Genomic DNA, 71,620 nt, shown 5'->3' on the forward strand with positions numbered 1-71,620 from the left:
CTGATTGCCCCCTTTATAAATTTACCTTAACCCTTAAATTAAGGAAAAGGGAAGACGGTTCAGGGCAAACCATAACAAAGTATAAGTTAGGGATTTACATGTATCCTGAGTCCAGAATCAGGACCAATGGCATGCTTCGTCAGAGAGGCTGAATGATTGTAGAATGTTCCGGCTTTCCAGTGAGACTTCCATGATTGGAGAAGGCACATAGAGTGAGTTAGCCTTGGAGGCAAGTTTCAGTTTCAGCAGTTTTGATGAGGGCGGCCAGAGTTCCTTCTGCTCCCACCTGCTTGATGATAGGCAGCACAGGCTATTGCCTGGAGTTATGTTCTCGAGGGAGGTCAAACAGTAACTGGCCATAAGGTCCAAAGACTGTAAAACTAAAAGAAGTCAGGCAGCCCAAGTCAAGTTTAGGTGATACTGGTTTTGGGTTGTTAAATCAGATCCTCTGGTTTAAATCATTGTCAGAATAGTTAATGCTTAGGGTATTAGCACCATTAATGGAGGTTAAGATCTGCGAAGGGTTGTCTTTGTTCCAAATTGGCTGGAACTGATCCTCATCTGCTGGGCCTTTGTGTGGGCTGGGTTAAAATGTATATGCGATGCAAAGAATTTTACATTCCAGACATTTGAAGTTAACACGGTGGCACAGTGGTTAGCACTGCTGCATCATCGTGTTACTGATCCTAGATCAATTCCAGCCTTGGGTGACTGCACGTTCCCTCGGTGTCTGTGTGGATTTCCTTTGGGAGCTGTGGTTTCATCCCAGAGTCCAAAGCTGTTCTCACCGGAACGAAAGAGGTGGAGGGGCAACCTGATAGGTCTACAAAATTATGAGGGGAAGTGTAGAAGATTTTAGTTTAGATGGGCAGCATGGTCGGCGCAGGCTTGGAGGGCCTTTCCTGTGCTGTATGTTTCTTTGCTGTGTCGACTAGGTGGACTGGGACCTGACTCGATGGGCCGAATGGCCACTTTTGCACTGTAGGGATGCTATGAGTTAGCCTGTTAACTTTGAAACCTCTGGAACCAGCATGTGACCAACTCCTCCAGTTATCCATGGAATCCCTATGAGCACGAGTGATCTTGTCAGTTCAGCAACTGTGCATTTGAAAAGCATAGAAGAAACTTTATATTGTCCAGCTGATGAATATATGTACATTCCTTCACATCTCAACCGTGACACCCAAATGGGGAGGTATGCTGCTCCCAACGCAAGGCTGGTCTTTACCAAGTATTTTTGAACTAAGCACAGAAAATAAAAATGCAAGTCATTAACCTTGAGTTTTAACCAGGTTTTCTGTGCCCGTGACAGACTAGGTCCACTTCGCTACTCCATTGCAATCTGCCCCTTTGCCCACCCCCTTGAACAGATTAATTAGCCACTCTACAGCATGTGTGGGATGGATATGTTAATCAGCTACCGACCCCACCCTCTGGTCCAGTGTCTCTGAAGTAGTCAGTTGCCCACAGTAAGGTTCCTGTACAATAGGCAGAACAGAAATAAAAATGCAGCAAAGTTTGGAGTCAACATTCGCCTTCCTGGCTCAGCCACAATATCCCGCCTTTTCCCCATGCTGGACTTGCTCAGTGCTCACCCTCTCTAAATATGTTTTCTACAGTTTATGAGCACTTTGGGCTCATTCTATGGCCTCTTCTATTTGATAGGTCCAATCCATTAGCTTCAGAGCTGCCTTGCTAACACCTCTAGAATGTATAACCTCCACAAGTGCTATCAAGCAGCATTTGCTGAGCACTTACTCCTCATATAGTGAAGCAGCAAATGCAGCATGACCTGGACGATAGCCAGGCTTCAGCTGACAAGTAGCATACGCTCCACACAAGTACTAGGCAATGACCATCTCCACGAGGGAATCCAATCATTGCTGAATTCCCCACTAACATCCCAGGAGTTACCATTGAACTGGACTAACCGTACACATACTGTGCTACAAGATCAGGTCAGAGATTAGGAATCCTGCAGCGGCTTGCTCACTACCACCCCCTAAAGCCTGTTTCCTATCTAAAAGTCAGAGGTCAGCTTGCCTGGATGAGGGCAGCTCATCTCCAACACCACCTAGGACAAAGCAGCCCACTTGATTGGCACTCCTTCCACCAACATTCACAGCCTCCCCCACTGACGAACAGTGGCAACAATGTGTACCTTATACAAGATACACTTCCAAAACTCTACAAAGCTGCATCTTGAAGGTAAAATAAGCAAAGCCACATTAGTCCCAGATAACCATAGGCTTCTTTCCACTTTGAGGGGGAGAGCTGTCTGGCAGGTGATTTAACCAAATGCTCACCACACCTCAGGCGAGGTTGAGGTGGGCCTTCATGAATAACCTCAGCCAGTATGGGAATTGAAGCCACCCTGTTGGCCTTGCACTGCATCACAAACCAGGCCCCTGAAGGACAAGGGCAGCAGATACATGGGAACACCACCACTTGGAAGTTCCCCTCCGAGTCACTCATCATCCGGACTTGGAAATATATCACCCCCCTTTCACTGTCATTGTGTCAAAATCCAGGAACTCCCTCCCTTACAGCACCTGTACAACAGGGACTGCAGCAGTTCACAATGATCTTATCAAGGGCAATTAAGAATGGACAATAAATGCTGGTCTAGCCAATGACATCCAGATCCCATAAATGAATTAAAAATAGATGACCAATATCTATTCAGACTTACAAACCAATGAGGCTTATGAATTGTGTCCTATTACATTGAAATTCACCATCTTAATGTGCAATTAGTTAGGATGTGATGAGCTCAATAGTAAAATGTGCAGTACTCTATTTTGACAATCTCAAGTCCATACATGCACTATTAGAATTTTTAATGTCTGGTTATAATTTAACTGCTCCAATTATATCTTCCTCCCTTAGCTTTGAATCTGAAGTACCAACACAGATATACTCCCTTATTCTAAATTGGCTATTCTAGTTTTATTGCAACTAGTTTTAATTAAACATCAGAAATTGAAAAAAATGTTTTTCTAGTTTCTTTGAGGAGGGGGAGGGGAAAATGTCAAGTGGCAACCGATTGGCTCTTTATTGTTGATGCAGGTTGATAGATACACAATGGACTGAAACCGCTGTTCTAATTTTTCTTCCTTCTTTATCACATAAAAAGGATGTTCATTTTGAGCTAAAAGCATTTCATGAGTAATAGGAAACCAAGGCTAACCTTACGGCAACAATTCAAGATAAACATATGGGCAAGACCAGCTAAAGGATTGCTGACAACAGTATACAATGTACAGTATTTTTACTAAGTGAGACAAGATTACAGAAAAAAGCTTAACAAAATGGTGCTGCATGCAAGTACTGTACTTCAACAAATCTGACACTAATGCAATTATCAAAAAGTAAAACCGAGTAGCAACATTCATCAATACACATACAGTATGTGCAGGGTGATTTCATTACACTGACCTCCAATACAAATTATACAGGGCTTTTGAACAATGCTAAGGAACTTAAGATAATACATGACCTCAAAGCACAAAGAGATGCCAAAATAATCTGTTCTCATCTTCACTTTTGGAGTTTTCTCCTTTAGTTTTCACAATCCAATGCTAAGGCAGTAATGTCTAATCTCATTATATCATGGCACAAATAAACTTTCCCAAGTAATGTTTCCTTTAAAATTTTGTTATTGTGTATGGCCAGCTTTTTGAATGTGTTACTGGTAAAATTTGTTTTGCATGTTATTTAACACAGAACAAGGTCCTTTTGGTACCTTCCAAATTGTTGTGGATGCATGCAGCTTAGTGAGAACATTACCACAAGTTTCTTTTTTAATTCTTTGATGGAATGTGGGCATCGCTAGCAAGGCCAGCTATGAATCAACCACATTGCTGTGGGTCTGGAGTCACACGTAGGCTAGACCAGGTAAAGATGACAGATTTGCTTCCCTGAAGAGCATTAGTGAATCAGATGGATTGTTATGATAGTTTCATGGTCAGCATTACTGAGACTAGCTTCCAAATCTAGATTTTGTTCATCAAATTTGAATTGCACCAGCTGCCATGGTGGGATTTTAACCTACGTCCCCAGAGAATTAGTCTGGGCCTCTAGATTACGAGTGTAATGACATTACCACTACACCACTGTTTCCCCAGGAGGGATCCATCAACAATGGAGGTCAAATATTGCCTAAAAGATTACAGCAACAAATTAATTTTCCAAAATCATGATTTTCATTTAAGTCAATCAGCATTTTTTTTTTGTTCCCCACTTAAAAGGTAAAAACAGAGTGTGTTGCCTAATATTTTATTAAAAGGTCACACTTAAATATAAAGTGTTAAAACCCATTAAACTAATAAAAACCTTCTCGAAACAAGTTGATGTCCAACAGCTTATCTAAAATAGCATTCTACATAATTATCTAAAAATAAGTTTCTACTTTTTCTAGGTTAGCTGCAGAAAAGTATTGTGGCACGTGGCGTGTTTCAAATGACAAAAACATGCACCACCAAAGCATTCCAGCTTTGCCTTTGCTACTTTCTCTGCCTCTGTGAATGCCTTGTGGTCTTGACAGGTCCTTTCACCTTCTTTGGGGTTGCTGGAGACATTTTAGGAGACCCATGCCGAGATTTTTTAACTGCTGCTGGCTTTTTGGCCAACTTTACTGGCGCAGGCCTGGACTTTTTAGCCACTTTTTTTGCTGATACTTTCCGTGACGGTGTGCTCCTCTTAGCAGCGACTATTTTCTTCGGCGTGGCAGTTTTCCGTTTCTGCAGCTTAGCCTTGGCTTGTGGAACTGCCTTGTGCCTGTTTCAGATTGTAAATGAGAAATATTGACTTAGTGGTTGAGAAACAGCAGTCAAGTGGCAAAAATCAGGCAATTTATCAACATCATTATTGCTGGTATATTCCTGAGCAACAACTAATTTTATACAACTGCATTGAAAATTTAATTGGAAGAGCAAATTTTAGGGCAGCACCGTGGCGTAGTGGTTAGCATTGCCGCCTACGGCGCGGAGGACCCGGGTCCGAATCCCGGCCCTGGGTCACTGTCCGTGTGGTTTGCACATTCTCCCTGTGTCTGCGTGGGTTTCACCCCCACAACCCAAAAGATGTGCAGGATAGGTAGATTGGCCACGTTAAATTGCCCCTTAATTGGGAAAAAAAATAATTGGGTACTCTAAATTTTTTTTTTTAAAAAGAGCAAATTTTAAAATGGTCTCTGCCTGCCATATGAATCACTTAAATGTCTGTCTGTTGTCACAGTTTAACCTCAAACCTTCTAGGGCAGCACGGTGCTACCCTGCTAAAGGTAGACAAGTCTCCTGGCCCTGATGGAATGCATCCCAGAGTGCTAAAAGAGATGGCTAGGGAAATTGCAAATGCACTAGTGATAATTTACCAAAATTCACTAGACTCTGGGGTGGTCCTGGCGGATTGGAAATTAGCAAACGTGACACCACTAATTTAAAAAAAAGGAGGTAGGCAGAAAGTGGGCAATTATAGGCCAGTTAGCTTAACTTCAGTAGTCGGGAAGATGCTGGAATCTATCAAGGAAGAAATGGCGAGGCACCTGGATGGAAATTGTCCCATTGGGCAGACGCAGTATGGGTTCATAAAGGGCAGGTTGTGCCTAACTAATTTAGTGGAATTTTCTGAGGACATTACCAGTGCGGTAGATAACGGGGAGCCAATGGATGTGGTATATCTGGATTTCCAGAAAGCATTTGACAAGGTGCCACACAAAATGTTGCATAAGATAAAGATGCATGGCATTAAGGGTAAAGTAGTAGCATGGACAGAGGATTGGTTAATTAATAGAAAGCAAAGAGTGGGGATTAATGGGGGTTTCTCTGGTTGGCAATCAGTAGCTAGTGGTGTCCCTCAGGAATCAGTGTTGGGCCGACAATTGTTCACAATTTACATAGATGATTTGGAGTTGGGGACCAAGAGCAATGTGTCCAAGTTTGCAGACGACACCAAGATGAGTGGTAAAGCAAAAAGTGCAGAGGATACTGGAAGTCTGCAGAGGGATTTGGATAGGTTAAGTGAGTGGGCTGGGGTCTGGCAGATGGAATACAATGTTGACAAATGTGAGGTTATCCATTTTGGTAGGAATAACAGCAAAAGGAATTATTTAAATGATAAAATATTAAAACATGCTGCTGTGCAGGGAGACCTTGGAGTGCTAGTGCATGAGTCGCAAAAAGTTGGTTTACAAGGGCAACAAGGTGATTAAGAAGGCAAATGGCCTTCATTGCTAGAGGGATGGAATTTAAGACTAGGGAGGTTATGCTGCAATTGTATACGGTGTTAGTGAGGCCACACCTGGAGTATTGTGTTCAGTTTTGGTCTCCTTACCGGAGAAAGGACGTGCTGGCGCTGGAGGGTGTGCAGAGGAGATTCACGAGGTTTATCCCAGAGCTGAAGGGGTTGGATTACGAGGAGAGGTTGAGTAGACTGGGACTGTACTCGTTCGAATTTAGAAGGATGAGGGAGATCTTATAAAAACATATAAAATTATGAAGGGAATAGATAGGATAGATGCGGGCAGGTTGTTTCCACTGGCGGGTGAAAGGAGAACTATGGGGCATAGCCTCAAAATAAGGGGAAGTAGATTTAGGACTGAGTTTAGGAGGAACTTCTTCACCCAAAGGGTTGTGAATCTATGGAATTCCTTGCCCAGTGAAGCAGTAAAGGCTCCTTCATTAAATGTTTTTAAGATAAAGATAGATAGTTTTTTGAAGAATAAAGGGATTAAGGGTTATGGTGTTCGGGCCGGAAAGTGGAGCTGAGTCCACAAAAGATCAGTCATGATCTCATTGAATGGCGGAGCAGGCTCGAGGGGCCAGATGGCTTAGTCCTGCCCCTAGTTCTTAGCTTTGGTTCTTCAGCAAGAAAATGTTAAGGAAAGAAACATTTGAAGCTTCAGATACATGTCCTTTGTCAGTGTCTCACAAAGGCTATATACCGTGTTTCCCCCAGGTGTTGATGAAGCTCGCTGTGTATTTCTAATCATTTCCCTTTTTATTTCAGATCTCCAACGTTTCTAATTTTATCAAATTAGCTGAGGAGTTTCCTCTTTTAAATGGTGGTGCATGCCACAGCATTTCTAACCTCAACTGTTGAGTACAACCTCAACTGTTGAGGCTAACACAATGATACTTGTTTATTATTTGCACGTCTTTACTTGGGCTCAAATTTACACTATTAAAATATTTAGTGGTTAGCACAATTCGCACACCTTTTCTTAGGTGGCTCGTCGTCAGATTCTTCCTCTTCAGACTCCGACTGCTCTTCGTCATCATCCTCCTCTTCCTCCTCCGATTCTTCCTCCTCTTCCTCATGTTGCTTCTCTGGGAAAAGGACTCTCGGACTAAAGAAAAATAGTGGGAACATTTTGTCACAATTAATGTCTTGTTTAATACACAGAACCTTAGTGTGAACAGTTTTCTAGAAAAATCTAGGGAAGTAGCATGGGCTATCTGGCTCCTTCTTATGTAGTAAAACATCCACTTGTCACAAATAGGGATGATTAAATATCAGATCCAATTGAAAATTAAAATTATTTTTAAAAAATAAATAAATTTAGAGCACCCGATTCATTTATTCTAATTAAAGGGCAATTTAGCACGGCCAATCCACCTATCCAGCACATCTTTGGGTTGTTGGGGGCGAAACCCACACAAACACAGGGAGAATGTGCAAACTCCACACGGACAGTAACTCAGGGCCGGGATCGAACGCGGGTCCTCAGTGCCGTGAGGCAGCAGTGCTAACCATTGCGCCACTGTGCAGCCACAAAAATTAAAATCACTTTAAATACCATGAAGTAACAGCTTAACACTACCATTACTGTTAAATAGATCACATAAAAAATACACCGTTTATCTAAGAACTACAAATCGAGAGATCATGTAGCTTTTATTTTTTCTTCGAAACCTCCACGTACAAAAGGAGGAAAAATTCAAAAATTATTTTCCTTTAAGAAATTCAGTGTGTTCCGGTCTTTCCCCTACCCGCGTACATAAGGCTATTTTTTGAATCACAGCTTTCATTTCTTTGCCTATGAAGGTTCTAGGTACCCCTCCAGAGTAACAAAGAATATAATATATTTTCAAGCGAACAGCTCTAAGCAGCACATCAGAATATTGGTTTAGAAAGTCAGATAGTCAAAAGCCTAACCTTGTCATCAAACATACAGCAGGACTCATCATGCTTTGAAAGAATTATATACATGCAGGTAGTGTTTGAAGGATTAAGACGATCTTATCTACTGTAGATAACTTCATATTCACATTGGTGTACATTTGCACAAAGTAATAGCAAAACTAGCAGCACTAAACAGATGAGAATGAGACATCATCATGAAGTACTTGTCTGGAGCGGTATGATAAGAGAGCATTGTTGGGTCAAAGCATGCATATTATTTCAGAAACTCCATGCAAATATTGAAGGAGTGTCTCCACATTGGTCCAGGAATTGGCTATTACATAGTGAACAATCTAAAGGCCCCTGATAAATCCTGCTTTAAATTTTTTTTTTTTTTTTTTTTAAAAAGAGAACCCAATTTTTTTCTCTTTCAATTAAGGGGCAATCTAGCATGGCCAATCCACCTAATCTGCACATCCTTGGGTTGTGGGGGTGAAACCCACTCAGACATGGGGAGAATGTCAACACGGACAGTGACCCAGGGCCGGGATTCGAACCCAGGTCCTCAGCGCTGCAGTCCCAGTGCTAACCACTGTGCCACATGCCACCCTATAAATCCTGCTTTATTTTTGATTGCAAGGGTAGACTTTCTACTATCTAACTCATTCACTGGCAGCAACTTCAAGAAAGTCAGTTGTTGACAGGGATAACCTCAGGCCTAGGCTCTATCGGTATAATTGTAAATTATACAGTACTTGTATGACCAGCTGTAAAGATTCTGCCATAGATCTTTAAACATTCACTGCAGTGGGCAAATGATGCAGATGGAATTCCTCAAAGCATTATGATGGGACTGTTCTTAGTGATTTAACTCTCGCTACTCCTAAAATCAGCCTAGGAACATAGAAATTAGGAGAAGTAGGCAATTCAGCCACTCGAGCCTGCTCCGCCATTCAATCAGATCATGGGTGATCTCTTCCTGGTCTCAAATCCACATCTCTTCCTGCTTCCCATATCCCTTTAACCCATTTTAAAAAATCAGAAATATATCTAGATCTTCTTGAAACCATTTAATGACTCAGACTCCACCGCACTATGGGGTATCAAGTTTGACAAATTCACCACCCTCTGCGAGATGTAGTTCCTTTTCCTCTCAGTTCTAAATCTTCCACCTCTCAACCTATATTGGTGTCCTCTTGGTCTAGATTGCCCACAAGGGGGAATATTTGGTCTACATTTACTTTATCAATCCCTTTTAGTTGGGTCACTGTCCGTGTGGAGTTTGCACATTCTCCCCATGTCTGCGTGGGTTTCATAGAATTTACAGTGCAGAAGGAGGCCATTCGGCCCATCGAGTCTGCACCGGCTCTTGGAAAGAGCACCCTACCCAAGGTCAACACCTCCACCCTATCCCCATAACCCAGTAACCCCACCCAACACTAAGGGCAATTTTGGACACTAAGGGCAATTTAGCATGGCCAATCCACCTCACCTGCACATCTTTGGACTGTGGGAGGAAACCGGAGCACCCGGAGGAAACCCACGCACACACGGGGAGGATGTGCAGACTCCGCAGACAGTGACCCAAGCTGGAATCGAACCCGGGACCCTGGAGCTGTGAAGCAATTGTGCTATCCATAATGCTTCACCCCCCACAATCCAAAGATGTGCAGGTTAGGTGGATTGGCCATGCTAAATTGCCACATAATTGGAAAAAATAATTCGGTACTCTAAATTTTTTATTTTTTTAAAAATCAATCCGTTTTAGTATTTTATATACTTTGATCACATCCCCTCTCATCCTTTTAAACTCCAGCAAGTATAAAGCCAAACTGTTTAATTTCTCCTCATATGTCAACCCTTTCATCCCCGGAATGAATCTGGTGAACCTCCTCCGAACTGCCTCCAATGCCACCACATACTTCCTCAAAAAAGGAGAGCAAAACTGGACACAATAGTCCAGATGTGGTCTAACCAACACCCTATACAACTGCAGCAACACCTCTGTACTCCAGCCCTTTCGCAATAAACGCTAACATTCCATTTGCCTTTTTAATTACATGCTGTATCTGCACACCGACTTTCAACTCTGGTCACATAAACCTTTGCCGGGGAAGATCATATGACATTTAAAAGTAAAAGCAACATGGTCAACTTATGGTGGCTGCTGTGAAGCCAATGAAGGAAAGGGAACTTTTTGAAATTACAATGCATTAAAAAAGAGGAAATATTTCCGTGGAGGTTTGATAGGCCAAGGAGTTTTCTTTTTTCTCCCACGTGCACAGCGTGTACTTTCAACTCAGCTTTTCGGGGAGGGATAGGACGTTGTTGGCGGGGGTGGTCGGTACGGAGTACTCAGCAATTGTAGTGTCGGACCACGCGCTGCACTGGGTGCACTTGCGGGCAAACCGGGGTGGGAGACAACGCCTGCAGTGGAGACTGGATGTGGGGCTATTGGCGAATGAGAGGTGAGGGCTGCCATTCGGGGATATGTGGAGCTGAACGACATGGGGGAGATTTCGGCAGCCACAGCGTGGGAGGCATTGAAGACGGTAGTGAGGGGTGCGTTTATTTCGATACGGGCACACAGATATAAGGCGGAGATGGAGAGGCTTGTGGAGGAGATCTTGCAGGTGGACAGGAGGTATTCGGAGGCCCCGGAGGCGGGGCTGTTGCGAGTGGCAGAAACTGCAGATGGAGTTTGGGCTATTATCTACTGGGAAGGTGATAGGGCAGTTGAGAGCGATGGGGGCCCGGACGGTTTCCCAGCGGAGTTTTACAAAAGGTTCTCGAGTGACCTGGGGCCTCTGCTGGCAAGGTTGTTTAACAAGGGGGTGGGGGACCCCCCGACGTTATCGCAGGCCTCCATCTCCTTAAAGATACAAGGATCCAGAGCAGTGTGGGTCCTATTGGCTGATTTCGTGATTTAATGTGGATGCCAAGTTATTGGTCAAGATCTTGGCCTTGAGGATCGAGGACTGTGTGCCAGGGGTGAGAGGGGAGACAAAATATGGAGGTGGTGGTCGCCTTCGTTTGGATGGAATGGGACTATTTGTGGGAGGTGCTGTGGCGGTTTGGGCAGGGTTTTGTGGAATGGGTCCAGCTGTTGTACCAGGCACCAGTGGCGAGTGTGCGGACAAACTGGATGAACTCGGATTATTTCAGACTGCATCGGAGATGAGGCAGGGATGTCTACTCTCCTCATTGCTCTTTACCTTGATTATAGAGCCACTGGCAATGGAGCTGAGAGCGTCAAGGGACTGGCAGGGGATAGTGCAGGGGTGGGTGGAGCACAGGTCTTGCTGTACGCAGATGACTTGCTGTATATTTCAGACCAGTTGGAAGGTATTAAGGGGATCTTGGAGAAGTCCGGCCGGTTTGCAGAGTAAATTGAACATGGGGAAGAGCGAGGTCTTTCCGATCCAGACGAGTGGGCAGAAGGGATTGGGGGAGCTGCTGTTTAGGATGGTGGTGGGGGAACTTTCAGTACTTGGGCATTCAGGTGGCGCGGGGGTGGGAGCAGTTGGACAAGTTGAATTTGGTTTGTTTGGTGGAATAAATGAAGGGGGACTTTAGGAGGTGGGATGTGCTCCCACTGTCACTGGGGATGGAAGGGTGCAAACAGTAAACATTACGGTCCTCCTGAGGTTCTTGTTTATGTTTCAGAACCTCAGAAATATTGACCAAGGTGGTGCTATTGGTAGATCTCAAAGCCAAAACTGTTAAACCAAAAGCCGTATTTATGTAACTAAGATGTGCACATGAGAAAATACATCAGAAAAATCGCAGAACTGGTTATATAACACAAGAGGCAATTCAGCTCATTACGTCTGTGCTGGTTCTCTTGTAAGATTAACTCAGCGGGTCCCACTCCTCCGCCCTTTTCTCATGGCCCACCAAATTTCTCTCTACGGATGTTTATTCCCTTTTGAAAACCACATTCAGCACATTTAAGCAGTACAATCCAGATCCTAACCATTAGCCACGTAAAATAAGTTTCCCCACGTCATATCCGGTTCTTTTGCCAATCACCTTAAATTGACATCTTCTGGTTTTTAACCCTTGAAAGGTTTCTCCAGATCAAATTTGCCCATACACGTCACGAGTTTGAATATCTCTCCTCTCAACCTTGCTTTCGAGAAGAACAGTCCCAACTTCACCAATTATCCAAATAACTGAAGTCTTTCATCCCTAGAATCATTCTCCTACACCTTTCCTGCACTCTCTCCAATGTCTTCATAAGGTGCGGTGCCCAGAAATGAATGTAATATTCCAGTTGAAGCTGAACCAGTATATTCAGTGTAACTTAAAAATGGTGATCATTTCTACGAGTGGTTAACTGTCAAAACTAAACATAGGACTAAATGGTGTTTTTGAATACAAAATTAACCGTGGAACTCAGATTTGCTGCAGAAAATGGCCAAACACCTGTGTGATCAGAGGTCATCACTGATACAAATCCTTTGATCAAAATTGCAATGCCAGTACAATATGGGATGTGTTTTAAAATATTTTGTTAATTAAAAGTTTCCTTGCCTGGGGTAGAATGGGAAACAAAGTTGGAATGAGCCACTGAATCCTTTCCCAGAGATCTGTTCAATCCATCCATTTTTTTCACATTTCTGCAGAGTTCTTTTCAGCATATGCACTGCAGATGACAGCACAGGACATTCATCAAAATAGTAATGTTAAAATTCACCACTTTCACGCACATCCCGTCTATAATAATAGCAAGGGAAAAAAGCTACAGAAGAAAATTTCAGTTTCTGCATCCCAAACATTATATGGCTGCATGACCACAATGCAAAATGCCATCACAAAAGCTTAAACTTTCATAATCATACATTCCTTAAATAAATTCTCTTCTGAAGTGATGTTACTTTGAACATCGGTGGAGAAGGAAACCATTTGAATCTCCATGCTTCCTCCACTTCCTGATTTGCCAAGTTTAAACATTAAGCAGAATCACCTTAGTTTCAAAAATAGAGCTTGATACAGCAATATCTAGTGAAACATCATCTGGATATTGTACACTTTGCTGTTAAGTTTTATCTCAAAAAAAAGGATGTGATAACTCCATTGGGAATAAATGGAGAAGTGCAATGGAGATAATCCTTGGCCTAAGAGCATTGCAGAACAGTGATAGATTCACGGCTTGCGTTTGCTCGAGAAACAGAGTTAAAGACGGCCAGATCCAGATAGTCTACGGTTTTCAGGGCATTGCAAGCACATCAATGCATTTAATATGATGGGGCCTAGAAGGCTGAGACAGGGGAGAAAAAAATGCCTAAGCCCACTCCCCCACCCTATCCCACTAACCTACATACACATCTTGGAACACTACAGGGCAATTTTATCATGACCAATCCACCTAACCTACACATCTTTGGACTGTGGGAGGTAACCCAGGCAGACACGGGGAGAAAGTGCATACTCCCCACAGTCACCCAAGGCTGGAATCGAACCCGGGTCCCTGCCGCTGTGGGGCAGCAGTGCTAACCACTGTGCCACCTCCAAAATACTCAAGAGGGTTCAGGTATCCTGAAGTGCCTATATGGGTCTTTTTAGCCCCGGTGGGAGGGGAAGAGAGAGAGAAAGAAAGCAATTTGATCAAGGGGAAGTCAAAAGTGCAACAGATTTGGGGGGGGGGGGGGGGGGGGGGGGGGGGGTGTACAAATATATCAAGAATCCAATGTCACTTTAATGGCTACTTTGATATTTTAAAAAACTCGACAGGGCAAGTAAAACTGCACATTAACAACTCTCCAGATAGCAGCAACATCCCAAGAAAAGCTTACACGGCTTCCCAATTAAGCAATCAGCTTTCAGATAGCAAGTTGATCTCATAAACGATTCATAGAAAAACATTTTTTTGCTGAGATAATATAAAATATACATGTAAAAGATGGTGTGTGACTTACTCTGGAAATTAGAATTTGTTGCAGGAACTTTCTCAGTGACATATTTTTTAAGAGCTGTTGTGGAGCAGGTTTTAGGTTCATTCATGGCAGTAATGGCACTAAGGATTGCATCCTCAAATGGACCTCCACTTAATAATGGCTTGTCTCCGGCCCTTTTGAGCTTCAAGGGGAGAAGATTTAAAACAGTAAATGCAATCTTAAGTCACTAGGATCTATTTTTTTCTTTTCACAAATAAATGATCAATGCAATCACCAAGCTTTGAAACTACTGCAGGTGCAGCCAAAACGTAGACTTCTCCCAACTGCTCAGAAATCGAGTTCCTGCAACTTGATAGATGCAAATTTTCCTTTCCCTCAGGTGGATGGATCACTATTGTAAAGTGCTCCATCTTGTGCTCAAACTGAGAACTGCCGCGGGAGCTGACAATTAAAATGGCAGATTACATTTATAACTAAACAAGATTGCTGTCGGGATGCTAGTCTTTACTGACTTATTCCAGCCATTTCAAAGAATTCCGACCAAAAGGGAAAAGTACTCCAGGTGGATTCCAAACACCAACCAGAGGGCGGTAGGACAAAAATCCATTTAAATACAGCAGGATTATGTATTCATCCCAAAGTGACACATGCCAGACTCAAAGAGCTCCCGATTACGTTCATCATTCCACTGACAACTTACCTGGAACGTGCCCGATGCTCCCTTGCCAGTGATCTGTTCCACCTGGCCCTTATCTACTGCTCTTTGCAAAGCCTGTTTGAGTAAATAGGGCCTGCAATCAAGCACACAATAAAATCATTCAGTGTGGGAAATGATTTACTGTACTTGCATACATCTCAAGCTCTTTTTTTAAAAAAACAAGACACATGGTAGCCACATCCAGAAGCATTACTGTTTAGTGGTGAAATTGAATTCACTGACCAGTCCACTTAATATTTTGAAAAAACTCTTGCCAAAAATGCAACAGAAGTTAACAAATACCAGCCGCATCACTCTTGATTATTGGTTGCTTGATTTCCATCCTCTTAAAAATTAGGGAATGAGAGCTCGGGACGAGAAGAAACAGTCAGGTGTGAGAAAGAGAGGTGTAGAACAAGAAACAGAAATGAATTGGGGGGGGGGGGGGGGGGAAGAGAGAAAGAAGAGATTTAAAGCTTTCAATTTGATCAATGCTCTTTGTACCCAAGGTCCAAAAAGTTTTTTTTTTTTAAATTTTTTTTAAAGTATTACAACACAAATATCACTGCTGCTCCACCTCGTCTTTCCCATCCCTACACTTGCTGGCCTCTGTTTACCAACATTACATATTTTAAATTAAATCCTCTTCCTTTCACTTGGCAGTGTTCCATTTTGGAGCAAAACCAACAGTTTTCCAACCATTTAAGAGATAAAAGTTTGACCTGGTTACATCACTTCAGCAACTGTATAACTTTTTAATAACTTTAGTGACCGATCTTTGAGAATGAAAGCCGGATCTGGTAAAGAATTGGCCCATTTTCAAAGCAGGAATTTTGTGTGTTTCACATTTGTTGCAATCTTGGGCAAGTACGTCAACAGGAATTTTTACTTTCATACCTGCTCTCAGCATTCAGTTTGGGATAATACTGAAGAAGATACTTCTTGATAAGACTGTATGATGCCTCTTTAGGTTCACACAGCTTTGTGAATGCCAATGGTAAAGCATCCTCCAGTTTTATTGGCTGCTCCACTGGTCCAGCTGAAGTGGTTTTCTATTAAAAAAAGAATACTAGGCTTGATCAAAAACAAAAACTTTAGGTTGCAAAATAAAAATACTTACCTTCTGTACAGTCCATATTCAGTTTTCTGTGCAAAGGTATTATTTGCAAGTTTTGAGGCAATCAAGATACTACTCCAACTGAAAAAGCAAATGGATGAACTGCAAACAGTAGCCAATGTGGCTACTTGCTGAATCATGGAAGACTCTGGCCACTGAGAATTTGAAAAGGACAAAAACATTCTGAACAAAACCTGCTAATGCCAAGAAGAAAGTAAATTGATAGTGTGAAGGTCACCAAGATCTCACCAATTAAAATCTTCCAGTTCTGATGGCAGGAATTCTAAAATGCATATCTAGCCAAAAATAACAGGAAGCTATATCACCAAGTCATAAATGAAGTGCTGTTCTAAAAGCTACTGCCAGTGGCTACCTTTATCTATACACCAAAATTCAAGCTGTAGCTCTTGAAAGCTCCACAGACATGTTGAAATCGTCAGTTAGGGGAGGCACAGTGGTCAGTAATGCTGCCTCACGGCACCGAGGACCTGGGTTCAATCCCAGCCCTGGGTCACTGTCCATATGGAGTTTGCACATTCTCCCAGTGCCTGCGTGGGTCTCATCCCCACAACCCAAATATGTGCAGGGTAGGTAGATAGGCCATGCTAAATTGCCCCAGAATTGGGGAAAAAAAGAATTGGGCACTCTAAATTTATTTTATTTATAAAAATAAATGAAAAAAAAAGAAACTTATACATGTTTAAGCAAAAACAGTCTCATTCCTGCTTGTTTGGTCTATTTTTCAATTCCTTTGCTCTCATCAGCATGAATAAAATATGAACAGCCTAATTATCTTAAATATGAAATACTGTAGGCCTGTCAATGCCCTTCGAACTTCAACAATTCTTGCTTGTCCAGAATATGACAGGTCCCCAATATGCTTGGTTGGATTTTCTACTCAGCAGGAAAGCAACATGGTTATTCCCCCTTCCCAATAGCAGATTCAAACTGGAGCCAAGTCAAGGATACCTCGACGTTAGGAGCATTACTATCAGTAAGCAGGGTAAGCTGTCAACCACATTCAAGTATTCTTAAGGACAGGAAACCCAAGTTTCCAGATAGTAAAATAACCGCTGCATTTAGACAAGCTAAAATATAAATAAATGTTAAATTGGAATATAGAATTTATCGAAATGGATATTCTACGAACATAAGATTAGCTTTTCAAGACTAGTGGTTTCAGTAACTATGTAGTTTGTACGCTTTTAAAAACCCAGTTACACTTCATTTAACAAGGTGCACCTTTTTCAAGGCTTTTTAAAGTGCAAGAGTGGAAGTTTTCATATTCATAGCTTGCTTTCCAGGAATCCATTAACAATGCATCTTCTAACAGAGCAGAATTACTGACAGAAACTTCTGCATTTCCACATTATTCTGTGCTTGTGCACACTCCTGAAGTCACTGTCAGTTTCATTGGAGTAATGACGCTGAATGCCAACAGTTTCATTATCTTTACCACCACAAAGTCCAGGACTTTATAGATGCCGACGTACTTAAGGGAACCTGGAGCCAGCAAGGTTGCAAATTCTTGGATCTGCCTAGTGAGACTACTTTCCCCACAGATATTACCGGCTCAGCATACATGTTTTTCACCAGCTAAACAACACAACTGCACTGCTGACCAAATGAACAAATCTATAGGTCTTAAGTCATTGTGGTAGAAAAATGGGCATGCAAAACACTGTCAATTCCATTGGTATACCAGCTGCAAGCAATTAATTACCTTTTTATCCTGTTTTGATTTATTTGTTTGTTTTCCTGCATTTGCGACCACCACAAAACTTCCCGAAGCACCTTTTCCCTTCACCTGAAGAGGGCACATGCAAGATTACTGCACATTATATACAGGCAGCATGCTGTGAAACAGTTGAAACAAAACTCAACCGTAATACTTGAATATTCTACTATCTAGCAGAAATATTTTTTTGCTCAGCACAGTAAGTGGAAAATTCTCCACAAATATTTATGATATTTCACAAAACTAAACCCCTTGGAATCACTCTCTTAGCATAGTGGAGTAAAGGTTTCACTGACATTCAGACTGAGTGCACTCATCAAAATGACAAATACCACTGTTGGCAGAGGAAAGTTTGTACCACCAAGCATACCCAAGTGAAGCACAGCATTGGCTGGATGCAACAAGGCCTCAATATATCAGCTTCGAAATATGATTCTAGAGTAGCAGAGAGCAAGCAAGAAGAAAAAAAAGGACAGAATTACCATACTAACATTTATCCAGTTCATTTGCTACCAAGCTGGTAATCACAAGGTATAATGATGGAGTTTCTAATTAATCACAGCAATTACTCACAGACCCTGGTTGGAGGCAAGGAAAACCCTAGAGTTGTGGGAATAGATCCAAAATTACTGTACCTCTTTACTCCCAAGCATGCAACACTTGTCACATCTCAAATTAGTTATACATTGCACCCCAGAATATTCGTTTTCTGCAAGAAATCTATCTAACTCGCATTTGAATAAATTAATGCTAACAGCATCCACCATTTCACTTGGAAGCATACTCCAAAGATTGACCTCTCACTCACTGAAGTCTTTACACAATAGTTTTGCGATTACTCCCCTTCATTCACAGGTCAAGTTCTCTGATTCTGCTGTTCTTGACAAGATGAATTAGCTTGTCTCAGGTCTCCATTAACTAGTCCCTCTAAAAACTCCAACACTGGACTTGTATAACCTCTCAACCATCTATTTTCAGTATGTCCCAGTATAACCTCTCAACCATCTCTTTTCACGATGTCCCAATATGCAATTTATGCAATTGTCCATCAGAATCCAGTCTCTTCAGCCCTCAATCATTCTCTCAATAGCTGTAGTATCCTTTATGTACTGTGGCAGCAGAACTGTAAACAATATTCCTGGTGCCAATGATTTATGAAGTGGCAAGATTTCCTCATATTCTGGAAAGAGAGGGTGATAGAGAAAGAAATATAAAGAGAGAAAGACAGGAGAAAAAGTTAGAAAAAGAGAAGCGATTCTATTTTCCCAGGGAACATTTAAACTTCTTCATTCATTATATATCACCAAATTGGAATCCAGTCCTATTCGTCTGGTATTTTCCTTCATAGAGATTGGAGGGGGAGATAGAGGGGTTTCTCATAAAAAGAATCTAATGATTACCTGTTTGATAGCACCACGCTGCATCTCCCGTTTTAAGGCTTGTTTTAGGATATATCCCCTGCGCTCCAATTCCAGTGATGGATACTTGTTAATGATATATTTTCTTATGGCAACAACGGAAGCTCCAGATTTCTGAAAACAAGCCTGAAGAGAGGGACGAGTATTTGTAAAAATGCTCTTTTCAGCTTGCAATTTGCTGTATTGAAATGACTCACTACATTGGTCAACCTACAAAGAGGATGTTCTGTTTTAACCAAATTACAACTTGATTGCTGACAATTACCACCAATGACTGATGACATCCTACAGCAAAACACATTTAAAATCATTTGTTTGAGATTCATAAAATACATGCCAACATTCAGATACAATATTCTTGCTTAGAAATTGGGTAAGACTTGCTGTATAGTTAAGTCCAAGGTGCCAATTAGATTGCTACAGCTGACTTCTGCGCCCAGGGCTGGAGTGAATTCCTAATTTTGAAGCTGCAGCAGTTGCTTGGCGTAGTGTTATTCTTTATTCTTCATGGTAATGGTTAGTGGTAACATTCGCAAGAGTCCGAGGCCATGGATTCAAGCCCCAGCTGACTGGAGCACAAAATTGGGTTGACCTGTACAGGGCAGAGGGAGTGTTGCACTGTTGAAGGCACTCCTAAGGGGAACCAGGGAGATTTTCCAGTACCCTGGCCAACATTTATCCTTCAACTCCACCCCCAAAACAGTTTATCTGGATGGATTTCATTGCTGTTTGAACTGGGTGTTGCATTTTCCCATTGCACTAGTGACTATAAACACCATTGGTTGTAAAGTGCTTTGGAAGGATGTGTTAGTTGCTATAAGTTCAAGTTTTATTTCATCCCAACGGAATCAAAGTTGAAAATAACAAGAGTTGAGTTTCAGTGGTCTCCAGTGATGGTACAACTCAAGCACTTAAATAACTGTACGGATACAAGGGAAGCAGCCGCATTATCAACCTTCAGAAGCAACTTTCGAGTTATATTTTCGCAAGATGTTACTTATTGACAAGACTGAAACCATCATCTTTGACTCATCACAAACTCTATTCTTGCTGTTCACAATCTCAGCAGGCTGCTCAACAATGAAGTGAGCTTCCAACCTCACATTCTCTCCATCTCAAAGACCATTACTTCCACAAACATTACATCAGCCGTCTTTCTCTGCCATCTGTTGCTGAAAACCCTCATGCCTGTCGCTTTGCAGTTCCGAACTTGATTATTCGAATGCTCTTCTGGAGGTGCCTCTATCTTCTACCTGCCAGAAACGTCAAAGCTCAACTGCCTATATCACTAGATCCTTCTCACCCATCGATCAGCTCTTGATGTCCCTCAACACCTCAAAGTTAAAATTCTCACCCTTGTATTTAAATCTCATAGCATCACCAAAGCCGATGGCTACAATCTCTTCTATACCTTTAACAGCAGTCCAATGCTCTGTTACTCAGCCCCCTCACTGCCAATGGTGGCTCCAAGCTCTTGAATTTCCTCCCGGAAATCCTCTGCCTTCCCATGTTGGATCAGGTGTTCAAACCTCCAGGGTTTAAACTCATGACTGACTGCGTTAAGGGATGAAAGTGCCAACATTTGCTGATTAACATTGTTTAATGAGTTGCCAGCAACAGAATATGGGCTTTAAACATAGGTAAAGTTACACCTGTTATGTTTCTATGATTTAAATACCAAGCAAAAATAGTAAAGGGATACTAGTTGCTTAAAATTCAGTCAGAAAACTTAATGAAAGTTGCTTGAGTAGCCTATAACACCTATAAGAGACTTTCCACCTTACCTTAATAGCCTCTATGACAATAGCATCCATTTTTGGTCGTGCAGTACTACCGATCTGAGAATTTTTCTGCACTCGAGCCAGTTGACTGGCAGACAATGTAGCCCAAGATGGAATGGTCTTCTTAATCTTCTTATCCTTGGTTGGCTCCTTTTCTCTGTCATATTCACAAATCACAAAGCTTTAATGCTATTCACTATGTAATATTCTCTGGGAAACATTTTATTATCTCATTATGTAAAACCTTAACGAATATTCTTAAATGTATTCTTTCACGGCATATGAATATGCTGCCTAAGGTCAGCACTTACTGCCCATCCCTGACTGCCCTTTAAGAGGTGGTGGTCTTTCTTAAACCGCTGCAGTCCACGGTGCGGTCAGGAAGGGAATTCCAGGATTTTGTGACAGTGCAGAAACAACGATATAGTCTCAACTCAGAATGGTTTGTGAATTGTAAGAGAACTTGCAGGTGGTGTCCCCATGCATCTGCTGCCCTTGTCTTTCTACGCGACAGAGGTCACATGTTGGAAGGATCTATTGAAGGGGCATTGGTGAGTTGCTGCAGTACATATTGTAGCTTGTACACACTATGCGTCGATGAAAGAGGGGTGAATGTTTAAGGTGGTGGATAGGGTACTGATCAAACAGACTGTTTGTCCTAGATGTAATCAAGCTTCTCTGTTGGAGTGGAGAATATTCCATCATCCTCTTGACTTGTGCCGTGTAGTTGGTTGACAAGCTTTGGGGGGTCAGGAGGTGAATTACTCACAAGAAATGGCATATTATTAGATAATTCCTTACCTGGCACATGTGTGGCACGAATGTTACTGGCTACTTATCAGTTCAAGCCTGAATGTTGTCCAGGTCTTGCTGGATATAGATATACAAACTGCTTCAATATCGGAGTTGCAAATGGTGCTGAACATTGTGCAGCAAAGATTCCCACTTCTGACCTCATGATTAAAGGAATGTGAAGCAGCTGTAGATGGTTGGGTCTAGCATTTTAGCCTGAGGGTTAGGGTGAGGAAGCCCTGCAGTGATATCCTGGAACTGAGATGATTGACCTCCAATAATTACAACTATCCACCTTTGTGCTCGGTATGACTCCAACCAGTTGTGTTTCCCCACCAATTCCCATTGACTCATTTTGCTAGGGCTCCTTGATGCCAAGGGGAGTAATTCTAGCTCCATGCTGAGTTCAGCTCATTTGTCCATGTTTTGGACCAAGGCTGCAAAGAGGTCAGGAGCTAAGTGGCCCCAAGAGTCAGTGAGCAGGTTGTCACTGAATAAAAACATAAGAACATAAGAACTAGGAACAGGAGTAGGCCATCTGGCCCCTCGAGCTGCTCCGCCATTTAATGAGATCATGGCTGATCTTTGTGGACTCAGCTCCACTCTCCGGCCCGTACACCATATCCCCAAATCCCTTTATTCTTTAGAAAGGCATCTATCTTTTTCTTAAAAACGTTTAAAGTAGGAGCCTCAACTGTTTCACTGGGCAAGGAATTCCAGAGATTCACAACCCTTTGGGTGAAGAAGTTCCTCCTACACTCCGTCCTAAATCTACCTCCCCTTATTTTGAGGCTATGCCCCCTAGTTCTGCTTTCCCCGACCAGTGGAAACAACCTGCCCGCATCTATCCTATCTATTCCCTTCATAATTTTATATGTCTCAATAAGATCCCCCTGCATCCTTCTAAACTCCAATGAGTACAGTCCCAGTCTACTCAACCTCTCGTCATAATCTAATCCCCTCAACTCTGGGATCAACCTAGTGAATCTCCTCTGCACTCCCTCCAGTGCCAATATGTCCTTTCTCAGGTAAGGAGACCAAAACTGAACACAATACTCCAGATGCGGCCTCACCAACACCCTATACAATTGCAGCATAACCTCCCTAGTCTTGAACTCCATCCCTCTAGCAATGAAAGACAAAACTCGATTAGCCTTCTTAATCACCTGTTGCACCTGCACACCAACTTTTTGCGACTCGTGCACCAGCACACCCAAGTCCCTCTGCACAGCAGCATGTTTTAACATCTTACCGTTTAAATAATAATCCATTCTGCTGTTATTCCTCCCAAAATGGATAGCCTCACACTTGGAAACATTGAATTCCATCTGCCAGACCCTAGCCCATTCACCTAACCTATCCAAATCCTTCTGCAGACTTCCGGTATCCTCTGCCCTTTTTGCTTTACCACTCATCTTAGTGTCGTCTGCAAACTTTGACACATTGCATTTGGTCCCCAACTCCAAATCGACTATATAAATTGTGAACAACTGCGGGCCCAACACTGATCCTTGAGGGACCTCACTAGTTACAGGTTGCCAACCAGAGAAACACCCATTTATCCCCACTCTCTGCTTTCTGTTAGTTAACCAATCCTCTACCCATGCTACCACTTTACCCTCAATGCCATGCATCTTTAGTTTATGCAGCAACCTTTTGTGTGACACCTTGTCAAAAGCTTTCTGGAAATCCAGATATACCACATCCATTGGCTCCCCATTATCTACTGCACTGGTAACGTCCTTAAAAAATTCTACCAAATTAGTCAGACACGACCTACCCATTGTGAACCCATGCTGCGTCTGCCCAATGGGACAATTTCCCTCCAGGTGCCCCGCTATTTCCTCCTTAATGATAGATTCCAGCATTTTCCCGACAACCGAAGTTAAGCTTACCGGCCTATAATTACCCGCTTTCTGCCGACCTCCTTTTTTAAACAGTGGTGTCACGTTTGCTACTTTCCAATCCTCTGGGACCACCCCAGGTCTAGTGAATTTTGATAAATTATCACTAGTGCGTTTACAATTTCCCTAGCCATCTCTTTTAACACTCTGGGATGCATCCCATCAGGGCCAGGAGACTTGTCTACCTTTAGCCCCATTAGCTTGCCCAATACTGCCTCCTTAGTGATTGAAAACCACCTGATAGCACTGGTGAAGATATCTTCCATCAGTTTGAGAGTAGACTGATGGGGTGGCAATTGGCCAGTTTGGACTTACCCTGCTTTTGTCAACAGGACATTATATGGACAATTTTCCACATTGTCAGATAGATGTCTTTTGAATGTTTCACAGCACTTTATATGTTCATCAAATTATTCACTTCATTGACAAGAATGATCATTTGATAAGAATGTTGGGAGAACTCGGAGTATCCTATGGCACTATGTCCACCACACACAGCTGAGTGTGGGAAAATACCTCAATGAATGACACCAACATTGCAGAACTTCTTCCAACATGCAGTTGGCTGACAGCCCAGATTACAACCTGAAACACTGGATATTGTGCTCAATGGGGAAATCTTCAGTTCAAGAGGTGACACTGCTACAGCTCAGAAGACAGAAAATTCACTGTCAAACAGTACAAATATAATTATCGATTTAACTCATTTCCCCTATGGCCTACTGCCGAAAATGAGGATTTGCAGAATCCCAGCAGCTTTAGCTTTTATAGGTCTGAAGTTCACGCAGCATTTTAAATTGGCCATCACAAGTTGGCCTGAAACGAAGCTTTAATTTACAAATAATCTTGTTCAACTGATGCATATTAATGGTTTCATATGGGATTGCCGGGGTCAGGAAGGAGAGCAAGAGAAGTGACAATGTTTATATATGCTGTTCCTGAAACTCCCATCTCCTCCCTCCTGAAAAGGACATGATGGCTTGGATGTCTTACTCAAAGTCCAACATTTAAACATTATTCTTTGGGTTATCCTCTTGGCTGCTTGATGTAAAATCAGTGGTCTCAGTAGCAGATTTTGCACAATGCCATTTCCCCCCAATCTTTACCCTTCATGCTCAGCTGGTTTTTATTTGCGCCATTATGTCTTTTGCCCTCAGTCTTTTGCTTTCACCCCAAGACACTCATTTAGATAGAGGAATGTGAAGGAATATATTAGCAGAGCTGTTGCAAAAATGTTGGATTAAGTAAAGCTGTAGCTGAAGACACTGAAAAATAAAGACATTTCTGTTAAACCTGAAACATATCCTGGCAGCAGCAGTGAACAGTCTGCACTGTGAAAACAAGTTACTGAGATTGCTTATTATGGGGAAAGCACGGTGGAGCAGTGGTTAGCACTGCAGCCTCACGGTGCTGAGGACCCGGGTTCAATCCCAGCCCCAGGTCGCATTCCTTGTGGACTTGCACATTCTCCCCATGTCTACGTGGGTCTCACCCCCACAACCCAAAGATGTGGAGGGTAGGTAGATTGGTCATGCTAAATTGGATTTTTTTTTTTTTTTAAAGATTGCCTATTATGTTACCATTACAATTTGAATCTGTACATTTTTCAATTGCCACAGAATCACTTACTCCTTTTTAGGCTCCTCTGAAGATTTTGTTTCTTTCTCTTCATCCCCACTTTTTTCCGCTTCTTTCTTTTCCTCCTCCGGGGCTGAAGTGTCGTTTTCTGGTTCCTCCTCTGCTGACACAGATTCTTCAGAAGTCACATCAGCATCTTATTGTAGAAAGAAGGGCAATTATTCCAAAAGAATGTGAAATCTGAGCATGGTATCTGTCGGTCACTAAAACAAACTAAAATTAAGTTTCCCTAATTCAGACTGCCATTGGCATACACCCACTTATTTAAGTCCAGAGCATTTAGTCGCAGTTGGGCAGAACCAATGCAAGGTCCCCTCCTTTCCAATGTTGGGGCACAGTTGAAATTTAACCATTTATTAGTGGAGAATTAAGAAACATCCTATTGCTTGCTTGCATTAACATACCAATTAGGTCACTTTCTTGGTAGAAGTTAATAATTCCAGATAACATTTGTACCAGATACGATCAGGTAACTGTCATCTTAAAACAGAGACAGCCCAGGTATGTGCCTTAACATTAGAAAGCACCCAGCACTGCCAGGTCCCCCACCAAAAACAAATTTGGAGGATCGACAGTGACCAAAAGCTTAATGTCAGAATCTTTACATGCAGGAGGCTGCCATTTGGCCCATCAAGTCTGCACTTGCTCAGAAAAAACATTAGATTGTCCCATTCACCTGCATTATCCCCATAACCGTGCATACTTTTTCAGCTAGCAAGCAATCCAAGCCCCTTTCAAATACCTTGGTCAAACCTGCCTCCATCACTCTCTCAAGAAGTTTGTTCCAGCCTTCAACCACCCTCTGATTGGTAAACGTTTCCTCACATCCCTTGTACTCCTTTAACCAATTATTTTGAATTTGTGTCTTCCAGTTCTTGATGCTCTCGAATGGGATTAGCTTCCCATTATTTCCTGCCCATTCCCCCCAGAATCTTGAATTTGAATACCTTTATCTTGTCTGCACTCAGCCTTTTCTCCAAGAAAAACTGACCCTACCTCTCCAATCTCTCCTCCTACAGCTTATCTGTGGGATCATTCACGTGAAGTTCCTCTGTATTCTCCCCAATGCCTGCACATTCTTCCTCAAGTATGGCACCCAGAACTGGGAGCAGTAGCCCAAATGAGGCCTAATTAGTGTCTTATACAAGTTCAACATGGCCTCCTTACTCTTGTACCCAATGTCTTTATTAATAAAGTCCAAGATATATGTTTTATTAACTGCTCTCTCAATATACCTTCCATCTTCAATTAAATGTAAATCCCCCCCCCGCCCCCCGGAGTCATCTTGGTGATCGAAATCCCCCACACAGAACATTCTGCACCCTTGCCTTCCTCAGTGCTTCCTCCAATTGGCATTCAAGGTGCAGTACTGATTCCTTAGCTCTAGGGGGACGATACATGGTAATTGAATTACGATCTTGGGTGACTGCTTGGAGTTTGCACGTTCTCTGCATGGGTTTCCTCCAGGTACTCCGACTTCCTCCCACAGTCCAAAGATATGCAGGTTAGATGGATTGGCAAAGCTAAATAGCCCCTAATGTGTAATGGTTAGGTGGGGTTATGGGGATAAGGCGGGAGCCTAGGTAGGGTGCTCTTTTGGAGGATCGGTGCACTGTAGGGATTCTATGACTCTATAATTAGCACGGTGATTCCTTGCTTGACCTGATGCATCAAGAACTTATGGGGCCGAGTCAATGTTGAGGAATCCCAGGGCAACTCCCATCCGATTATATACCACTGCGTTGCCACCCCTGCTGTGTCTGTCCTGCCGGTAGGGGACAGGACATACCCAGGGATAGTGAAGGTCTGGGACTGTATCTGCAAGATGTGATTCAGTGAGTATGACTATGTCAGACTATTGCTTGACTTGTCCATGAGACAGCTCGTCCAATTTTGGCAAACCTCCAAATGTTAGTAAGGAGGACTTTGCAAATCGACAGGGGCTGGTTTGCCATGTTGTTTCCGGTGGTCTATCCGGTGTCATTCCTTTTTATTGCCTTTGCAGTGGTTGGATGCAATGGCAAGGACTAGGCCATTTCATTGTTCTGGGTCTGGATTCACACATAGGCCAGACCAAGTAAGGATGGCAGAATTTCTTTCCTAAAGGACATTAATGAACCAGAAACAATTGACAATGATTTCATGGTCATCATTAGACTTTTAATTACAGATTCTAACTGAATTGAAATTCCACCGTGGTGCATTTCGACCCTGGTCTTTGAATTGAGCCCTCACCCGCGTACACAGAGGTCCCTCTCTTTTTGCACTTCCTTTCGAGTTTCTCCCTTTATTTTATAATGTCTCTCCATATTCTGTGCACCCATGCTCATACACAATATATCACCACACCATATACTTTATAATATATATGTAATGCAATCAATCACCAAAGTTACTGGAACAGCACCATCCTCCTTTGCGAGCGCAAAGACCAGTAATCACTATGCTGGAAACAAGATTTAAATGCAACTTGTACCTGCAGTAGGCTTGTTTTTCACAGGAGTTTCCTGTGCAGAAGGGCTTGCATTCCTTCGAATAGGCATGTTTGCAATGCTAATCTCAATGACCTGTTAAAGAGACAGAAGATAGATTAAGACCATAAGACATAGGAGTAGAATTAGGGCACTTGGCCCATCGAGTCTGCTCCGCCATTCAATCGTGGCTGATATTTTCTCATCCCCATTCTCCTGCCTTCTCCCCATAACCCCTGATTAATCAAGAACCTATCTATTTCTGTCTTAAAGACACTCAGTGAATTGGCCTCCACAGCAAAGAATTCCACAGATTCACCACCCTCTGGCTGAAAAGATTCCTCCTCATCTCTGTTTTAAAGGATCGTCCCTTTAATCTGAGATGGTGTCCTCTGGTTCTAGTTTTACCTACAAGTGGAAACATCCTCTCCACGTCCACTCTATCCAGGCCTCACAGTATCATGTACGTTTCAATAAGATCCCGGCTCATCCTTCTAAACTCCAACGAGTATAGACCCAGAGTCCTCAAACGTTCCTCATATGACAAGTTCTTCAGTCCAGGGGTCATTCTTGTGAACCTCCTCTGGACCCTTTCCAAGGCCAGCACATCCTTCCTTAGATATGGGGCCCAAAACTGCTCACAATACTCCAAATGGGGTCTGACCAGAGCCTCATACAGCCTCAGAAGTACATCCCCAGTCTTGTATTCTAGCCCTCTTGACAAATTTACCAATAATAAGGGCAGGGAAGTGATAAAATGACAGAAGGGCTGGCAGACCACAACTGCCCAGTTTAGCGAGTTAGTGTGCACCAAATATTATTGGACAAGAAATCCAACACTTCTAGTTTCAGTAAACAAGCAGAGAAATTCAACTGGAGTTTTATGGCTGAACAGCAATTTTAAAAATGGCCAAACAATGGAAATACTAACTGAAAAATCAGCTAATATGAAATCACTTCCCAGCTTCATCATTGTCCAACAAAAATAGATCAAACATCTAATTTGAAGACTCAATTGTCAGACTGAGCTGTACAATGATGGCAATGTCTTTTGACATGATAATTAGATTAAGTTATCAATTCAATAGGACTTGCATCGACCTTTCCAAAAGCCTACAAAAACCTAGATTTGTAAGATTGAAGTTAAATGGCAGGTTTGCCTAGTTTCTTCAGGACATTTCCACAACTGAAGGTGAGCATCAAGCCTTTTTAGGTGCACGAGTGTAACTACAAAGAACAAATTTAAGAATGATTTCACACTGACTGAATATGGAATTTGGATGAAATCTACAAGTTGAGATATTAATGAAAAATAACACAGGGACATATTTGTTACCACACACAGATGAGGCCCAGCACGCAGAGTCTGATTGGAAATTATGACATTGCAAAAAAATGGGGGTGGGGGTGAAGGGGAAAGAGTTTAGAAGGGGAATGAGTTTTATGGGGGGATGGGAAGGGGAAAGAGTGACGGGGGGGGGGGGGGGGGGGGAAGGGAAGAGTGTCGGGGGTTGAAGGGGAAAGAGTGTCGGGGGGGGGGGGTTAAGGGAAAACAGTGTCGGGGGGGTGAAGGAAGAAGACTGTCGGGGGGGGGGGGGGGTGAAGGGAAAAGAGTGTCGGGGGGGTGAAGGGAAAAGAGTGTTGGGGGGGGGTGAAGGGAAGTGTGTGTCGGGGGGGGGAAGGGAAAAGAGTGGCGGGGGGGGGGTGAAGGGAAGAGAATGTCGGGGGGGGGGGGAAAGAGGGGAAAGAGTGATGGGGGGGGTGGAAGGGAAAAGAGTGTCGGGGGTGGGGAAGGGAAAAGAGTGTCGGGGGTTGAAGGGGAAAAGAGTGTCGGGGGGTGAAGGGGAAAAGCGAGTCGGGGGTGAAGGGCAAAGAGTGTCGGGGGGGGGGGTGAAGGGGAAAGTGTGTCGGGGGGGGTTAAGGGAAAACAGTGTCGGGGGGGGGGGGGTGAAGGGAAAACAGTGTCGAGGGTGAAGGGAAAAGAGTGGCGGGGGGGGGGGAAAGAGTGACGGGGGGGGGGGGGGGTGGAAGGGAAAAGAGTGTCGGGGGGTGGGGAAGGGAAAAGAGTGTCGGGGGTTGAAGGGGAAAGGAGTGTCGGGGGGTGAAGGGGAAAAGCGAGTCGGGGGTGAAGGGGAAAGAGTGTCGGGGGTGAAGGGGAAAGAGTGTCGGGGGTGAAGGGGAAAGAGTGTCGGGGGGTGAAGGGCAAAGAGTGTCGGGGGGTGAAGGGCAAAGAGTGTCGGGGGGATGAAGGGGAAAGTGTGTCGGGGGGGGGTTAAGGGGAAAGTGTGTCGGGGGGGGTTAAGGGAAAACAGTGTCGGGGGGGGGGTGAAGGGAAAACAGTGTCGGGGGGAGGGTGAAGGGAAAAGAGTGTCGGGGGGGGGGGGGGGGGTGTGTGAAGGGAAAAGAGTGTCGGGGGGGTGAAGGGAAAAGAGTGTCGGGGGGGTGAAGGGAAAAGAGTGTCGGGGGGGTGAAGGGAAAAGAGTGTCGGGGGGGGGTGAAGGGAAAAGAGTGGCGGGGGGGGGTGAAGGGAAAAGAGTGGCGGGGGGGGGGGTGAAGGGAAAAGAGTGGCGGGGGGGGGTGAAGGGAAGAGAGTGTCGGGGGGGGGGGAAGAGGGGAAAGAGTGATGGGGGGGGGGGTGGAAGGGAAAAGAGTGTCAGGGGGTGGGGAAGGGAAAAGAGTGTCGGGGGTTGAAGGGGAAAAGAGTGTCGGGGGGTGAAGGGGAAAAGCGAGTCGGGGGTGAAGGGCAAAGAGTGTCGGGGGGGGGGTGAAGGGAAAAGAGTGTCGGGGGGGTGGGGTGGAAGGGAAAAGAGTGTCGGGGGTTGAAGGGGAAAAGAGTGTCGGGGGGTGAAGGGGAAAAGCGAGTCAGGGGGGTGAAGGGGAAAGAGTGTCGGGGGGTGAAGGGCAAAGAGTGTCGGGGGGTGAAGGGCAAAGAGTGTCGGGGGGTGAAGGGAAAAGAGTGTCGGGGGGGGGGGGTGAAGGGCAAAGAGTGTCGGGGGGGTGTGAAGGGGAAAGTGTGTCGGGGGGGGGTGAAGGGGAAAGTGTGTCGGGGGGGGGGTGAAGGGGAAAGAGTGTCCGGGGGGGGGGGGGGGTGAAGGGAAAAGAGTGTCGGGGGGAGGGTGATGGGAAAAGAGTGTCGGGGGGAGGGTGAAGGGAAAAGAGTGTCGGGGGGGGGGGAAGAGGGGAAAGAGTGATGGGGGGGGGAAGAGGGGAAAGAGTGATGGGGGGTGTGGAAGGGAAAGTGTGTCGGGGGGCTAGGGGGGGAAAGGGTCGGGAGGCTCGGGGGGAAAGGGTCGGGGGCTCGGGGGGAAAGGGTCGGGGGGCTCGGGGGGGAATGGGTCGGGGGGCTCGGGGGGAAAGGGTCGGGGGGAAAGGGTCGGGGGGAAAGGGTCGGGGGGAAAGGGTCGGGGGGCTCGGTGGGAAAGGGTCGGGGGGCAAGGGTCGGGGGGCTCGGGGGGCAAGGGTCGGGGGGCTCGGGGGGCAAGGGTCGGGGGGCTCGGGGGGCAAGGGTCGGGGGGCTCGGGGGGCAAGGGTCGGGGGGCTCGGGGGGCAAGGGTCGGGGGGCTCGGGGGGCAAGGGTCGGGGGGCTCGGGGGGCAAGGGTCGGGGGGCTCGGGGGGCAAGGGTCGGGGGGCTCGGGGGGCAAGGGTCGGGGGGCTCGGGGGGCAAGGGTCGGGGGGCTCGGGGGGCAAGGGTCGGGGGGCTCGGGGGGCAAGGGTCGGGGGGCTCGGGGGGCAAGGGTCGGGGGGCTCGGGGGGAAAGGGTCGGGGGGCTCGGGGGGAAAGGGTCGGGGGGCTCGGGGGGAAAGGGTCGGGGGGCTCGGGGGGAAAGGGTCGGGGGGCTCGGGGGGAAAGGGTCGGGGGGCTCGGGGGGAAAGGGTCGGGGGGCTCGGGGGGAAAGGGTCGGGGGGCTCGGGGGGAAAGGGTCGGGGGGCTCGGGGGGAAAGGGTCGGGGGGAAAGGGTCGGGGGGCTCGGGGGGAAAGGGTCGGGGGGCTCGGGGGGAAAGGGTCGGGGGGCTCGGGGGGAAAGGGTCGGGGGGCTCGGGGGGAAAGGGTCGGGGGGCTCGGGGGGAAAGGGTCGGGGGGCTCGGGGGGAAAGGGTCGGGGGGCTCGGGGGGAAAGGGTCGGGGGGCTCGGGGGGAAAGGGTCGGGGGGCTCGGGGGGAAAGGGTCGGGGGGCTCGGGGGGAAAGTGTCGGGGGGCTCGGGGGGAAAGTGTCGGGGGGCTCGGGGGGAAAGTGTCGGGGGGCTCGGGGGGAAAGTGTCGGGGGGCTCGGGGGGAAAGTGTCGGGGGGCTCGGGGGGAAAGTGTCGGGGGGCTCGGGGGGAAAGTGTCGGGGGGCTCGGGGGGAAAGTGTCGGGGGGCTCGGGGGGAAAGTGTCGGGGGGCTCGGGGGGAAAGTGTCGGGGGGCTCGGGGGGGAAAGTGTCGGGGGGCTCGGGGGGAAAGTGTCGGGGGGCTCGGGGAGGAAAGTGTCGGGGGGCTCGGGGGGGAAAGTGTCGGGGGGCTCGGGGGGAAAGTGTCGGGGGGAAAGTGTCGGGGGGCTCGGGGGGAAAGTGTCGGGGGGCTCGGGGGGAAAGTGTCGGGGGGCTCGGGGGGAAAGTGTCGGGGGGCTCGGGGGGAAAGTGTCGGGGGGCTCGGGGGGAAAGTGTCGGGGGGCTCGGGGGGAAAGTGTCGGGGGGCTCGGGGGGAAAGTGTCGGGGGGCTCGGGGGGAAAGTGTCGGGGGGAAAGTGTCGGGGGGCTCGGGGGGAAAGCGTCGGGGGGCTCGGGCGGAAAGCGTCGGGGGGCTCGGGGGGAAAGCGTCGGGGGGCAAGTGTCGGGGGGCAAGTGTCGGGGGGCTCGGGGGGCAAGTGTCGGGGGGCTCGGGGGGCAAGTGTCGGGGGGCTCGTGTCGGGGGGCTCGGGGGGCTCGTGTCGGGGGGCTCGGGGGGCAAGTGTCGGGGGGCTCGGGGGGAAAGTGTCGGGGGGCTCGGGGGGAAAGTGTCGGGGGGCTCGGGGGGAAAGTGTCGGGGGGCTCGGGGGGAAAGTGTCGGGGGGCTCGGGGGGAAAGTGTCGGGGGGCTCGGGGGGAAAGTGTCGGGGGGCTCGGGGGGAAAGTGTCGGGGGGCTCGGGGGGAAAGTGTCGGGGGGCTCGGGGGGAAAGTGTCGGGGGGCTCGGGGGGAAAGTGTCGGGGGGCTCGGGGGGAAAGTGTCGGGGGGCTCGGGGGGAAAGTGTCGGGGGGCTCGGGGGGAAAGTGTCGGGGGGCTCGGGGGGAAAGTGTCGGGGGGCTCGGGGGGAAAGTGTCGGGGGGCTCGGGGGGAAAGTGTCGGGGGGCTCGGGGGGAAAGTGTCGGGGGGCTCGGGGGGAAAGTGTCGGGGGGCTCGGGGGGAAAGTGTCGGGGGGCTCGGGGGGAAAGTGTCGGGGGGCTCGGGGGGAAAGTGTCGGGGGGCTCGGGGGGAAAGTGTCGGGGGGCTCGGGGGGAAAGTGTCGGGGGGCTCGGGGGGAAAGTGTCGGGGGGCTCGGGGGGAAAGTGTCGGGGGGCTCGGGGGGAAAGTGTCGGGGGGCTCGGGGGGAAAGTGTCGGGGGGCTCGGGGGGAAAGTGTCGGGGGGCTCGGGGGGAAAGTGTCGGGGGGCTCGGGGGGAAAGTGTCGGGGGGCTCGGGGGGAAAGTGTCGGGGGGCTCGGGGGGAAAGTGTCGGGGGGCTCGGGGGGAAAGTGTCGGGGGGCTCGGGGGGAAAGTGTCGGGGGGCTCGGGGGGAAAGTGTCGGGGGGCTCGGGGGGAAAGTGTCGGGGGGCTCGGGGGGAAAGTGTCGGGGGGCTCGGGGGGAAAGTGTCGGGGGGCTCGGGGGGAAAGTGTCGGGGGGCTCGGGGGGAAAGTGTCGGGGGGCTCGGGGGGAAAGTGTCGGGGGGCTCGGGGGGAAAGTGTCGGGGGGCTCGGGGGGAAAGTGTCGGGGGGCTCGGGGGGAAAGTGTCGGGGGGCTCGGGGGGAAAGTGTCGGGGGGCTCGGGGGGAAAGTGTCGGGGGGCACGGGGGGAAAGTGTCGGGGGGCTCGGGGGGAAAGTGTCGGGGGGCTCGGGGGGAAAGTGTCGGGGGGCTCGGGGGGAAAGTGTCGGGGGGCTCGGGGGGAAAGTGTCGGGGGGCTCGGGGGGAAAGTGTCGGGGGGCTCGGGGGGAAAGTGTCGGGGGGCTCGGGGGGAAAGTGTCGGGGGGCTCGGGGGGGAAGTGTCGGGGGGGCTCGGGGGGGGAAGTGTCGGGGGGCTCGGGGGGAAAGTGTCGGGGGGCTCGGGGGGAAAGTGTCGGGGGGCTCGGGGGGAAAGTGTCGGGGGGCTCGGGGGGAAAGTGTCGGGGGGCTCGGGGGGAAAGTGTCGGGGGGCTCGGGGGGAAAGTGTCGGGGGGCTCGGGGGGAAAGTGTCGGGGGGCTCGGGGGGAAAGTGTCGGGGGGCTCGGGGGGAAAGTGTCGGGGGGCTCGGGGGGAAAGTGTCGGGGGGCTCGGGGGGAAAGTGTCGGGGGGCTCGGGGGGAAAGTGTCGGGGGGCTCGGGGGGAAAGTGTCGGGGGGAAAGTGTCGGGGGGGCTCGGGGGGCTAGGGGGGAAAGTGTCGGGGGGCTAGGGGGGAAAGTGTCGGGGGGCTAGGGGGGAAAGTGTCGGGGGGCTAGGGGGGAAAGTGTCGGGGGGCTAGGGGGGAAAGTGTCGGGGGGCTAGGGGGGAAAGTGTCGGGGGGCTAGGGGGGGAAGTGTCGGGGGGCTAGGGGGGAAAGTGTCGGGGGGCTTGGGGGGAAAGTGTCGGGGGGCTTGGGGGGAAAGTGTCGGGGGGCTTGGGGGGAAAGTGTCGGGGGGCTTGGGGGGAAAGTGTCGGGGGGCTAGGGGGGAAAGTGTCGGGGGGCTAGGGGGGAAAGTGTCGGGGGGCTAGGGGGGAAAGTGTCGGGGGGCTAGGGGGGAAAGTGTCGGGGGGCTAGGGGGGAAGTGTCGGGGGGCTAGGGGGGAAAGTGTCGGGGGGCTAGGGGGGAAAGTGTCGGGGGGCTAGGGGGGAAAGTGTCGGGGGGCTAGGGGGGAAAGTGTCGGGGGGCTAGGGGGGAAAGTGTCGGGGGGCTAGGGGGGAAAGTGTCGGGGGGCTAGGGGGGAAAGTGTCGGGGGGCTAGGGGGGAAAGTGTCGGGGGGCTAGGGGGGAAAGTGTCGGGGGCTAGGGGGGAAAGTGTCGGGGGCTAGGGGGGAAAGTGTCGGGGGGCTAGGGGGGAAAGTGTCGGGGGGCTAGGGGGGAAAGTGTCGGGGGGCTAGGGGGGAAAGTGTCGGGGGGCTAGGGGGGAAAGTGTCGGGGGGCTAGGGGGGAAAGTGTCGGGGGGCTAGGGGGGAAAGTGTCGGGGGGCTAGGGGGGAAAGTGTCGGGGGGCTAGGGGGGAAAGTGTCGGGGGGCTAGGGGGGAAAGTGTCGGGGGGCTAGGGGGGAAAGTGTCGGGGGGCTAGGGGGGAAAGTGTCGGGGGGCTAGGGGGGAAAGTGTCGGGGGGCTAGGGGGGAAAGTGTCGGGGGGCTAGGGGGGAAAGTGTCGGGGGGCTAGGGGGGAAAGTGTCGGGGGGCTAGGGGGGAAAGTGTCGGGGGGCTAGGGGGGAAAGTGTCGGGGGGCTAGGGGGGAAAGTGTCGGGGGGCTAGGGGGGAAAGTGTCGGGGGGCTAGGGGGGAAAGTGTCGGGGGGCTAGGGGGGAAAGTGTCGGGGGGCTCGGGGGGAAAGTGTCGGGGGGCTAGGGGGGAAAGTGTCGGGGGGCTAGGGGGGAAAGTGTCGGGGGGCTAGGGGGGAAAGTGTCGGGGGGCTAGGGGGGAAAGTGTCGGGGGGCTAGGGGGGAAAGTGTCGGGGGGCTAGGGGGGAAAGTGTCGGGGGGCTAGGGGGGAAAGTGTCGGGGGGCTAGGGGGGAAAGTGTCGGGGGGCTAGGGGGGAAAGTGTCGGGGGGCTAGGGGGGAAAGTGTCGGGGGGCTAGGGGGGAAAGTGTCGGGGGGCTAGGGGGGAAAGTGTCGGGGGGCTAGGGGGGAAAGTGTCGGGGGGCTAGGGGGGAAAGTGTCGGGGGGCTAGGGGGGAAAGTGTCGGGGGGCTAGGGGGGAAAGTGTCGGGGGGCTAGGGGGGAAAGTGTCGGGGGGCTAGGGGGGAAAGTGTCGGGGGGCTAGGGGGGAAAGTGTCGGGGGGCTAGGGGGGAAAGTGTCGGGGGGCTAGGGGGGAAAGTGTCGGGGGGCTAGGGGGGAAAGTGTCGGGGGGCTAGGGGGGAAAGTGTCGGGGTGCTAGGGGGGAAAGTGTCAGGGGGCTAGGGGGGAAAGCGTCGGGGGGCTAGGGGGGAAAGCGTCGGGGGGCTAGGGGGGAAAGCGTCGGGGGCTAGGGGGGAAAGCGTCGGGGGCTAGGGGGGAAAGCGTCGGGGGCTAGGGGGGAAAGCGTCGGGGGCTGGGGGGAAAGCGTCGGGGGCTTGGGGGGAAAGCGCCGGGGGCTTGGGGGGGGGAAAGTGTCAGGGGCTAGGGGGGGAAGAAGTGTTGGGGGGGGCTCGGGGGGGAAGTGTGGGGGGTAGGGGCAAGAGTTTAGGGGGCGTCTGTAGTGATGTGGAAGGGGTTGGGGAGTGTTTGTGTGTGTGGGGGGTAACCAAGTGGGGTTTCCCTCCCAGATCCCTGCGAGTGGCGCATGCTCAGTCCCATTCCTCCTCGACAAAAGCAAACAAACAAACGCGTTCATTCAAGCACAAACTGGTCACAAACTCCCCCACACCGTAAACCTTTCAGCAACACACCTGGGCACATCTGTGCACAGGGTCTTCAGCACAACGCACCCTATTCTTCCCCACTTACTTTAAACAATTGGCGAGGAGGGCGATGGAGCCCCGAGATTTCAAAAAATCCCAACCACAAAATGGCGCTGCCAGAATAACATTGGGGTCTGAGCGACCCGGGGACCCTGCGGATCGCCCGAGGTTACAACTGAGGCAGTGGCCTTGTGGCGGCAGTGTCGGAGTATCTGTGCCTCACCTTTCTCCTACCTTTCTGTCTTTTTCTCTCTCACAGACTCTCCGGCTGCTGCTCCCGCTCCACCGCCTCTTTCCCTCGACCGGAAGCACCGTCACCCAACGGACAGTGCGCGCGCGACACATTCAAACAAAAACAAAACCTGTTCCAAAATTCAAAACCATACACGTGGCGCGGTATCCACCCGGCGGGCAATCTGAAGGCTTCCAAACAGCTTCCTACTTAAAAAAAAAGTCCGCGTGTTTTTGCAACGACCGTTTATTTAATTTTTGACCTCAGCAGGATGGCATCCGGGGGAGGGGGTTCCCCTCACCAAGATGGCAGCCGACAGCCATTGCTACTCTCACGTACAACGGGATTGTGCCCCGCACAAAGATGGCGGTGAGGCAGTGTTTATCACTTCCACAGGTAGGGAAGAGGCTTATTTTGCCCCCAACCAAAATGGCGCACTATTTTCAAATTGCGTGGCGTTTGGGTTTTTGTTTGAAAGCTTATTCGCTTTAGGTCACATGAAGCATGTCATTTTCTTCGCGGTAAATGTTAAGATCGGCGGCAAACAAGAAACGGAGTTTCGGATCTGCCGTAGGGAATGGGAGCAGGCTGCTTTCACTCAAGATCAGGAACCTCACACTCCGGAGCCTGTTTTCAATTTTTGTAAAACACTAACTTCATGAAACAGTTTGTTCCATCCTGGCTCGAATTTATCTCATTTAAAAGAGGAGAGTTTGAGCAGCCAATCTGAGGCAGGGGGTGGCGTTTGTTCATTGTAAACAAAGCAGCAGCTCCAACTGCTTCATCGCCAGCCTATCAGCTCGCACAGTTTACATTCAAAACATCCAATTAAACGGTCAGCACATCCACACTTCCTCCGACACAGCGGCCAGTGCATCTTTTCAGGACATGGTTTAACAAAACAAGAGTAGGCACATGCGCCAATTAAGTATAACCTATATCACAATTGTATTGAAGCGCCTCAAACTGCAATACTACCCTCGGTCGACAACGTAAATACCACTAAAAAAATAAATTTAGAATATCCAATTGTTTTTTTTTCCAATTAAGGTGCAGTTTAGCGTGGACAATCCACCTAACCTGGCACACCTTTGGGTTGTGGGGTGAAACCCACCAAGACACGGCCAGAACGTGCAAACTCCACACGGACTAACCCGGGGCTGGGATTGAACCTGGGTCCTCGGCGCCGTGACGCAGCAGTGCTACCACTGCACGTTTTGTAATGACCGTTTTGAAATATCTGTCATGTTCATTCGATTGTATTGAAGCACCTATTATAACATATTCGATGTAGGAAACCTGAATATTATGGCACCATAATGGCCATTTTGAAAGGTTTGTAATGTTCTTTTAGACATTTTATAAATAAAGTATATTTCTGCAAAAAAATTAAATAGCAAATCACCCAGGTGTTCTCAAATCTGCATTTTTTTGAAAAGAGGTTTAAAATAAATTTGTTGAGGGAGATTTTAATGACACAAATAAAACTGAATTAATAGTTCATCGGGCTTGATTTTAAACCCCGCTATTTAAGAATTGTCATTTAATCGTTATGAAATATGAAGAATATTTGGTGGGGATCACTTCTGCATCCTTGTGAGATGTTACACTATTTTAAAAAATATATATATTTTATTCAAAATTTTTGGCCAAACATAACAATACGTAGTGTTTCTTTTACACAACAATAAAGCAATATAAATAACAGTGGCCAGTTTTAAACAAATAAATAAATAATATATAAACAAAAACAAAACTGAATGGCAACTGCCTTGTCCAAAATAAATACTCTCCAAAAATACAATCCAATATACAATTACCTATAACAAATACCTATACATATACAATAACATCCCTGAGAGTCCGTCCAATTCCTCTCCCCTCCCCCCTGGGTTGCTGCTGTTGTCTACTTCTTTTCCATTCCCTCTATCTTTCTGTGAGGTAATCGACGAACGGTTGCCACCGCCTGGTGAACCCCTGAGCCGAACCCCTTAACACAAACTTAATCCGTTCTAACTTTATAAACCCTGCCATGTCGTTTATCCAGGTCTCCACACCCGGGGGTTTGGCTTCCTTCCACATTAACAATATCCTGCGCCGGGCTACTAGGGACGCAAAGGCCAACACGTCAGCCTCTCTCGCCTCCTGCACTCCCGGCTCTTCAGATGTTACACTATTAATAGACAACATGAATACAATTACCAAATAGAAATGTTTTACAACAACAATCTATATAGCACCTTCAATATAATTAAACATCCCAAGGTGCTCCACAGGAGCATTTAAGAAACAAAGTATGACACCTTGCCACATAAAAGATTGGTCAAGTCTTCCACTCCGCACAGTACCCCAGCCTGGTTGGATGATCCTATGAGTTCCTATATTTGGAGAAGGTCAAGTACACCATGAAGGGGATCGGTTGAAGGGTTCTAGCTAAGATGACAGCCACTCATTTCCTTTTTTAAAGAGTTAGTCACCATCAGTTGTTTAAGGGATTTTAGTTTAATGTTGGGTTAAGGTTGGATGTGTTTTTGAATACTGATTGTGCTCTTTTTATAGTGTAACTTGAAGCTTCTGTTTTCTATTATATAATTGTGTTATTTTGTTATCATGAAAAAGTTTTCAATAAAAATATATTTTTTAAAAGCTTGGCCAAAAAGGGAAATTCGAAGGAATGTCTTAAAGGACGAAAGTAAAAGCCAGCGCTTGGGCTGAGGAAACTTAGGGCAGTTAAATTGTGATATTCAAAAACTGTTTGATAAGGCACCGCAGAAAAAGCTACATAATAAAATAAGAGCATGGATAAAGGATTGGTTAACTGATAGAAAACAGAGCTGGGATAAGAGGGGCATTTTCAGGATTGGAACTTGTAACTAGTGGAGTGCCACAGGGATCAGTGCTGGGGCCACAATCATTAAATGACTTGGAAGAGGGAAGTGACTGCAATCACTAGGTTTGTGGATTACACAAAAATAGATGGGAAGGCAAGTGATGAGGGTAACACAAAGTCTACAGAAGGATATAGACAGAATAGAATCCCTACACCAGCCCTTGGAAAGAGCACCCAACTTAAGCCCACGCCTCCAACCTTTCCTCTTAACCCAGTAACCCCACCTAATCTTTTGGAATCTAAGGGGCAATTTAGCACGGCCCCACGCAGTGCTCATGACCAATCTTCCTAACCTGCACACCTTTGGACTGAGAGAGGAAACCGGAGCACCCGGAGAACACAGACACTGGGAGAAAGTGCAAACTCCAGGTTAAGTGAGTGAGCAAAAACCTGACACGTGAAATATAATGTAGGAAAATGTGAAGTTATGTACTTTAATAGGAAGAATAAAGGAGCTGAATATTATTTAAATGGAGAAGGTCTGCAGAAAGCTGCAGCACAGAGGGATTTGGGGGTTCTCATGCACAAATCATTGTCAGCATGCAAGTTCAGCAGATAATAAGAAAATGGAATGTTGGCCTTGGTTTCAACAGGAATGGAATATAAAAATAGGAAAGTCTTGCTAAAACTACACAAGGCATTAGTTAGACCACATCTGGAATGTTAGGTTGATTCCATTATGGAGGGATTTTCCTGTGAGGAAATGTTGAGTAGATTGGGCCTGTACTTATTGGAGTTTAGTTGAATGAGAGGTGACCTTATTAAGACAAATAGGATTCTCAGTGGGCTTGACAGGTGAGAAGTTGAGAGGTTGTTTCCCTTTATGGGAAAGTTGAGGACAAGAGGGCATAATCTTAGAGTAAGGGGTCACCCATTTAAGTCAGAGATGAGGAGGAATTTCTTCTCTGTGGGGTAGTGAATCTGTGAAATTGGTTTACTGCAGAGAGCTGTATCATTAAGTATGTTGAAGGCTGAGATAGACAGAGTTTTAATCAGTAAGGGTTATGGGGATAAGGTAGGAAAATGGAGATTAGAATTATCACATCAGATCAGCCATGATCTCATTGAATTGTGGAGCAAACTCAATGGGCCGAATGGCCTACTTTGCCTTATGGAAATGCACAAGATGTCAAATATTTGATTAAAGATGGCTCTTGGAAATTTGTCTTCCTGAGAGATCCTCACCCTGTTGGCTCATTCATGGTCATTACTCTCCCTCAACCCCTTCTCCCTCAACCCCAAATCCACTTTTCTGTTGTTTAAGATCTCCTGATTTAACAGTGGGTGCATTTTAGCCCAAACATCAAGTTACCTTAAACGGCTTCTCGACAGTTCAATACTCAGTCTTTACCTTGTGAACTCTGGAAGACCTGGAGAATGATTCACCTGGGGAAGGAGCTGCGCTCCAAAAGCTAGTGACACAAAACAAACCAGTTGGACTTTATCCTGGTGTTGTAAGACTTCTTACTGTGCCCACCCCAGTCCAACGCCGGCATCTCCACATCATCTCTGCCTATTTAAGGATGGGAGCATCCACAACCCTCTGGAGTTGAGAATTCCAAAGATTTACAACCCTCTTAGTGAAGAAACGTCTCATAAATAATCATTATGATTATTTGCCTTAGACTGTGCCCCTGTCCAGGGCAAACAACCTGTCAGTGTCCACCCTCTCAAGTCTCATCTTTCAATTAGGTCACCTCTCATTCTTCTAAACTCCACAAGAGTATACGGCAAATTTACTCAGCCTCTCATCAAGGATAACCTCTTCCAGGAATCAATCCAATCAACCTTCGCTGCACAGCCTCCAAGGCAAGAATATTCTTTTTTCGCTGTGGAGACCAAAACTACACACACTACTCCAGGCCTGGGCTCACCAAAGCCCTAGCTCGGTGGCTGGATGGCTAGTTTGTGATGCAGAGTGACGACAACAGCGCGGGTACAATTCCCGGCTGAGGTTATTCATGAAGGCCCTGCCTTCTTAACCTTCTCCCTCGCCTTGAGGTGTAGTGATCCTCAGATTGAATCACCACCAGTCAGCTCTCTCTCAAAGGGCCGATGATCCTCTGGAACAATGCTGATTTTATACATATTGTAACAAAACTTCCTTTTTTGTTTACTCTAATCCCTTTGCAATAAAAGTGAACATGTCACTTGCCTTCACTTGGTATACAGGCATGCTAACTTTGTGTTCCTTGTACATCCAAGACTCAGAGTATTCTGCTTTCCTACCCTCCATTTGCTATCTTTTAAAAAATAAATTTAGAGTACCCAATTAATTTATTCCAATTAAGGGGCAATTTAGTGAGGCCAATCCACCTACCCTGCACATCTTTGGGTTGTGGGGGCAAAACCCACGCAAACACGGGGAGAATGTGCAAACTCCACATGGACAGTGACCCTGGGCCGGATCGAACCTGGGACCTCGCCGCAGTGAGGCAGCAGTGCTAACCACCGCGCATCCCAATCTAATTGCTATCATGTTGCCAACTCACTTAACCTGGATGTATCTCTTTGCAACCTCCTGTGTCCTTCTCACTGATTGGATTCCCCACCTAGCTTTATATCAGTAGCAAAATTGTATACATTACACTCACATTAATATTAATCTCCCAGCACGTCGAATAAATAGTCTTTTCCCTCGAAAGTAACTCTGCGCCGAGCTGGGTGGACCACAGTAAACTGGACTCCACTCTTATATAGGGTGAACGCAGCCTTTTTCCTTCCTAGCTCTGCACCCAAGTCCTGATAGTATCTGATGGAGGGGCCATCCCACTTAAAGTCACGGTGCTCCTTTTCCCCTCGCAAAACCTTTCCTCACTATCACTGCACGCAGTGGACCTTCAGGATGAGGCCTTGCCAAAGTGTACGATGGGCTCAGTCCAATCCGGGGGGAGGGGATGTGAATCCACCCTCACCCACCATCTTGCCGAACATGTCCAAAAAGACCCTCCATCCCCTCTGGCAATCCAACAATCTGAATATTTGACTTCCTGGACCTATTTTCTAGTCATTCATCTTGGCTCTAAACGATCTATTTGTTTTGATCACCAAAGACCATTCCTATTACAGCGCAGCAATCCGATCGCTGTGGCCCGACAAGACCACCTCTATATCTTTGGTTGTGGCGTCCTGGGCTTCAACTGTCTGATTAGATTTCCCCAGAGCCGCTCGAATGGGCACCAAGGCCTCTTCGATTTATTTCTTGAGGTCTTTCGACATAATCCATCGGTGATTTTCAAATTCCTTCGCCAAGGTACGAGAAAGCACTTCGGCCGCCCAAGAAACTGACTCCGCCATTTTACCCACTGATGAGCTCTGTGAGGCTTCAGATTCCGCTGATGGGTTTCTGCTCCGAGCTGCCTTTTCCCTGATTTTTTGGGGGCATACACAATCTTTGTTAGAATAACAAAGTGGGTTTTCGAGAGTAAACAAAAGATATTTGATAGGGTGGAGTGGGAGTATTTATTTGAAATTCTTGGGAGGTTTCGTTTTGGCCACAAATTTATTTCTTGGGGTCTTCTACTGTATAAGGCAACCATTGCCAGTGTTTGTATGAGGCAGGGGTGTCCACTGTCCTCGCTCTTGTTTGTTCTGGCGATACAGCCTCTTGCTATGGAGAGGAGGTTCTCTGTTAAGCGGAAGGGGATTAATCAGGGAGGGGTGGAGCAGCAGGTGACCCTTTAAGCAGCTGACCTACTTCTCTATATTATGGGTGCAGTATCCTCCGTGGACCACATAATGAAGTTCTTGGCACTTTTGGCTCCTTCTCTGGATACAAGTTGAACTAGGGCAAGAGTGAATGTTTCCCGGTTCACCCCTCTGGGAGGAGAGCCCAACTGGGAAAGTTACGGTTTTGCCTTGCCAAAACATGCTTTCGTTATCTGGAGGTCATAGCTAGGCCTCACTTCATAAATTAAATTACTCCAGGCTGGTTAGTGGTATTAAGGTGGACTTGCAGAGGTGGAACAACCTCCCCCTATCCTTGGTGGGTAGCATTCAATCCCGAGATTTTTATTTCTCTTTCAGTGTCTCCCCATTTTTCTCCCCCAAATCCTTTTTTATTAAGGGCAACAAATTAATATCTTTGTTTATTTGGGCGGGTAAGACTCCCAGAATCAATGGTGTTCTGCTCCACTGGAACAATCGGCAGGGGGCGGGGATTCAAAATCTGCAATTTTTCTTCAGAAAATATTGTTGTGGTTTAGTGATCACAGGTCCATAGGGGGACAAATGGAAGCACGCTCCTGCACTACCTCTAGTCTTCGTGCAATAGTTACTGCAACTTTGTCTTTTTTCCCTATAAAGTTTTCCTCGTATCCCGCGGTGGCCTCCTTCTTGAGAATTTGGAAGCACATTGTGGGCCGAAGGGCCTGTACTGCGCTGTATCGTTCTATGTTCTATGAGGCAGCATTTCAAGCTCCTTTCTCGATGTTTGCTGGCCCCCCATATGTATTAATCACCTTTTCCTACCAGCTTGTTTAGACTCAACATTTAAATTTTGGGAAGGGAAGAGTCCGTTGCGGTTTGGGGACCGGTTTGTGAAGGGGATGTTTCCTAGTTTTAAAGAGTTAGTTGAGAAATTCCAGCTACCCAGTTCCAATCTTTTTAGATATTTTAAAATTTGCGATTTTTCACGCAAAACTTTTTCCTCCTTTCCTTTGGCGTAACCCTCTTCCCTGATGAAGAGGATTCTGTCCCAGGCTAGGCCTGACTGTGTGTATGTGTTGTCATAATATACACCAGTATATCATGGTGCAGACACACACTGATGGACACACAGTGGGACCAATCAACATACACAACACCGCAGCCAATCACCAGTGAGAGCACACGCACTATAAAGACAGGGGACAACAGAGTTCCCGCTCATTCGAGTAGCAGCTACCTAGAAGCACAGAGCTCACAGCCTGCAACACAGACATTCACCATTTGCTGAGTGCATCAACTGGTTAGGACAAGGCAAAGGTCTTTAGTTAAAGCTGGTATTGTATTTACCCACAGTTCAAGTATGTTTAAATAGTTAACCTTTTAATAAAATAGTGTTGCACTACTTCAAGTGTTGGTGACCTGTATGTGATCCAGAACACCCAACACATCATGACACCAGGAGCGGTCGCATACTAGCACTTCTTAGACCTACCTGCAAGTGACCTGCCTTCCACCAGCATTCCGTCATTCTGCAACATGGACATCAGCCTGCCGCCGCCGCTCCGCGTCGCTGGCAACCTCGGGGCCAACTGGAAGATTTTCAAACAGCGCTTCCAGTTCTTCCTCAAAGCCACAGACAGGGAGGGTGCCTCGGACACCAGAAAGATTGCTCTTATCCTCTCCACGGCCGGGGACCATGCCATCCATATTTTCAACTCTCTCACCTTTGCAGACGACGAAGACAAGACAAAGTTCAAGATGGTTCTCTTCAAATTTGACACTCACTGCAGCGTAGAGGTAAATGAAAGTTTCGAACGCTACGTGTTCCAGCACGTTTGCAGGGTAAGGGCGAACCTTTCCAATCCTTTTTAAAATAAAATATATATTTATTAAAGTTTTTTAACACAATTTTTCTCCCTTACAAACAATAACCGCCCCCCCCCCCCCCGTAACAAAAAAAAAAGAGAAATCGCGCAGAGCAAGATATATACCCCCGTAACAAAAAAAAACGAGAAATCGCGCAGAGCAAGATATATACATGGCAAAACGATATATTTACTCAGCTTTGTACACTGGCCCTCACCCGTATGTGCCAGTTTCCCCAACCCTTCATGTTATCTCTTGCTCATCCACCCTCCCAGGCAGTCCCCCTCTCCCCCCGCCCCCCAAGGTTGCTGCTGCTGACCGACCTTCCTCTAACGCTCCGCGAGATAGTCTAGGAACGGTTGCCACTGCCTGTAAAATCCCTGCGCAGACCCTCTCAAGGCAAACTTAATCCTCTCCAACTTTATGAACCCAGCCATATCATTTATCCAGGCCTCCAGGCTGGGGGGCTTCGCCTCCTTCCACATTAGCAAGATCCTTCGCCGGGCTACTAGGGACGCAAAGGCCAGAATGCCGGCCTCTTTCGCCTCCTGCACTCCCGGTTCGTCCACTACTCCAAATATTGCTAGCCCCCAGCTTGGCTTGACCCGGACTTTCACCACCTGAGATATTGCTCCCGCCACTCCTCTCCAGAACCCCTCCAGTGCCGGGCATGACCAAAACATATGGACATGGTTCGCCGGGCTCCCTGAGCACCTTCCACATCTGTCCTCTACCCCAAAAGAACCTACTCAACCTCGCCCCCGTCAAGTGCGCTCTGTGGACCATCTTAAATTGTATAGGAATGAATAGGAATTAACCCTACCTAGGGCATCAGCCCACAGACCTTCCTCGATCTCCTCCCCCAGCTCCTCCTCCCATTTATCCTTCAACTCTTCGACCAGCACTTCCCCCTCTTCTTTCAACTCCTGGTGTATTTCCGACACCTTGCCCTCCCCGACCCATACACCCGAGATCACCCTATCTTGAACTTCTTGTGCCGGGAGCAACGGGAATTCCCTCACCTGTCGCCTCACAAAAGCCCTCACCTGCATATATCTAAAGGCATTTCCCGGGGGTAACTCGAACTTCAGGAGTCAGGAGGGCTAGAAGGGGTCATGAAAAGGCATTGGCAAATAGGGTTAAGGAAAATCCCAAGGCTTTTTACACTTACATAAAAAGTAAGAGGGTAGCCAGGGAAAGGGTTGGCCCACTGAAGGATAGGCAAGGGAATCTATGTGTGGAGCCAGAGGAAATGGGCGAGGTACTAAATGAATACTTTGCATCAGTATTCACCAAAGAGAAGGAATTGGTAGATGTTGAGTCTGGAGAAGGGGGTGTAGATAGCCTGGGTCACATTGTGATCCAAAAAGACGAGGTGTTGGGTGTCTTAAAAAATATTAAGGTAGATAAGTCCCCAGGGCCGGATGGGATCTACCCCAGAATACTGAAGGAGGCTGGAGAGGAAATTGCTGAGGCCTTGACAGAAATCTTTGGATCCTCGCTGTCTTCAGGGGATGTCCCGGAGGACTGGAGAATAGCCAATGTTGTTCCTCTGTTTAAGAAGGGTGGCAGGGATAATCCCGGGAACTACAGGCCGGTGAGCCTTACTTCAGTGGTAGGGAAATTACTGGAGAGAATTCTTCGAGACAGGATCTACTCCCATTTGGAAGCAAATGGACGTATTAGTGAGAGGCAGCACGGTTTTGTGAAGGGGAGGTCGTGTCTCACTAACTTGATAGAGTTTTTCGAGGAGGTCACTAAGATGATTGATGCAGGTAGGGCAGTAGATGTTGTCTATATGGACTTCAGTAAGGCCTTTGACAAGGTCCCTCATGGTAGACTGGTACAAAAGGTGAAGTCACACGGGATCAGGGGTGAACTGGCAAGGTGGATACAGAACTGGCTAGGCCATAGAAGGCAGAGGGTAGCAATGGAGGGATGCTTTTCTAATTGGAGGGCTGTGACCAGTGGTGTTCCACAGGGATCAGTGCTGGGACCTTTGCTCTTTGTAGTATATATAAATGATTTGGAGGAAAATGTAACTGGTCTGATTAGTAAGTTTGCAGACGACACAAAGGTTGGTGGAATTGCGGATAACGATGAGGACTGTCTGAGGATACAGCAGGATTTAGATTGTCTGGAGACTTGGGCGGAGAGATGGCAGATGGAGTTTAACCTGGACAAATGTGAGGTAATGCATTTTGGAAGGGCTAATGCAGGTAGGGAATATACAGTGAATGGTAGAACCCTCAAGAGTATTGAAAGTCAAAGAGATCTAGGAGTACAGGTCCACAGATCACTGAAAGGGGCTACACAGGTGGAGAAGGTAGTCAAGAAGGCATACGGCATGCTTGCCTTCATTGGCCGGGGCATTGAGTATAAGAATTGGCAAGTCATGTTGCAGCTGTATAGAACCTTAGTTAGGCCACACTTGGAGTATAGTGTTCAATTCTGGTCGCCACACTACCAGAAGGATGTGGAGGCTTTAGAGAGGGTGCAGAAGAGATTTACCAGAATGTTGCCTGGTATGGAGGGCATAAGCTATGAGGAGCGATTGAATAAACTCGGTTTGTTCTCACTGGAACGAAGGAGGTTGAGGGGCGACCTGGTAGAGGTATACAAAATTATGAGGGGCATAGACAGAGTGGATAGTCAGAGGCTTTTCCCCAGGGTAGAGGGGTCAATTACTAGGGGGCATAGGTTTAAGGTGAGAGGGGCAAAGTTTAGAGTAGATGTACGAGGCAAGTTTTTTACGCAGAGGGTAGTGGGTGCCTGGAACTCACTACCGGAGGAGGTAGTGGAGGCAGGGACGATAGGGACATTTAAGGGGCATCTTGACAAATATATGAATAGGATGGGAATAGAAGGATACGGACCCAGGAAGTGTAGAAGATTGTAGTTTAGTCGGGCAGTATGGTCGGCACGGGCTTGGAGGGCCGAAGGGCCTGTTCCTGTGCTGTACATTTCTTTGTTCTTTGTTCTTTGTTCTCCTGCAGTGCCCCTAGGCTCGCAAACGTCCCGTCGATGAACAGGTCCCCCATTCTTCCAATCCCCGCCCGATGCCAGCTCTGGAACCCCCCGTCCATCTTCCCCGGGACAAACCGGTGGTTACCCCTGATCGGGGACCACACCGATGCTCCCATTGCACCCCGGTGCCGTCTCCGCTGGCCCCAGATCCTTAGCGTTGCCGCAACCACCGGGCTCGTGGTATACTTTGTCGGCGAGAGCGGCAGCGGTGCCGTCACCAACACCCCCAGGCTCGTTCCTTTACAGGATGCCATCTCCGTCCTCTTCCATGCCGCCCCCTCTCCCTCCATAACCCACTTGCGGATCATCGCCACATTTGCTGCCCAGCAGTAGCTCCCCAGGTTTGGCAGCGCCAACCCTCCTCGGTCCCTACTGCGTTCCAGGAACCCTCTCCTTACTCTCGGGGTCTTATTTGCCCACACAAACCCCATAATACTCCTGCCTACTCTCTTAAAAAAGGCCTGAGTGATCACGATGGGAAGGCATTGAAACACAAACAGAAACCTCGGAAGGACCACCATTTTGACCGACTGCACTCTACCCGCCAGCGAGAGCGGTAACATGTCCCATCTTTTGAAATCCTCCTCGATTTTCTCCAACCTCGTCAGATTCAGTTTATGTAGGGTCCCCCAACTCCTGGGGCTATCTGGATCCCCAGATACCGAAAGCTCCCCTCCGCCCTCCTCAGCGGTAGGTCCCCTATCCCTCTTTCTTGGTCCCCCGCCTGTAATACAAAGAGCTCACTCTTCCCTACATTGAGCTTATAGCCTGAAAACTCCCCAAACTCCCTTAGAGTCTGCATGACCTCCACCATCCCCTCCATTGGATCCGCCACGTACAGCAACAGGTCATTCGCATATAGCGACACCCGATGATCTTCTCCCCCTCGGACCACCCCCTTCCATTTATTAGACTCCCTCAATGACATGGCCAATGCGAACAACAGGGGGGACAGGGGGCACCCCTGCCTCGTCCCTCGGTACAGTCGAAAGTACTCCGACCTCCGGAGGTTCGTCACTACACTTGCCATCGGGGCTCTGTAAAGGAGCTTAACCCAATTGATAAACCCTACCCCGAACCCAAACCTGCGCAGCACCTCCCAGAGGTACTCCCACTCTACTCGGTCAAAGGCCTTCTCCGCTGCCACTATCTCCGCCTCTCCCTCCTCCGATGGCATCATTATCACGTTTAAGAGCCGCCGCACATTGGTGTTTAGTTGCCTGCCCTTTACAAATCCCGTCTGGTCCTCGTGGATTACCCCCGGGACACAGTCCTCGATCCTCGTGGCCAGCACTTTTGCCAGCAACTTTGCATCCACATTGAGGAGCGAGATCGGCCTGTACGATCCACATTGCAGTGGGTCCTTGTCCCGCTTTAGGATCAAAGAAATTGTTGGGGGCAGGGTCCCCTCCTCTCTTGCCTCATTAAAGGTCCTCACCAATAGCGGGGCCAACAGGTCTGCGTACTTCCTGTAGAACTCCACCGGGAATCCGTCCGGTCCCGGGGTCTTCCCCGCCTGCATGCTCCCCAAACCCTTGCTCAGCTCCTCCAACCCAATTGGTGCCCCCAAACCAGCCACCTCTTGCTCCTCCACCCTCGGGAATCTCAGCTGATCTAGGAATCGTCTCATCCCCTCTTCCCCCGCTGGGGGCTGAGATCTGTACAGCTCTTCATAAAAGGCCTTGAATACCTCGTTTATTTTCGTCGCACTCCGAACTGTGGCTCCCCTTCCATCTTTGACTCCCCCTATTTCCCTCGCTGCCATCCTCTTATGGAGCTGGTGTACCAGCATCCGACTAGCCTTTTCCCCATACTTGTAGGTCGCCCCCTGTGCTTTCCTCCTCTGTGCCTTCGCCTTCCCTGTGGTCAACAGGTCAAACTCCGTCTGGAGCCGTCGTCTTTCCCCAAGTAATCTTTCCTCCGGGGCCTCTGCGTATCTCCTGTCCACTCTAAAAATCTCCCCCACTAACCTCTCCCTTTCCATACCCTCTGTCTTCTCCCTATGAGCCCTAATGGAAATGAGCTCTCCCCTGATCACCGCCTTCAACGCCTCCCATACCACCCTCACCCGCACCTCCCCGTTGTTGTTGGCCTCCAAGTACCTTTCGATACACTCTCCTCACCTTCCCACACACCACCTCATCCGCCAGCAGTCCCACATCCAGCCGCCACAACGGCCGTTGGTCCCTCCCCTCGCCAAGCTCCAGTTCCACCCAGTGTGGGGATGAGCGCCCTACCCAGAACAAAGAAATCTATCCGGGAGTAGGCTTTGTGTACATGGGAGAAGAAAGAAAATTCCCTAGTCTGCGGCCTTGCAAACCGCCATGGGTCCACTCCCCCCATCTGATCCATCAACCCCCCTAAGTACCTTGGCTGCCGCCGGCCTCTTTCCAGTCTTTGATTTGGAGCGGTCTAGTGCTGGATCCAACACTGTATTGAAGTCCCCTCCCATTATCAGGCCTCCTATCTCCAGGTCCAGAATGCGCCCCAACATGCGCTTCATGAATCCTGCATCGTCCCAGTTCGGGGCGTATACGTTTACCAACACCACCCACGTCCCTTGCAACCTACCACTCACCATTACATATCGCCCTCCATTGTCCGCTACAATAGTCATGGCCTCAAATGACACCCGCCTTCCCACCAATATTACCACCCCTCTATTCTTCGCGTCCAGTCCCGAGTGGAATACCTGTCCAACCCATCCCTTTCTTAGCCTGACCTGGTCCGCCACCTTCAGGTGTGTCTCTTGGAGCATGGCCACGTCCGCCTTCAGTCCCTTTAAGTGCGCGAACACTCGAGCCCTCTTCACCGGCCCATTCAGGCCCCTCACATTCCACGTTATCAGCCGGATTGGAGGGACTCTCACCCCCCCCAAGCCCCGCCGACTAGCCATCTCCTTTTCTGGGCCAGTCCCGTGTCCACGCCTCCCTCACCCTCCAGTCCCCCAGAGGGGGGATCCCCGTCCCGACCACCTCTTCTGTGTCCCATTCCCTTTCGGCCAGTGCAGTAACAACCCTTCTCCCCCCCCCCCCCCCCCACCCCCCCTCCCCTCCCCCCGCTAGACCCCTGTCTAGCTTTTTTGCTCCCCCCATGTCACTCCCGTAAGTCAGCTGACGCCTGCTGACCCCGGCTTCCCCCGCTGTCCCATTGACCTCCCCGCATGGGAGTCTCCCAATCCATATGCATTCCTTCGTTCCCCTTCCCACCTTTCTTCCCGCGCGCGGGAAAACACCCCGCGCTTTCCAAAGCCCGCTCCGCCCCCTCTGGCGCAGCTCCTGTCGCGGCCTTGTCTCTCTCCCCCAGCCCATGTAACATTTCCTGCACGTGATTGACCCCCTATATACAACAACCATTACACATCAAACCTCAAACATCCCCCCTACCCTCACAAACCCTCAGTTAGAGTCCAACTTTTCGGCTTGTACAAAGGTCCACGCCTCTTCAGGCGTTTCGAAGTAATAGTGTTGACCCTTGTATGTGACCCACAGTCACGCTGGCTGCAGCATTCCGAATTTCACTTCTTTCCGGTACAACGCCGCTTTGGCCCGGTTGAAACCCGCTCTCCGCTTTGCAACCTCCGTGCTCCAGTCCGGGTATATTCGGATCTCTGCATTGTCCCACTTACTGCTCCGCTCCTTCTTGGCCCATCTCAGGACCCACTCTCTGTCCGTGAACCGGTGGAACCTCACCACCATCGCCCTTGGCGGCTCATTTGCCTGGGGTTTCTTCGCCAGCACCCGATGTGCCCCGTCCAACTCCAGCAGCCTCGAAGGGGCCTTCGTGCCCATCATCGCCTTGAGCATCGTGCTCGCGTATGCCCCGGCATCAGCCCCCTCCACTCCCTCAGGGAGACCCAGGATTCGCAGATTCTTTCTCCTCGACCTGTTCTCCAGGTCTTCGAGTCTTCCCACCCACCTCTTGTGTAGTGCCTCGTTCTGCTCCACTCTCACCGCCAGGCCCACGAGCTCGTCCTCGTTCTGACTGACTCTTTTCTGTACCTCCTGGATCTTAGCTTCGTGGACCTTCTGGGTGATCCCGAGTCCTTCAATTGCCGAAAGCATAGGCGCCAACATCTCTTTGCGCATCTCCTCGCGCGGCTCCTTGAAGCAGCGCTTGATGAACTCCTGCAGCTCCCCTTTGTCCCTGGCCGCCGCCATTTTGTTTTCTTTCCCTCGCTTCTCCCGTTGCTCCAGTGCCGCTCCTTTAGCCGTTACACTTCTGGTCCGTTTAAAAAGTCTATGGAAACTCCTGAAAAAGGTCTGAGAGTCAGTTCCAGACGGGAGCTGCTGAATGCACGACCTACTCCTCCATGGCCGCCACCGGAAGCCTCGTCCCTGCTGCTTCAATGGCCTTGGTAGATCTTTTCACAGTTGTTCCCTCTGCTGCTAGAATTCACCTTTGATAGAGTCAAGTCAGATTGCAGCTTTAACCTTGCCCTTCCCCCGCCTGCATGCTGGAAGAGGCTTTTGTCTAAACCTGCAGGCAAAGCCAAATCTTTTACTGTTTCTGCCGGGTCTAGTAGCCAAAAGACATAACATTCCTGGGGGACACTGCCAGGGGAATGCTGCAGTCTTCTTGCCACGCCGGGAAATGTCAAACAAATGCCGTGGGGGCGCTGTAAAAGAGCCCAAAAGTCCGTTCCAAGCGGGAGCTACCGAATATGCGACCTAGCTCTGCATAGCCGCACCCGGAAGTCTTCCAGTCCTTTTTAACGCACCTCCGCATCCTTGCGCAATCTTGCAGCTATGGGCCCACCTCCAACTCCATGATACGCGACCAGATCGTTTTCGGTGTTCCCCCTACGTCAGCAGCTTCTCAAAGTAAAGCAACTCACCCTAGCGACCGCCATCGAGACCCGTGTCCTACATGAAAATGCCACCAGTCGGTACTCCCATATACAAGTGGCTGAAACGGCGCGGCAAGGTCCCCACGAGGCGGAACGGGTCCAAGTGATTGAACACCTCCAGGGCCTCAGCCTGGATGAGGGCGGCCATTTCGCACGCTTTTCGCGGACTCCCGCACTTGTACGCACCAAACGAGGGGACGGCGACGTGGAGGAACGTAATGCGCAGGCACGCACCACGCAGAACGTGCTGACGTCACGACATGCGGCAACTGTGGCTCCACCCATTTAAAGGGGCAATGCCCCACAAAATCTCGACAATGCCTACGATGTGGAAGACTTGGACACTATGCTGCCTGCTGTCGAGCAGCTCCGCCTTCCAATTCATATCGCTTCAGCCAGCCTCGCAGGAATGTTCGGGCAATTCAACCCACGGTCACCGAGTCCGATTCCGACCTCTCACTCAATAGTGTCACCGAGGACCCGAAGGCGCCTTTTCGAGTCGGCGTCGTAATGAAAAACAGGCTATCCCCGAAGCAAAGACACCAGCCGCTGTCGGTATACAGCATCGATCCAGACGATGAGTGGTGTGCCACCCTGACGGTCAACCGGTCCCAAATACGATTCCGCCTGGACACTGGTGCCTCCGCCAATCTCATGGCGTGGTCTACTTTCCAAAGCCTTTGTGTCAAACCAACCATTCTGCCATCGGCCTGCCAGCTATTGGACTACAATGGCAACATCATTCCTGCTACCGGTTCATGCCAACTCGAAGTGACGCACAAGTCACGAAAAGCCATCCTTCCTTTCGAAATCGTGAGCTCCTCGAAGGACTCTCTGCTTGACGCACAGGCGTGCAAATTGCTAAACCTCGTTCAAAGAGTTCATTCTCTCCCTCCTCATGACACGTCTGCCTTCCAGGATGCTGACTTCAGGGCGCAACTCAACGCCATCATCAACCAGCACCGCGACGTCTTCGAAGGCATGGGCACTTTCCCATATACTTAGAAGATCAAACTCAAACAGAACGCCACGCCTGTGGTGCATGCACCTCGCAGAGTCCCAGCACCCCTCAAGGACCGCCTCAAGCAGCAGCTGCAGGACCTTCAAGACCAAGGAGTGATCTCCAGAGTTATGGAACCAACCGACTGGGTCAGTTCCATGGTGTGCGTAAAGAAGCCTTCCGGCGAGCTCAGAATCTGCATTGATCCAAAGGATCTGAATCGCAACATAATGAGGAAGCATTACCCAATCCCCAAGCGCGAAGAGATCACATGCGAGATGGCTCGGGCCAAGCTCTTCACCAAACTTGACGCCTCGAAAAGATTCTGGCAAATTCAACTAGACAGATCTAGCAGGAAACTGTGTACCTTTAACACCCATTTTGGCAGATATTGTTACAACAGGATGCCGTTTGGGATCATATCGGCGTCAGAAGTATTCCACAGGATCATGGAACAAATGATGGAAGGCATTGAAGGTGTTTGCGTCTATGTTGACGACATAATCATTTGGTCCACCACCCCGCAGGAACACATCAGTCGCCTCCAGCGCGTGTTCAAACACATACGGGAGCAGGGCCTACGCCTCAACAGAGCCAAATGCTCCTTCGGCCAGACGGAACTCAAGTTCCCAGGGGACCACATCTCCCAGTTGGGTGTGCGGCCGGATGCGGACAAGGTGGCTACCATCACAGCCATGAAAAAGCCAGAGGACAAGGCGGCGGTCCTCCGATTTCTGGGCATAGTCAACTTCCTAGGGAAGTTCATCCCTAACCTTGCCTCTCATACCACAGCTCTCAGGAACCTGGTCAGGAAGACGACAGACTTCCAATGGCTTCCTGCCCATGAGAGCGAATGGACAGAACTTAAAACCAAACTTACCACGGCCCCGGTATTGGCCTTTTTTGATCCAGCGAAAGAGACAAAGGTTTTGACCGATGCCAGCCAATCGGGCATTGGGGCAGTGCTCCTGCAACGCGATGAGGCCCTCGTTGCATATGCATCACGCGCCATGACCCCTATGGAACAGCGCTACACGCAGATAGAAAAGGAGTGCCTGGGCCTGTTGACCGGTGTCGTCAAGTTTCATGATTATGTGTACGGCCTTCCCCAATTCACCGTCGAGACCGACCATCGCCCGCTGGTCAATATAATACAAAAAGACTTGAATGACATGATGCCTCGCCTCCAGCGCATTCTGCTCAAACTCCGGCGATACGACATTCAGCTCGTATACACCCCGGGCAAAGACCTGATCATAGCCGACGCTCTGTCCAGGGCAGTCAACACCCCGTGTGACCCAGCGGGATTCGTCTGCCAGGTTGATGCCCACGTGGCCTCCAATCTACCGGCCACGGATGAACACCTCGTCAAAATTCGACGCGAGACTGCGGCTGACCCCCTGCTACAGCGTGTCATGCGCCACCTAACAGACGGGTGGCTCAAGGGCCAATGCCCGCCGTTCTACAACATTAGAGACGATCTGGCGGTAGTCGATGGTGTCCTCCTGAAGCTGGGCCACATTGTTATCCTGCACAGCATGCGCCAGCTCGTCTTGGAACAGCTACACGAGGGCCATCTTGGCGTGGAGAAGTGCCGCCAATGGGCCCGAGAGGCAGTGTACTGGCCAGGCATCAATGATGACATCGCTAACACTGTGCTCAACTGCCCCAGCTGTCAGCGGATCCAGCCGGCCCAACCACGTGAGACCCTACAGCCCCATGAGTTGGTCACGTCCCCTTGGTCCAAGGTCGGCATCGAGCTGTTCCACGCGCTGGGCAGGGACTATGTTCTGATTGTAGACTATTTTTCAAACTACCCAGAGGTGGTACGTTTGCACGACATCACATCGTCTGCAGTCATCCGTGCCTGTAAGGACACCTTTGCTCGTCACGGCACCCCACTCACTGTGATGTCGGACAATGGCCCCTGCTTCGCAAGCCAGGAATGGTCCAACTTTGCCAGGAGGTACAACTTTGTGCATGTGACATCCAGTCCCCTGTACCCCCAATCCAATGGCAAAGCGGAGAAGGGCATCCACATAGTCAAAAGGCTCCTCTGCAAGGCTGCCGATGCGGGATCCGACTTCTACCTCGCCCTGCTGGCCTATCGCTCGGCCCCACTGTCCACTGGCCTGTCGCCAGCCCAGCTGCCCATGGGTTGCACCCGGAGGACGATGGTGCCGTCCATTCACGTCCCAGACCTCGACCACGCTCCAGTCCTTCAACGAATGCACAGCACAAGGCGGCTCATGACGCCCGTGCGGCTGATCTCCCTGTTCTGGCTCCAGGTGACAATGTCCGTCTCCATCTTCCGGATGGTGGCTTGTCTGCAACCGCTGTTGTCCTTCGGCAGGTGGCTCCCCGCTCGTTCCTGGTTCGTCTACCGGATGGTTCCATTCTGTGTCGTAATCGGCGTGCCCTTCGTCTCGTTCCGCGCTCGCTACGTGTTCCTCTGCCAGTGCCAAGCCCTCCTGTTGTCCCTGACCTGGACTATGCAGAGATTCCTGTTACTCTGCATCCTCCTCACTCTGACGCAGTCCAGCCCGCTCCTCAGCTGGTGGCTCCTGACCCAGCGGTCAACCAGAATTCGTTGCCCACCTCAGAGACTTAATTTGTGAACTTTGCACTAATGGACTCTCTGGTCTGTTCTGTTCTTCCGTTTAATCGTTCAAGTGGTTTGTATATAGTGTTCATCTCGTTATTTGTGTGACACACTGTTTTTTTCTGCACCAGGCACCTTCCCATGTAAATACCTTAGTTTTATGTACATAGTCCTGTAAATATTTCGCACACACGTAGTCAGGAACATTCACCACACATTATTTAATGTCACACAGGCACATTGTTTTATATAAAAGGGGGGGGGGGGATGTCATAATATACACCAGTATATCATGGTGCAGACACACACTGATGGACACACAGTGGGACCAATCAACATACACAACACCACAGCCAATCACCAGTGAGAGCACACGCACTATAAAGACAGGGGACAACAGAGTTCCCGCTCATTCGAGTAGCAGCTACCTAGGAGCACAGAGCTCACAGCCTGCAACAGAGACATTCACCATGTGCTGAGTGCATCAACTGGTTAGGGCAAGGCAAAGGTCTTTAGTTAAAGCTGGTATCATATTTACCCACAGTTCAAGTATGTTTAAATAGTTAACCTTTTAATAAAAGTGTTGCACTACTTCAAGTGTTGGTGACCTGTATGTGATCCAGAACACCCAACATATCATGTATGTGTGTGTGTGACCTGTATGTGATCCAGAACACCCAACACATCATTTGTGTGTGTGTGCGCGTGCGTTGAGGGGGGGGGGGGGGGGTCTGTTTTGGACTTGTATGGTCACATGCTTTCAACAGATTCTGCTCCGTTGAGTGATTTGAGGGTGAATTGGGTCCCATTCTTAAAAGGGTAGTGTGAGGCCTTTCACAGGGTCAACTCTACGACCGAGTCTGATTCAGTTTAAGGTTTTGCACAGGACACATTTGACCAGGGCTAGGATTAGTGGGTTCTTCTCTGTGGTTGAGTATAAATGGGAGCGCTATTCCTGGGGGCCGGCTAACCATATGTATATGTTCTGGTCCTGTCCCAAGTTGATAGGCTTCTGGGCTTCTTTCTTCAACACCATGTCGGAAATACTCCGTGTAGATTTGGATCCGTGTCCGCTGGTGGCCACATTTGGCATGTCAGATTTGCCGGTGATACAGTCTGGGGTGAAGGCGGATGACCTCACCTTTGCCGCGTTGATAGGCCGGAGGCGAATTTTGCTTGGGTGGAGGTCTCCCACGCCACCTAGTGCCTCTGGGTCACCCAGCCAAGCAATGTCATTTCTGCGTTTGGAGTAGGTCAAGTTCACCATCAAGGTGGTCGGTGGAGATGGGCGACCCAAATTGGCATTTATTTATTTCCTTTTTTAAGCAGTTAGTCACCATAAGCTGTTAAGGGGTTTAGATTAGTTTTATTATATATATTAGTTAATTAGTGGTGGCGTGTGATTTTATCTTTTAAATTTTTTAATTTCCCTTCTATTGTAATTTTCTGTTTGATTGTTTCGGCTTGTTTTGATTATGAACACTTTTTTAATAAACATGAGCTGGTCACTTCAGGGTGACTGTATGGCCATTTACTTAGAACATATTTGGACACTTGTGCTACAGCATTGCTTGTTACCAAGAGTAAATTAAGATCAAAATTTACATCTATAAGCATTTCTTTCTCTTTTCTTTTCCTTTGATTCATTAATGACTTTCCTTGTAACCTGTGGGTCCATACGAACTATAAGCCTGAGTAGAGGACAGTAAAGGATACACAAGTGAACATTCTAGATGGCGATGCAATGATAGCAGATCTGCTGGAAGGGCTACCAAACAGTAATGGTAATGCAGGGTACAGTATAAATCAGAAAAAGAGGGGTGCATGGAACAAAGACAAGACAATGATCATGGGGGATTTCTGTCTACATATAGACTGGGTGAACCTAATTAGCACTCATGCTGTGGAGGACGAAGTCTTGGAATGTGTAGAAAGTTTTCTTTCAGTATATCGAGGAACCAACTAGACAATGGTCTTTTTTAGATCTAGTATTGCGCTTGGAGAAAAGGCTGAATAATAATCTCATTGGAATGGAGCCTTTAGGGAAGAGTGACCATAATATGATAGAAGTTTATATTTGTAAGTGATGTAGTTCAATCCAAAACTAAGATCTTAAATCTAAACAAAGTAAATTATAAAAAGCATGAGGGGTAAATTGGCTACGGTAGATTGGGAAACAACATTAAAAAGGTATGACAGTAGACAGATAATGGCAATGAATTGCAACATATTTACATTCCTTTGAGTCACAGAAACCCAGCAGGAAAGGTGATCCAACCATGGCTAACAAGATAAGTAAAAGATTGTATTCAAAGGATGAGGCCAAAACAAGTAATAAGCCTAAGGATTGGGACCATTTTCTAATTCAGCAAAGGAGGACCAAGAGAATGCAAAAGAAAAAAAATAGAATATGACTAGCAAGAAACATAAAAACGGACTGTGAAAGCTTTCTAAGGTGCGTGAAAAAGAAAATAATTAGCAAAGGCAAATGTGGGCCCACTACATGGAGAGACAGGAGAATTTATAATGGCAAATAAGAAAATGGCAGAGAAACAAGAAATAATTTCATAGAATTTACAGCGCAGAAGGAGGCCATTCGGCCCATCGAATCTGCACCGGCTCTTGGAAAGAGCACCCTACCCAAGGTCAACACCGCCACCCTATCCCCATAACCCAGCAACTCCACCCAACACTAAGGGCAATTTTGGACACTAAGGGCAATTTATCATGGCCAATCCACCTAACCTAAAATACTTTATGTCTGACTTCCCGGAGGAAAATACAAAAAAACCTCCCAGAATTATCAGAGAACCAAGGGACCCGTGGGAGTGAGGAACTGAAAGAAACTGGTATTAGTAAATGTAGTAGTACGAGAGAAATCGGACTGAAAATTATAAATCCCCTGGGCCTGATGATCTTCATCCCAGATGTTGAAATAGCCCGCGGTGGAGATAGTAAATGCTTTGGTGGTCATCCAAAATTCTATAGACTCTGAAATGGTTCCTGCAGATTGGAAGGTATCAAATGTAACCCCGCTATTTAAGAAAGGAAGGTGAGAAAAAAGGGGAATACAAATCTGTTAGCCTGACGTCAATAGTGGGGAAAATGCCGCAATCTTTATAAAGGATGTGAGAACTGTATACTTTGAAAATAATGGTAGATTGGGTGGAGTCAATACGGATTTATGAAAGGGAAATAATGTATGACCAACCTGTTTGTTTTTAGGATGTAACTAGCAGAATAGATCAGGGGGAACCAGTGGATGTGGTGTATTTAGATTTTCAGAAGCTTTTGATAAAGTCCTGCACAAGAGGTTTGAAAACATAATTACAGCACATGGAATATACTTGCATGGAGTGTGAACTGGTTAATGGACAGAAAACAAAAGTGTAGGAATAAAGGGGTCACTCTCAGGTTGACAGGCTTTGACCAATAAGGTATTGAAAGTTGCGGTGCTTGGGCCCCAGCAGTTCACAATCTATATCAAAGATTTGGACGTGGGGATCAAATGTAATGGGTGCGATCTACCGACCACCTTCGCCATGGATGCAAATCCTGTAATTGCCACTAAATCTCACGAGCGGCCAAAAATGGGATTTGCGCCGGCAAGATCTCAGTCTTTCCCGCCTCTTTCTGCTCATGAGATCAGGTTCACGCCCGGCCCAGAAGGAGCAACCTGATATACATACTTTTTAATAAATCATATCATTAAAAGGCCTGACATTGTATTTCCCACCCAGTATATTAAAAAAATGAAAACCAGTCGCGATGATCATGCTGGGGCACGGAGGTGCCTGTATCCCTTGAGGGTTGAGGGACTTGCCTGGGTATTGTCCCCCATCAGTGCCCATTGGCACTGCCAGTGGGAGTACCCTTCTCCATTGAATGGGTACCCATTATCCATGGGCAGGGGAGCAGGTTAAGGGGGGGGGGGGAGAGGTGGTCACCTTCTGCATGTGAAAGAAAGTTAGTTGGGGGGGGGGTTGCCTTTATTCACCAGGGTTCAGGGAGCAAAATGTCCATGGGGAGCCCCTTAAATTTAACTTTAAAGAGGACGCCCAATCTCAGACTCCCAGCTTTGCTGACACGGTTAGGTTCCCCCCCCCCCCCCCCTCAAAAGCTGGCTGTGTGATCCTTGCCGGCATTATGAAATTGCACAGAGTGACGTTAAATCAGACAAGAAAAGGTGGCTGTGAAGCCAGCGGGTTTCACTCTGCTTTTCTCACTTGATCCAGCAGAGTGCAATTTTGGGAAAATTCCATCCACAGCTTTTTCAAGTTTGCGGGTAGCGCACAACTGGGTGGAAATGTGACTTGTGAGGAGGATACAAAGAGGCTTCATGGGGAATTTAGATGGCCAAGTTAAGCAAGAACGTGGCAGATGGAATATAATGCAGACAAAATGTGGAGTTATCCACTTTGGTAGGAAGAACAGAAATGCAGAGTGTTTCTTAAATGCTGAGAGATTGTGAAGTGTTTTTAAAATAAATTTAGAGCACCCAATTATTTTTTCCAATTAAGGGGCAATTTAGCGTGGCCAATCCACCTACCTTGCACATAGAATCATAGAATTTACAGTGCAGGAGGCCATTCGGCCCATTGAGTCTGCACTGGCTCTTGGAAAGAGCACCCTACCCAAGGTCCACACCTCCACCCTATCCCCATAACCCAGTAACCCCACCCAACACTAAGGGCAATTTTGGACACTAAGGGCAATCTAGCATGGCTAATCCACCTAACCCGCACATCTTTGGACTGTGGGAGGAAACCGGAGCACCCGGAGGAAACCCACGCAGACACGGGGAGAACATGCAGACTCCGCACAGACAGTAACCCAAGCCGGGAATTGAACCTGGGACCCTGGAGCTGTGAAGCAATTGTGCTATCTACAGTGCTACCATGCTGCCCATCTTTGGTTTGTGGGGAAGGGGGGACCCACGCAGACACGGGGAGAACGTGCAAACTCCACAGGGACAGTGATCCAGGGCCGGGATTCGAACCCGGGTCCTCAGTGCCATAGGCAGCAATGCTAACCACTCAGTGGGCTAAACAGTTGGTTTGTGATGCAGACCAAGGCCAGCAGCGCGGGTTCAATTCCCGTACCAGCTTAGCCGAACAGGCGGCGGAATCTGGCCACTAGGGGCTTTTCACAGTAACTTCATAATTGTGACAAGAAAAGGTTATTATTATTGTGAAGTGTTGATGCCCAAAGGGTCCTTGTTCATAAGTCACTGAAAGCTAACAGTCAGGTGCCACAAGCAATTAGGAAGGATGATGGTATGTCGGCCTTCGTTGCAAGAGGATTTGCTGCAATCACGTCGAACCTTGGTGAGACATACCAGGAGTATTGTGTGCAGTTTTGGATTGGATTGGATTTGTTTATTGTCACGTGTACCGAGGCACAGTGAAAAGTATTTTTCTGCGAGCAGCTCAACAGATCATTAAGTACATGAGAAGAAAAGGGAATAAAAGAAAATACATAATAGGGCAACACAGCATATACAATGTAACTACATGAGCACTGGCATCGGATGAAGCATACAGGGTGTAGTGTTAATGAAGTCAGTCCATAAGAGGGTCATTTAGGAGTCTGGTGACAGTGGGGAAGAAGCTGTTTTTGAGTCTGTTCGTGCGTGTTCTCAGACTCCTGTATCTCCAGCCCGATGGAAGAAGTTGGAAGAGTGAGTAAGCCGGGTGGGAGGGATCTTTGATTATACTGCCCGCTTTCCCCAGGCAGCGGGAGGTGTAGATGGAGTCAACTTGCCACAGATGGAGGGCAACAAAGGTTCACCAGGCTTATTCCTGGGATGGCAGGATTGTGCGATGAGGAGAGATTGGGGAGACTGGGCCTATATTCTGAGAGTTCAAAGAATGAGAGATGAACTCATTGATGCATATAAAATTCAGACAGGGCTCGATGCAGGTGCAGGAAAGATGTTTCCTCAGGCTGAGTGAGGGAGGGAGTCTAGAACCAGTCTCAGAATAAGAGGTAGTAGTCCATTTAGGACTGAGATGAGGGGGAATTTCTTCACTAAGAGGGTGGTAAATCTTTTGGATTCTCTACCCCAGTGGGTTGTGGAAGCTCAGTCATTAAATATATTCAAGATAGAGATCAATAGGTTTCTAGATATTAAAGATATCAAGGGATTATGTGCAGGAAAATGTTATTGAGGTAAATTATCAGCTATGATCTAGTTGAATGACAGAGCAGGCTTGAGGGGCCGGCTGGGGAGGAAGATTTTCAGTATTATCTCTTCGGAAAAATAATGACACCACAAAATTTAAACTTTATTCATTTACAGGGTGTGGGCATGGCTGGCTAGACCAGCATTTATTGCCCATCCCTAGTTGCCCTTCAGAAAGTGATGGTGAGCCGTGTTCTTGAACCGCTGGAAGCACAGTGCTGTTAGGGAGGGAGTTCTAGGATTTTGACCCAGCGACAGTGAAGGAACGGTGATAGATTTCCAAGTCAGGATGGTGGGTGACTTGGAGGTGAACCTCTAGGTGGTGGTGTTCCCATGTGTTTGCTGGTCATGTCCTTCTAGATAGCAGTGGTTCTCTGTTTGGAAGGTGCCACCGAAGGAACCTTGGGGAGTTCCTGCACTGCATCCTGCACTGCACTGCGGGGCAGCACGGTAGCATTGTGGATAGCACAATTGCGGAGATGATTGACTTCCAACCATCACAGCCATTTTCCTTTGCGCCACGTATGACTCCAACCTGTGAGAATGTTCCCGTATTCCCATTTACTCCTGTTTTGCTCCGTCTCCTTAATGCCATATTCGGTCAAATGCTGCCTTGATGTCAAGGGCAGTCACTCTCACCTCACCTTCTGGCATTCAGCTTCTTTGTCCATGTTTGAACCAAGGCTGTAATGAGGTCAGGAGCTGAGTGACCCTGGTGGAAACCAAACTGAGTGTCCGTGAGCAGTTTATTGCTGAGTAAGTGCCACTTGATAGCACTGTTGATGAATCCCTTCCATCACTTCACTGATGATCGAGAAAAGACTGATGGAGCGGTAATTGGCCAGGTTAGATTTGTCCTGTTTCTTTTCCACATTGCAAAGTTCTGCAGCACAAGTTTCAGGACTATTGCTGGAACATTGTCAGGGTTCATAGCCTTTGCAGTATCCAGTACCTTTAGCCGTTTTTTGATACCATGTGGAGTGAATCGAATTGGCTGAAGACTCACATCTGTAATGCTGGTGTAGCCACCTGGGGTGGCCACTTCCCGACTTAAAATGGAGGTCCGCACAGACTACAGGGAAATTCAACCAACACTGGCAAAAACTAGCAAGTGCAAAAATCTTGTGTATTAGAACTTGCAAAAGCCCAGACAGCACTGAAACTCACAGCCATCTGCATACTAATGAGCGATCCCTGGGTACAATTAAAACATGTAAGGTGAATAAGGCCAAGCCAGACTCCTCGGCGCCAGCAGGAGCCAAGACAAAGGAAGGCTAACGGACACTCAGGGACCGCCCAGCGATCAGGGAATGGCTCCAGTATTGGAGAAATTGATCCAAGTGATCGGAACATAGTCCAATCACTTGGACCCAGATACGGGGTCCGCCCCGAACGGCGCGAAGCCCCTGGGGACTATAAAGTAGAGCCCCCAAGTTCAAATCGGTCTTCTTGGCAGGGTCACTCAGTAACTCGAATCAACCCTCGAGAGTGACCTGCCCAAGCTGCCTCAACAACCAAGTAAGTCTCCAGTCAACACACGCTACGAGATAGGCACTCCTAGCTACAAGTCCATACCAGCTTTTGAATCCTGCAGACTCAGAATCGAATGAAAGGCCATTTGTTCCCCTGACCTGGTGGGCCAGTTCCGAGGCTAAGTATAGGTCTTTTAGTGATAGAGAATAGTCTAGAAAGTAGAGTTTATGCATGAGTAGTGATTTACTGTGTATAATAAATGTGTTTTGATTTGAATCTTACTAATTGGTGTGTTGAGTTATTGATCAGTACTTGAACTTGAACCGCGTGGCGGTATCATAAAGATACCTGGCGACTCTAGAACAAAGGTTATAGAAACAGAACAAATTCAGTAAAGACCCAATGGGCAACGAATTAAGTGCCAACCAAAGTTAGCAACACTGGGGACCTCCTCCGGAGGCAGAGATGGATCTTCAGGAGATGGTGGCATAGTGGTAATGTCACTGGACTAGAAATCAGAGCCCCTTCTGCACATGGGTTCAAATCCCACCTTGGCAGCTGGTGGAATTTAAATTCAATTGACCCCAACGAAACAAATGATTAACTCCCTTTGATACTATTACAACAAATACTATCAGGGAGTCTTATTGCTAATGCCATAATTGCCATCACTTTCCATCCAAAACTCCAGTGTCTGCAATTTGCCCATCACCCTCCTTGCTACTTACTTATATGATGGAAATAGGGGTGGAAATAGTATTGGCACCACTTCATATCCAGAGAGGATTGAAAAATGCAGCCTGAGCTGGAGAGTCACCAATGTTACAATCCTGTCCAAAGGAAAAGAGAGAAAGCAGGTAGCTACAGATTGGTCGGCTTCATATCAGTGATGTGGAAATGTCTAGGGGCAATAATCCAGAATAAAATTAATTGTAACTTTGAAACAATGGGTTAAATGACTGCCACCGTGGATCTGTTAAAGGCAAATTGTGTCTGACAAACATGATTATATTCTTCGGTGATTCAACCGTGAGGGTTGGTGAATATAATGCAGATGATGTTGCAAGTACGGACTTCCAAATGTTGTTTGATAACATGCCATAAAACAGACTAAATTGAAGCATTAAAACAAAGAAAAGTACAACACAGGACCAGGCCCTTCGGCCCTCCAAGCCTGCGCCGACTGTGCTCCCGCCTAAACTAAAATCTACACTTTTGGGGTCCGTATCCCTCTATTCCCATCCCATTCATGTATTTGTCAAGGTGCCCCTTAAACGTCACTATCGTCCCTGCTTCCACCACCTCCTCTGGCAGCAAGTTCCAGGCACCCACTACCCTCTGTGTAAAAGACTTGCCTCGTACATCTCCTCTAAACCTTGCCCCTCGCACCTTAAACCTATGCCCACTAGTAATTGACCGCTCTACCCTGGGAAAAAGTCTCTGACTATCCACTCTGTCTATGCCCCTCATAATTTTGTAGACCTCTATCAGGTCGCCCCTCAACCTCCTTTGTTCCAGTGAGAACAAACCAAGTTTATTCAACCTCAAATCAGAGCTAATGCCCTCCATACCAGGCAACATCCTGGTAAATCTCTTCCGCACCCTCTCCAAAGCCTCCACATCCTTCTGGTAGTGTGGCGACCAGAATTGAACACTAAACTCCAATTGTGGCCTAACTAAGTTTCTATACAGCTGCACCATGACTTGCCAATTTTATACTCAATGCTCCGGCCAATGAAGGCAAGCATACTGTATGCCTTCTCGACTACCTTCTCCACCTGTGTTGCCCCTTTCAATGACCTGTGGACCAGTACACATGGATCTCTCTGACTGTCAATACTTTTGAGGGTTCTACCATTCACTGTATATTCCCTGCCTGTATTAGACCTTCCAAAATGCATCACCTCACATTTGTCCAGATTTAACTCCATCTGCCATTTCTCCACCCAATCTCCAATCTAAATCCTGCTGTATCCTCTGACAGTCCTCATTGCTATCGCAATTCCACCAACCTTTGTGTCGTCCGCAAACTTACTAATCAGACCAGTTACATTTTCCTCCAAATCATTTATATATACTATGAACAGCAAAGGTCCCAGCACTGACACTGCAGAACACCACTAGTCACAGCCCTCCAGTCAGAAAAGCACCCTTCCATTGCTACTCTCTGCCTTCTATGACCTAGCCAGTTCTGTATCCACCTTGCCAGCTCACCTCTGATCCCATGTGACTTCATCTTTTGTACCAGTCTGCCATGAGGGACCTTGTCAAAGACCTTACTGAAGTCCACATAGACAACATCCACTGCCCTACCTGCATCAATCATCTTTGTGACCTCCTCGAAAAACTCTATCAAGTTAGTGAGACACGACCTCCCCTTCACAAAACCATGCTGCCTCTTGCTAATATATCCACTTGCTTCCAAATGGGAGTAGATCCTGTTTCGAAAAATTCTGTCATGTAATTTCCCTACCACTGACGTAAGGCTCACCGGCCTGTAATTCCCTAGATTATCCTTGCTACCCATCTTAAACAAAGGAACAACATTGGCTATTCTCCAGTCCTCCGGGACATCACCTGAAGACAGTGAGTATCCAAAGATTTCTGTCGAGGCCTCAGCAATTTCCTCTCTAGCCTCCTTCAGTATTCTGTGGTAGATCCCATCAGGCCCTGGGGACTTATCCACCTTAATATTTTTCAAGACGCCCAACATCTCGTCTTTTTGGATCTCAATGTGACTAAATGATGCACTTTTAATAGGGTATAGGAGCAGAGAAAACAGGGGTGTACTGTGTGAATGTGGCAGGACAAATTGAAAGGTCGTGAATGCAAATGCAAAGAAGTCATGTTAAAGTCATTGAAATAATCACTGGTTAGACTTCAGCTGAAGTATTCGGACCAGTTTTGGGAACTAGGACGACAAGACCTTGGAGAGGATATGGAGAAGATTTCCTACAATGGTATCAGGGATGAAGAACTTCCCTTTCATGTTCTGCAGCACAAGGTCCAGGTCTATTGCTGGAATATTGTCAGGGCCCATAGCCTTTGCAGTATCCAGTGCCTTCAGCCGTTTCTTGATATTACATAGAGTGAATTGAATTGGCTGAAGACTGGCATCTGTGATGCTGGGGTCCTCGAGAGGAGGCGGAGTTGGATCCTCGGCGGGTGGTGGCATAGTGGGCAGACTGGAGGCACTAGGATTATTCTTCCTAGGATAGAGAACCTACAAATCCTTCCAAAATGCACCAATGGCAGACTGTAAGAGTGGGAGAGATTCCTGGTCAGCCATGTCATGGAAAGAAAATTGGAACCTCTCCCATCACTATCCATAGGTCCAGACCTACTACATGCAGGGAAAGTGCAACGTGGCACAGCAACTGGGACTCCACCAAGTAGACGGTAACTCACACATCAAGTTACTCATTCAATCGAGGTGAACTTCTACATACAAGGAAGCGGGTTTGTAATTATGACATTTAATGTTATTCTGATATGTTTGGACGTTCTCACCTTCTAAACGAACACAATGAAGGATCAATGAAGGGTCATTCATCTTCTCGTGCTGGCTCCACCATACAATTAGACTCTGGTTGATCAATACTTCACTTTCATTCACCTTCACCAGTTCCATATCCCTGGACACTCTTACTTGAATATGTATCTGTCAATCCCATTCTTGAAAAACTCCGTCATTGACTTTTGGGGACAGAATTCTAGATTTCCACTATCGTTTTGTGTGGGAAAAATACTTCCTGATGTCCTTCATAAATGGCCGTGGCTCTAACTTTACTGGCCCAATTCTCCCAGTCTCCAGAGACCGGAAGTATGACTGAAGATGTGTCCTGCGCAAGTCCTGATGGGCAGACCTACGTGGGAATTGCCCAGTAAGTTTCAGTTTCCAATGGACAAATCACATGCTCCTCGGAACCTCCGCAACTGTCCTCCGCTCAAGAGCTGGAGACTTTGGACAATTCATCGGTATTTTCTGGATAGTTACCCAGGACGGCATGGTAGCACAGTGGTTAGCACTATTGCTTCACAGCACCAGGGACCGGGTTTGATTCCCGGCTTGGGTCACTGTGTGGAGTCTTCACGTTCTCCCCGTGCCTGCATGGGTTTCCTCCGGGCGCTTCAGTTTCCTCCCACAGTTCAAAGATGTGCGAGTTAGGTGGATTTGTCACGCTAAATTACCCTGTAGTGTCCAAAGGTTAGGTGGGGTTGCTGGGTTACAGGGATATGATGGAGGCATGGACTCTTTCAGGGGCCAGTGCAGACTCGATGGGCTGAATGGCCTCCTTCTGCATTATAAATTATCTAAATATTGGACAGGTTAAAACCTGGTCTGAAACTGGATAACTGCACATCCGGCTGCTCCATCGCCTCTCCCTCACCCGTCTACCCACCCACCTACCAATTCACTCATCCCCCATCAACCTGGACATTTAAGTTGATCATAAGGCAGCTAAGTGTCATAAAAGGGGCAATGCTCTGTCTTCCCCCCGACTCTACTCTGCTTCGATGGAGTTCTCCCATGGACACTGTGCTGAGACTGGGCTTGGAAGATGCCAGTAGAAATGGACATCAGTATCAAGTTGTGGGAAGTTTTGAATGCGGCGGCAATCTGACCATCATTGTTGCTGCTCAGACGATGAGGGCCGAATGTTCTCATTCTTGATTCCTCCACCAGAGGAACCCATTTGGCTGTAGCCATTCAACCAAATCATGTTACCGTTTGAAAGAAACATGATAGGGCTCTTCTACCTCCGCTGGAACTAAAGTCAAGTTTATGTATTCGGTTATCTCAATTTAATTCTTTAAATCTGGGATTATTCGGTTAAATCTCCACTGCACCCACTCCAAAGTCAACACATTCATCCAAAAGTGAACACAGTACTCCAGATAGAGTTTGATGCAAACCCTGTACAAGCACAGCTTCACCCCTTTATATTCCTGCCCTCTTAAGATGAAGATCAAAGTTGCAATTGTGCTTTTGATTGATTTTTGTAACTGCCCATTAGCCTTGTGATTTGCATATCTGGGCTCCCAAATCACTTCACTCCTCTATACGGTGGTAAGTTTCTCAGCATTTAGAAAATGTGTTTTTAAAAAATCTTCCTTGGATTCCGAGTGATAACCTCACTTGAACACAGGGTTAATCAATGTCATACTTATTGATAGTAAGAAGTTTTACAACACCAGGTTAAAGTCCAACAGGTTTGTTTCGAATCACTAGCTTTCGGAGCACTGCTCCTTCTTCAGGTAGTTATTGATGACACTGCGGTGTAATGAATCCCATTCCTAATGAGGGAGCACTTGGCCTTTTCATTAATCTTCTCAACTCTTGCCTCCACATTGCTGGAGGAGGTGCTGACGACAAGGAGACTGGAGAAGGGGGTAGTGTCAGCGGTGTACGGAGCTATTTTGGAAAAGGATAAGGCACCACTGGGAAGAATCAAAGCAAAGTGGGAGGGAGAGTTGGGAGAGGTTATAGAGGAGGGGGTCTGGTGTGAGGTGCTCCGGAGAGTAAATGCCTCCACCTCATGTGCGAGGTTGGGGCTGATACAGCTGAAGGTGGTATGCAGAGCAGGGCGAGGACGAGGATGAGCCGATTCTTTGAAGGAGGAGAAGATGTGTGTGAACGTTGCGGGGGGGCCCTGCTAATCACGTTCATATGTTTTGGTCCTGTCCAAAGCTGGAGGATTACTGGAAGGAGGTTTTTAGGGTAATTTCCAAGGTGGTGCGTGTGAAACTGGACCCGGGTCCCCGGGAGGCCATATTTGGGGTGTCGGACCAGCCAGGGTTGGAAACGGGTGCGGAGGCAGATATCATAGCCTTCGCCTTGTTGATCGCCCAAAGGCGGATCCTGATAGGTTGGAGAGCAGCCTCTCCACCCAGTGCCCTGGCGTGGCGGGGGGACCTGTTGGAATTCTTGACTCTTGAGAAGCTTAAGTTTGAACTGAGGGGAAGCTCGGAGGGGTTCTACAATTCATGGGCATTATTCATTATGCACGTTCAAGAACTGGATAACTTCGAACATTAGTTGGGGGGGACGGGTGGGAGGGTTGGGGGGGGGCGGGGGGCTGTGTGTATTAAGGGTGACTATGGGTAATCCCTGATTCCTTTTTGTCATTTGTTTATGTAAACATGCAGGCTAATGTTTGGGGTTTGGTGGGAGGATGGGATCGTTGTTATTGTTATGGGGATTGACATATTTGTTGCTGATTATTGTTTATTGTTGGTGGGTGTAAATTTGGGAGAAAATGTGAAAAAGGAGAATAAAAATATATTTTTAAAAAACCTTCTCAACTCTCGAAGGGTTTAGAGGGCAGCCAGGAATTTCAGGACCACAGTCATATCAGCCATGATCTTATCAAATGGCGTAAAGCAGGTTCGAGGGCCTGAATGGCCCATTCCTGCTCTTAATCCTTTGTTGGTAAATCAGTGCGCACAGGTAATTTGCTGGGGAAACAAATGTTTGCATGAAGCAGATCTGAACCTTTGCCCCAATCTCCTCTCCATTCCTCTATCATAACAGAAGATCCCACATGAGGAAATCAAATCAGAAACCGTTGACCTGCTTAAAAACACCGTATGTTATCTTACTGGAATGAGTATTTTAGGTTAGAAATGTCGAACCTGAGCTTTGCCCTTGCAGTGCGAAATGTCAAATGAACACATTGCCTTTTAGCAGGCCCCCAGCCATTATTTTATCATGATCCATTTGTCATTGAATCCAAAAACCTTCTCGGATCACTTTAATTCACAAGAGATGTCCCAACACTGAAGCAGAGAGGACACATAAGGACTCGCAGTGAGCTACCGTTGGATATTCCCCAAGTGAGACTAGTGTAAAATATAATGGGACTATCACGAGGTTTGAGAGATTTCCATGCCACATTGCTGAGGACAGAACTGGAATTTTACAGCAGCGGGAGAATATTCACCGCAGCGCCTGAACTGACTCAAAGACTAGGCCAGTTCTTTCCTCATACTCTCTAACTTTAGCCCAAACAAATCACTTGTGTAGGTTTAACAGTGTACATTTGTTGCTCCTGCAACAAAATGAACGCTTGTCAGGAATCTTAAGCTTATTCTCTCGCACATCTTCGGAAGATATTGGGACAAGCTGTTCAAGGTTCTGATACACATCAAATAACCGAGCCTGCACTGGAAGATACTGGTTTTGTCTGGCGGCTATATCCCAGGCAGATGAAAGGGGTGGCATTGATCGTTTCCGCTCCTGTGGTCAGGAGCCTTCATATTGAATTTTCGCATGGAGTTTAGTGCAGATGTCCACAGCCTGGTTCTTGCTAGTTTGCCCCTGTGGCAGAAGTTCAGCACGCGAAACACGAACAACTGTTTTCAAACTTCAATACCGAAGAGGCAACTCTGAGGATAACTTTGTTTTGATGTAATTGTGTGCGTGTGGTGGTTGGGGGGGGGGGGGATTAAATCACATCAACATACACTAGCATGCGTTGAGTTTCATTGATCATTCTGTATACTGGAGAGAGAAGAATCACCTGATGGCCTTTAGT

At 48.0% G+C, this 71,620-nt stretch overlaps 1 protein-coding gene across 3 annotated transcripts; it reads right to left on the reverse strand.

The window, feature by feature from the left end:
- Positions 1-3,101: 3,101 nt before the first annotated feature.
- On the reverse strand, positions 3,102-36,699 carry hp1bp3 (heterochromatin protein 1, binding protein 3). Of its 3 annotated transcripts, none has more exons than XM_072478512.1 (12): positions 36,546-36,699; positions 27,586-27,676; positions 25,101-25,245; positions 20,779-20,932; positions 18,977-19,120; positions 17,562-17,645; positions 15,619-15,773; positions 14,725-14,815; positions 14,046-14,205; positions 12,661-12,772; positions 7,217-7,348; positions 3,102-4,779 (listed from the first exon to the last, which is right to left on the reverse strand). In XM_072478512.1, exons 1-12 carry the CDS (start codon positions 36,654-36,656, stop codon positions 4,506-4,508), a joined length of 1,653 nt encoding a protein of 550 aa, XP_072334613.1. In that variant the 5' UTR covers positions 36,657-36,699; the 3' UTR covers positions 3,102-4,505. The 3 variants fall into 3 exon arrangements, with proteins under 3 accessions (XP_072334613.1, XP_072334614.1, XP_072334615.1); XM_072478513.1 differs by having other exon boundaries at positions 36,535-36,650; XM_072478514.1 differs by lacking the exon at positions 36,546-36,699 and adding an exon at positions 36,358-36,490.
- Between the last annotated feature and the right edge of the window lie 34,921 nt (positions 36,700-71,620).

The sequence above is a fragment of the Scyliorhinus torazame genome, chromosome 16, assembly GCF_047496885.1.
Source record: "Scyliorhinus torazame isolate Kashiwa2021f chromosome 16, sScyTor2.1, whole genome shotgun sequence".
Taxonomy (NCBI): Eukaryota; Metazoa; Chordata; class Chondrichthyes; order Carcharhiniformes; family Scyliorhinidae; genus Scyliorhinus; species Scyliorhinus torazame.

Excerpts from the sequence above, each read along its gene's own strand:
- hp1bp3 (XM_072478512.1), bottom strand. The coding sequence starts at position 36,656 with ATGTGTCGCGCGCGCACTGTCCGTTGGGTGACGGTGCTTCCGGTCGAG. Across the intron at positions 20,933-25,100 it reads TCAGAGGAGCCTAAAAAGGA|AGAAAAGGAGCCAACCAAGG; the intron begins GTAAGTGATTCT and ends TGAATATGACAG. Across the intron at positions 7,349-12,660 it reads TGTTTCCCATTCTACCCCAG|TCCGAGAGTCCTTTTCCCAG; the intron begins GCAAGGAAACTT and ends ATTTTTCTTTAG.